This window comes from Oncorhynchus nerka, linkage group LG19, assembly GCF_034236695.1.
Source record: "Oncorhynchus nerka isolate Pitt River linkage group LG19, Oner_Uvic_2.0, whole genome shotgun sequence".
Classification (NCBI taxonomy): Eukaryota; Metazoa; Chordata; class Actinopteri; order Salmoniformes; family Salmonidae; genus Oncorhynchus; species Oncorhynchus nerka.
In genome coordinates, this window is record NC_088414.1 from 3,791,771 (window position 1) to 3,855,591 (window position 63,821).

The 63,821-nt window shown below is 43.6% G+C and overlaps 2 protein-coding genes and 1 long non-coding RNA gene across 6 annotated transcripts; 2 read left to right on the forward strand and 1 right to left on the reverse strand.

Annotated features, from left to right (window-relative positions):
• Window positions 1–219: 219 nt before the first annotated feature.
• LOC115147107 (dolichyldiphosphatase 1-like) lies at window positions 220–8,198 on the reverse strand. Its single transcript, XM_029689116.2, has 8 exons — window positions 8,045–8,198; window positions 6,819–6,919; window positions 6,419–6,503; window positions 2,541–2,640; window positions 2,328–2,426; window positions 1,967–2,095; window positions 1,680–1,769; window positions 220–1,568 (listed from the first exon to the last, which is right to left on the reverse strand). Exons 1-8 carry the CDS (start codon window positions 8,118–8,120, stop codon window positions 1,532–1,534), a joined length of 717 nt encoding a protein of 238 aa, XP_029544976.1. The 5' UTR covers window positions 8,121–8,198; the 3' UTR covers window positions 220–1,531.
• A 24,773-nt stretch (window positions 8,199–32,971) lies between these two features.
• On the forward strand, window positions 32,972–35,025 carry LOC135562353 (uncharacterized). Its single transcript, XR_010459871.1, has 3 exons — window positions 32,972–33,058; window positions 33,191–33,361; window positions 33,494–35,025. It is a non-coding gene; the product is annotated as an uncharacterized LOC135562353 (long non-coding RNA).
• Window positions 35,026–39,656: 4,631 nt separating this feature from the next.
• Window positions 39,657–58,429, forward strand: LOC115147108 (alpha-N-acetylgalactosaminide alpha-2,6-sialyltransferase 6-like). Of its 4 annotated transcripts, none has more exons than XM_065004623.1 (7): window positions 39,657–40,103; window positions 46,953–47,009; window positions 48,962–49,168; window positions 55,673–56,085; window positions 56,356–56,463; window positions 56,682–56,753; window positions 56,868–58,429. In XM_065004623.1, the coding sequence occupies exons 2-7, from the start codon at window positions 46,986–46,988 to the stop codon at window positions 57,052–57,054; spliced, it is 1,011 nt and encodes a 336-aa protein (XP_064860695.1). In that variant the 5' UTR covers window positions 39,657–40,103; window positions 46,953–46,985; the 3' UTR covers window positions 57,055–58,429. The 4 variants fall into 4 exon arrangements, with proteins under 4 accessions (XP_064860695.1, XP_029544978.1, XP_029544979.1 ...); XM_029689118.2 differs by lacking the exon at window positions 39,657–40,103 and adding an exon at window positions 46,197–46,325 and having other exon boundaries at window positions 56,685–56,753; XM_029689117.2 differs by lacking the exon at window positions 39,657–40,103 and adding an exon at window positions 46,201–46,325.
• The last annotated feature ends 5,392 nt before the right edge of the window (window positions 58,430–63,821 follow it).

The following is a 63,821-nucleotide window of genomic DNA, read 5'->3' on the forward strand; positions in this document are numbered from 1 at the left end:
ACTCTGTGTTGTCTGTTCACACTGCTATGCTTTATCTTGGCCAGGTCGCAGTTGTAAATGAGAACTTGTTCTCAACTAGCCTACCTGGTTAAATAAAGGTGAAATAAAACAAATAAAAATAAATGTTAAGATATGTTCAACATCTTGTGTATGATCTCTGTGCAGGTAGGTTCTACCTACATGTCCAAATAATCCAAAATGACCTTCAGGATTGCATAATGATTCTTACATAAGCTCTCTTTTAATTTACTATTATTCACTGAAGAATTGGGGGGGGAGCATACAATTTTAGATAAACACTTCATTTATTTATTCAGCCTGATATGGGTTACACAAAATTATAATCTAAGAGAACTACTTCCCTTTATGGAGCTAATGACATGACAATTCCAAATCAGCTTTTAACCTTCACCAGACAGCCTCAAACATCAGCTCTTACATCTCTGAGGAATACAGCATTAACACATGCTACAGATTGACCTGAGGTTTAATAGAAGAAAAAAAAATAGAAAAAGAAAAAAATCACCTATAACATTTCCCCTCAGCAGTCATATCATTTATCTTTTCGCCAGATGATATGGAATGTTTTGAAAAGACAGGTAAAAAGAAAGTGTTAAGCCACTGTTTCATGTTCTCTAGAACCGCAACAGAAAGGAGAAATACATGTCCCAGGTTTGTGCTCCTGGGGGTGTCAGGACATGCAGGGAGAAAGTGGTTGAGAAAACACTCCCTCGCTCCCTGTGTGGAAGAGGAATAGAAAAAGAACAAGAGCCCCTTGTGTTCTGGCTCGTTTCTCTTCTTCTGCATCATCTCAAACATAATCGAGACCTCAAGTTGTACAGAAGATACACTAGCCTTGGCTTGTACCAGTATGTGAGGGCTTAAACGCCTGCAAGAACATTTTGGAACCTAATGCATTGGGCTGACAAGATGTATCAGAGGTGGGAAACAGGGGTCTTTCACATGTAAATAAAGTTAACCCGCCCACACACTTTTCTCTTTAATTTTAACAAAGTACACATTTGTTTATATATTACATGTTACACCAGAGTTTTAAAAATGGTTCTCTTTTCTGTAATATAAGACCCCCCCCAAAAACAAGGGTTTACCCCACCAGCAAACCCAAAACAAAAGAGTGACAAATGTCTTGGTGTATTAACACCAGCCAATGTTTTGTTAGCCCTCCGTTGGTTTCTGAAAATCTTTCTTACAGTAAATGGTTCCTGTCTGTGTGTGAGTTTACAGTTAAAGTATATATTAATTTGTCATTAAATAGTATGCCTCTTTCACGGTCTTTTATGCGTCGGGGGAGCATTTGGGCTGTACCAAGTGAGGCACGTGGACGGACTTGCTCAGGCTGCAGGCTCCGGGCCGTGTCCTGGCACTCTCTTTAGGTCCACCTGTAAAATGGGTTGGCCCTTTTTTCATTGCAATCAGGTCAGTCCGGAAGATGATTCTCCAGTGTGTTTTTTTATGAGTGTGTGTGTGTGTGTGTGGTCCTTTACTCAGTTTCACCAAGGAACTGCTACGATCACTGAAGTTTTGTTCCAAGCTTCCGTTGTCTGTTTCTGGAGGATAAGCAGACATTCAAACTATTACTAAACATGGTTGAAAACATCTCAATATGAAGTCACAGATTGCTTTCCCACCTAATATGGTGAATAAAATATATAACTCACCTTGCCTCTGATCTGGTCACTGTGTACTCAAACCACAGGATGTTGGGGATCAGGCTTGTGTCCCTCACCAGAAAAAACTCTGATATCGGCCTATCAGCAGTCAGGGTTTGGGAGAGAGGTAGGACAAAGTTACACATTGAGAAACAATAGAAAAAAATACATAATATCAAATGAAAAACATCAGATTCACTGAGAATCTGTAGCTACAGTGCATTATGCCCAAATCTGTGCCAGGCACTTTCTTCTAAGCCTGTGTGCCCCCCCCGAGAGGTGTCCCCATTCTTTACCATGCTGCCATCTTGGGGAATAGCGGTGTCAGCACCTCCTGTGTGAAGAAGAACCAGACTACTCCGATGGTGCTACCGGTCACTCCCCCGTAGAATACCTGACTCCAGGTGTGGTACAACAGGTAAACCCTGAGAAAGGTAAAAAACACAATTGTAGTCATTGAGCATATTTTTTTTTAATAAAAATTGCACTATTTTCGGGTTGAGCTAATTACGACAGTTATTAACAGCAAAACTATTTGAGGAGTTGGGACCAATTTGAGCAACTGTGTCACTGTGTGTGCTCTAAAAATACATTCAAGTCAATATTTTTTATTTATACTAACTAAGTCTCCTCCATTGTCATCCCTCCCGCCCTCACCTGCTGTATGACACGGAGAAGGCCACACCTAACAAGGTGATGGACAGTATGTGTCTCCACAGCAGCTCCACACAGCGAGCATTGTTCGTTTGATGCATTCTAGACACAGGGGGCAAAGTGCGTCAGCAACATCAAGTATGAATAAAAAAAATATATATATATTTTCGTGACCATTTTTTAAAAGAAATGTAGACTGGGAGAGAAGTCACTCACCTTAAATAAAGAAAAAGAAAGAAGTAAACAACAAAAAACCAGATGAACTGGGAATGACTGGAGGGCATCCCATACTCAGTGGTCAGGGTTGCGTGAGCTCCTGGAAAAATATTGGGGAAGAGAATAGACATGGGGTTAACCACATGCTACGAAATTCATCACAAATAGATGCTTTAGGCCGTGGCCAGACATGGATGACGTTAAAACGGATGAAAAGCAAAGGCCTTCGTCAAAGTCCATTTTTGTTGGTCAAAAGTTTCATTGAACTTTTGATGGACAGTCGGGCGAGTTTCGTATGTAAAAACGACAGGCAAAACTGGAGACTCTTCCATTCCCCTCCACTGTCCAACATATAGGCCCCGTAGAAAATCCATTGTCTCATCTGTGTTTGACAGATACAAAATCGGTGTCTGGCCGGGAAAGACAAAACCTATCCCCCCTTGGGAGACTGAAAAGATTTGGCATGGGTCCTCAGATCCTCAAAAAGTTATACATCTGCACCATCGAGAACATTCTGACTGGTTGCATCACTGCCTGGTATGGCAGCTGCTCGGCTTCCGACCCATAGGCACTACAGAGGGTAGCGCGTAAAGCCCAGTACATCACTGGGGCCAAGCTTCCTGCCATCCATAATACCAGGCAGTGTCAGAGGAAAGCCCTAAAAATCGTCAGACTCCAGCCACCCTAGTCATAGACTGTTCTCTCCGCTACCGGAGCACCAAGTCTAGGTCCAAGAGGCTTCTAAACAGCAGCTTCTACCCCCAAGCCATAAGACTCCTGAACAGCTAATCAAATGTCTACCCAGACTATTTGCATTGCCCCTCCCCCCCCTAATCAAATGGCTACCCAGACTATTTGCATTGCCCCTCCCCCCTAATCAAATGTCTACCCAGACTATTTGCATTGCCCCTCCCCCTAATCAAATGTCTACCCAGACTATTTGCATTGCCCCTCCCCCTAATCAAATGTCTACCCAGACTATTTGCATTGCCCCTCCCCCTAATCAAATGTCTACCCAGACTATTTGCATTGCCCCTCCCCCTAATCAAATGTCTACCCAGACTATGTGCATTGCCCCTCCCCCTAATCAAATGGCTACCCAGACTATTTGCATTGCCCCTCCCCCTAATCAAATGTCTACCCAGACTATTTGCATTGCCCCTCCCCCTAATCAAATGTCTACCCAGACTATTTGCATTGCCCCTCCCCCTAATCAAATGTCTACCCAGACTATTTGCATTGCCCCTCCCCCTAATCAAATGTCTACCCAGACTATTTGCATTGCCCCTCCCCTAATCAAATGTCTACCCAGACTATTTGCATTGCCCCTCCCCCCAATCAAATGGCTACCCAGACTATTTGCATTGCCCCTCCCCCAATCAAATGGCTACCCAGACTATTTGCATTGCCCCCCAATCAAATGGCTACCCAGACTATTTGCATTGCCCCTCCCCCCTAATCAAATGGCTACCCAGACTATTTGCATTGCCCCTCCCCTAATCAAATGTCTACCCAGACTATTTGCATTGCCCCTCCCCCCTAATCAAATGGCTACCCAGACTATTTGCATTGCCCCTCCCCCCAATCAAATGTCTACCCAGACTATTTGCATTGCCCCTCCCCCCTAATCAAATGTCTACCCAGACTATTTGCATTGCCCCTCCCCTAATCAAATGGCTACCCAGACTATTTGCATTGCCCCTCCCCCTTTTCCACTGCTGCTACTCTGTTGCTATTATCTATGCATAATCACTTTAATAACTCTACCTCAATTACCTCGACTAACCGGTACCCCCTGCATACAGCCTCGCAATTGTTATTTTACAGCTGCTCTTTAATTTGTTAAATAAATACGTTTCTTACCTACCAGGTATTTTTCTTAAAACTGCATTGTTGGTTAAGGGCTTGTACGTGAGCCTTTCACAGTGTACAGTCGTGGCCAAAAGTTTTGAGAATGAAAATTAATATTCGTCACAAAGTCTGCTGCCTCAGTTTGTATGATAGTAATTTGCATATACTCCATAATGTTATGAAGAGTGATCAGTCCCTCTTTGCCATGCAAATGAACTGAATCCCCCAAAAACATTTCCACTGCATTTCAGCCCTGCCACAAAAGGACCAGCTGACATGTCAGTGATTCTCTCATTAACACAGGTGTGAGTGTTGACGAGGACAAAGCTGGAGACCACTCTGTCATGCTGATTGAGTTCGAATAACAGACTGGAAGCTTCAAAAGGAGGGTGGTGCTTGGAATCATTGTTCTTCCTCTGTCAACCATGGTTATCTGCAAGGAAACACGTGCCATCATCCTTGCTTTGCACAAAAAGGGCTTCACGGGCAAGGATATTGCTGCCAGTAAGATAACACCTAAATCAACCATTTATCGGATCATCAAGAACTTCAAGGAGAGCGGTTCAATTGTTGTGAAGAAGGCTTCAGGGCACCCAAGAAAGTCCAGCAAGCGCCAGGACCGTCTCCTAAAGTTGATTCAGCTGCGGGATCGGGGCACCACCAGTACAGAGCTTGCTCAGGAATGGCAGCAGGCAGGTGTGAGTGCATTGGCACGCACAGTGAGGCGAAGACTTTTGGAGGATGGCATCATCGACTGCATCCTTATGTAATACATGTATCACTAGCCACTTTAACTATGCCACTTTGTTTACTTTGTCTACATACTCATCTCATATGTATACACTGTACTCGATACCATCTACTGTATGCTGCTCTGTACCATCACTCATTCATATATCCTTATGTACATATTCCTTATCCCCTTACACTGTGTATAGACAGTAGTTTTGGAATTGTTAGTTAGATTACTTGTTGGTTATCACTGCATTGTCGGAACTAGAAGCACAAGCATTTCGCTACACTCGCATTAACATCTGCTAACCATGTGTATGTGACAAATAAAATTTGATTTGATTTGGTGTCAAGAAGGGCAGCAAAGCAGCCACTTCTCTCCAGGAAAAACATCAGGGACAGACTGATATTCTGCAAAAGGTACAGGGATTGGACTGCTGTGGAATGGGGTAAAGTTGTTCTCTCTGATGAATCCCCTTTCCGATTGTTTGGGTTATCCGGAAAAAAGATTGTCCGGAGAAGACAAGGTGAACGCTACCATCAGTCCTGTGTCATGCCAACAGTAAAACATCCTGAGACCATTCATGTGTGGGGTTGCTTCTCAGCCAAGGGAGTGGGCTCACTCACAATTTTGCCTAAGAACACAGCCATGAATAAAGAATGGTACCAACACATCCTCCGAGAGCAACTTCTCCCAACCATCCAGGAACAGTTTGGTGACGAACAATGCCTTTTCCAGCATGGTGGAGCACCTTGCCATAAGGCAAAAGTGATAACTAACTGGCTCGGGGAACAAAACATAGATATTTTGGGTCCATGGCCAGGAAACTCCCCGGACCTTAATCCCATTGAGAACTTGTGGTCAATCCTCAAGAGGCGGGTGGACAAACAAAAGCCCACAAATTCAGACAAACTCCAAGCATTGATTATGCAAGAATGGGCTGCCATCAGTCAGGATGTGGCCCAGAAGTTAATTGACAGCATGCCAGGGTGGATTGCAGAGGTCTTGAAAAAGATGGGTCAACACTGCAAATATTGACTCTTTGCATCAACTTCATCTAATTATCAATAAAGGCCTTTGACACTTATGAAATGCTTGTAATTATACTTCAGTATTCCATAGTAACATCTGACAAAAATATCTACAGACACGAATGCAGCAAACTTTGTGGAAATTAATATTTGTGTCATTCTCAAAACTTTTGGCCACGACTGTATATTTGATGCACAGACAGACACTTATTATTGGTGTATGCACTGGGTCACTGCAGTAAGTGGCTTGTCGCTTTCCTCACCTTCACATGGGCGGGGCTCCCTTAAAATATGCTTCAGCAGCCAGTTCACCCCTTCGTTCAGTACGAGCCCACCGAAGAAGGAGATCTATGAAAGACGAATGGGAAAAGGATTAGGTGTGATAACTGTGATACAGATTTTAGAAACGTGCTTACAGTAATGCACCTTTCAATAATACCCTAATCTTTAATATTAATGGCCAATGATAATCTAATCTATATGACCTTGTACAAGCATTTCTGTATGTAGAGTTGTAGCATGCATCATGTGTGAATGTGACACATGTCCTGTCCTCATTTAGTGGTCCAGCAGGGACTTGGGTAGCCCCATTTGGGACCTCTTTTATGGGTTTCTGTAATAAGAGGTCCCATATGGGGCAAGGATCTGGGTTATATTACTTACCGTGTGCAGTTCACGCTTGAACACTATGAGGGTGACAAAGCCCACAAGGATCACTATGGGTAGCAGGCTGGTGTAGGCCAACAATTGTCCCGTCAGATCACCTTTGGGGGGGAAAAAATATAATATAAACCATTTGAACACTCGGGAGGGGCTCCCAAGTGGCTCAGCGGTCTAAGGCACTGCATCCCAGTGCTAGAGCCATCACTACAGACCCTGGTTCGATTCCAGGCTCTATCACAACCGGCCGTGATTGAGAGTCCCATAGGGTGGTGCACAATTGGCCCAGCATCGTCTGAGTTAGGCAGTCACTGTAAATAAGAATTTGTTAACAAACTTGCCTCGTTAAATAAAGGTTAAATTAAATAAATACAAATTCAGGGGAATGTACAGTAGGGCATATTTAGGTTGTGGAGTGGCTACCCATCTAGTATGGCAGAGTTCTCACGCCTTTACCTTTCCAATACACTTACTAGGGGCATACATCAAGCAGAAGTTACATTCTCAATGCCTGGATATTATACAGATAATTGTTAAGTTAATATTCAAACACCATAAATGTAGCTTGTTTAATTGCATGATGAGATGAATTTTGTATCCACATCCCATTACAATGGATGCAGGGTTAGTTTGCCAGCTAGCTAGTTGGTTAATATGAGTCTACTAGCTAACGTCAAGGTGTGTATATATTACAAATGATCCATTTGCGTGATGAAAAGAAAGGTACACAACCTACATATGGTTTGGCCATTTTCTAGGCTTGGAAGGCGTAACCTTGCTAGCCAATTTACTACCGTAGTGTCTCTCTGCTAACTAGCTACTTTGCGATCAACAAAACCTAGTTGGCTATACCGGGCCAGTAACAAGTCAAGTAGGAAATTATACGCGACAAACTTTAAACTACATTTTATTCTGAGCATACGCTGTTTCATGACCATTTAAATTCAACATTTTATGTAGCAACGCAAACCCGAACTAGTTAACTTAGCATTGTGGACAACTTTTCCAACTGCGCATGCGGAACTGTCCCACTATTTGGCATTTAATGTTACCAACGTTCTCTGCGGAGCTGTGTATATGCTTTTTATTGTTTCACTATTTGGCAGGTCACGTCGGTCGTGCCAATTCAATCGCAAAACATCCCACGATATCTTGCAGATTACCAAAGCATCGAGTATCTATCAGACAAATGTAAAATAATAATAATAATGATTAGTCAATACACTTACCAGCAGGGAACTCTACGTGGGTTAGCGATATCGACCGCCATCGAGGTGGTACCGAGCAGTGTTCTTCCGACGCCATTTTACCCGGACACCGGGCAATGTGGATCAACGAATCAAAACGTAATACCAGAGTCCGTCTAACCAATACGAAACACAATCCTTTCAACCATTCACAATACTCGAACAAACCTGTACTGGAATATAAAAAGGAGGAGTTATCGTCCAAAGGGGGGGTTCGATTAATCCCGCACGCAAAATCGGTTCCAAACAAAAGTGATGAAATTAAGCACGTGTAGTAACGCCGTGTTCAAAACCACTGGGAACTCAGAAATCTCGGACTTCTGTTAGTTCACGACCAAATGGAACTGGGAAAAAACTACTCCGACTGGGAAATTCGTTTTGGTCATACATCTCGGAATTCCAATTCGGTAACTCGGGGCACTTTATAGAGCTCGACTTTCTGATCTGAAAATGACTGACGTAATTCAACCTTTTTTGTAATGAGTTTCCTGTTGTCATGAAAGCGCCATAATTACAAGGATTCTGTGTTTCCAATGCAAAAGGGGTTGCTTTTTTAAAATGAAAACAAGTTATTATGTGGAAAGATTTATTACATGGAAAAGTGATGTGTTTCTGTAGGTTTCTGTTGGTGTGGTGGTTGTGTATGTTTCTGTAGGATGCACCATGCTGCCTTGTTGACAAAATGACAGAGAAGGGCAGATTATTGTTCGATTTGGGAAGGGTGCGCCTCCCACCCCACTTTCGCTGGATGATGTGACAGGCCTTGCCCAGGGCCCCAGGCTCAGCATAATCTAATCCGCCCAATGATCATAGTGCTATTGCTCGAGTCTTGTCCTTTCACTGGGGACAGGTAGGACATGATGTGCGTGATTAATTGTCTCTACCTTCTTGTCCTTTGCTGTTGTCTGTGCCCAATAATGTTTGTACCATGTTTTGTGCTGCTACCATGTTGTGTTGCTACCTTTCTATGTTGTCGTCTTAGGTCTCTCTTTATGTAGTGTTGTCTCTCTTGTCCTGATGTGTGTTTCGTCCTATATACTGTATATATATATATTTATTTATTTTTGCCAGCCCCCCTCCCTGCAGGAGGCCTTTTGCATTTTGGTAGGCCGTCATTGTAAATAAGAATTTGTTCTTAACTGACTTGCCTAGTTAAATAAAATAAAAAAATGACCCCCCTCCCACATTCTGAAATGGCATTTTTGTCCCCCCCATTTTATCATTGCACTGTGATACAAAATGCGGCACCAGTGTGCTTTAGGACCATGCGGATGCCTCAGAGCTGTCGGGTAGGCTGCTTTCTGGCTGAAATGCAAGGACAAAACAGAACGTGTGGACAGGCTGTGTGAAGGCAAAGCTTCTAAAATGCTGGTGTATAGGACCAGTATGGGAGAGATTAATAGAGGGAGCTGCTGTCAGTGTACTTGCGCTTTTTCTCTGAGTTGTACAAGCAAGCAGACCAGAAACTGGCTACTCTTTAGTTGACTGATCTAGCTGGCAAGGTAACTACTGTTTGACAGAAGAAGAAAAAATACTTGCAGTGCTGAGCTAGTAGTGTAACTGATGTGTTACGTTATCCAATGTTTCATCCCCTCTCGACTTAAGTGAATGAACTACTAGCAGCTAGTTAGCTAGCTAGTAACTACCACAGCCAGTTCAGCTCTAGCTAGCCTATGGCTATCTGTCAGGTAGCAGTATGTAACAGCTGTTGTGTGTATGGAAATGTTTTGTAGTCTTTGTTTCCCATTTCAACAGAAGTAAATTGATATACCATTATACCATTAGCTAGAGCTAGCCAATGGTTTGCTAATGTTAGCTAGCTAGTTCACTAACTTTAGCTATTTTTGCCTCAATCACACTAGACCTAAATACAGATATGTTAGAATGCCCAGTTATGTTCATATAATCTCAGACATAAATGACTACAGTGTAAAACCATCCATAGAACTACAGTGGGGAAAAAAACGTATTTAGTCAGCCACCAATTGTGCAAGTTCTCCCACTTAAAAATATGAGAGAGGCCTGTAATTTTCATCGTAGGTACACTTCAAAAATGTGTGCAGTCTCTAACTCTGAATGATCGGCTATGAAAAGCCAACTGAAATTTACTCCTGAGGTGCTGACCTGTTGCACCCTCTACAATCATTGTGATTATTGTTATCTGACCCTGCTGGTCATCTATGAACGTTTGAAACTCTTGGTCATGCACTGTTATAATCTCCACCCGGCACAGCCAGAAGAGGACTGGCTACCCCTCAGAGCCTGGTTCCTCTCTAGGTTTATAATCTCCACCCGGCACAGCCAGAAGAGGACTGGCTACCCCTCAGAGCCTGGTTCCTCTCTAGGTTTATAATCTCCACCCGGCACAGCCAGAAGAGGACTGGCCACCCCTCAGAGCCTGGTTCCTCTCGAGGTTTATAATCTCCACCTGGCACAGCCAGAAGAGGACTGGCTACCCCTCAGAGCCTGGTTCCTCTCTAGGTTTTTTGCTAGGTTCTGGCCATTCTAGGGAGTTTTTCCTAGCCACGGTGCTTCTATGTCTGCATTGCTTGCTGTTTGGGGTTTCTGTACAGCACTTTGTGACATCGGCTGATGTAAAAAGGGCTATATAAATATATGTGATTGATATGAGGGGGTTCATGAGGGCAATTAACAATGATGTAGAGGTTCTCTGCATTTGTGTCATCCATGACTCCTGGCTCCTCCTCCACAGGCTCTGCCTTCCAGGAAGTTGAGGGATTGGCTCATTGATTCGGACAAGGTGGGACTCGTATCTGTGACACCAAAAAACAGCCATTGACAACCTACACCAGGGGTGGGCAAACTATGGCCCGTGGGCCGGAGCCCATTCAATCGTTACGTGGGACGTTTGAGGGAAAAAAAAATAAACAATGGGTTATATATATATACCTGTATATATATATTTTTATAATACACACTCTGGCCACACTTTAACGTCTAAAACTAGATAGACAGTATATAATTTCTACAATGGACCTACATATTTTCAAATAACTGACCTTTCTCTGGGCCACAGTTTGATTTTATGAAACAAATCATTCATTAAAACAATTGTGCAGCTCACAGTTGAATTTCAAAATCACGACTTGGTCCTTGAGCAAAAAAAGTTTGCCCACCCCTGATCTAAACTGATTCATTTATATGAATGTATATTATAAACAGGACAGTTTGGGTCCTGGATGCTGATCGGCTGAAAGCCATGCTATATCAGACAATATATCACGGGTATGACAAAAATGACTTGTTTACTGTTGTAATTATGTTGGTAACCAGTTTATAATAACAATAATGCACCTGACAAGATTACATACATACATTTGTTTATATCAGTAGTTGCTGCTGCCGCTGGTGTGGTGGCTGTGGAGGTGGAGGCCGCTGGTGTGGTGGCTGTGGAGGTGGAGGCCGCTGGTGTGGTGGCTGTGGAGGTGGAGGCCGCTGGTGTGGTGGCTGTGGAGGTGGAGGCCGCTGGTGTGGTGGCTGTGGAGGTGGAGGCCGCTGGTGTGGTGGCTGTGGAGGTGGAGGCCGCTGGTGTGGTGGCTGTGGAGGTGGAGGCCGCTGGTGTGGTGGCTGTGGAGGCCGCTGGTGTGGTGGGTGGAGGCCGCTGGTGTGGTGGCTGTGGAGGTGGAGGCCTGGTGTGGTGGCTGGTGTGGTGGCTGTGGAGGTGGAGGCCGCTGGTGTGGTGGCTGTGGAGGTGGAGGCCGCTGGTGTGGTGGCTGTGGAGGTGGAAGCCGCTGGTGTGGTAGTTGTGTAGGTGGAGGCCTCTGGTGTGGTGGCTGTGGAGGTGGAGGCCGCTGGTGTGGTGGCTGTGGAGGCACCACCTGTTGGTGTGGTGGTTGTGTAGGTGGAGGCCGTTGGTGTGGTGGCTGTGGAGGTGGAGGCCGCTGGTGTGGTGGTTGTGGAGGCTGCACCTGCTGCTGTGGTGGAGGTGGAGACCGCTGGTGTGGTGGCTGTGGAGGCACCACCTGTTGGTGTGGTGGTTGTGTAGGTGGAGGCCGTTGGTGTGGTGGCCGTGGAGGCCGCTGGTGTGGTGGTTGTGGAGGCTGCACCTGCTGGTGTGGTGGTTATGGAGGCTGTACCTGCTGGTGTGGTGGTTGTGGAGGTGGAGGCCGCTGGTGTGGTGGCTGTGGAGGCACCATCTGTTGGTGTGGTGGTTGTGTATGTGGAGGCCGCTGGTGTGGTAGTTGTGGCGGCTGCACCTGCTGGTGTGGTGGTTGTGGAGGCTGTACCTGCTGGTGTGGTAGTTGTGGAGGCTGCACCTGCTGGTGTGGTGGTTGTGGAGGCTGGACCTGCTGGTGTGGTGGCTGTGGAGGTGGAGGCCTCTGGTGTGGTGGCTGTGGAGGCTGCACCTGCTGGTGTGGTGGCTGTGGAGGCTGCACCTGCTGGTGTGGTGGTTGTGGAGGCTGCACCTGCTGGTGTGGTGGTTCTGGAGGCTGCTGATTTTAGGGATCTGATGAGTCTCCTCTATATGAGGCATCAGGTGATCCACGCTTATTTTAGGGAAGACAACCCCCTTGTCATCTTCCAAGTCAGCGCTTTTCCCTTCGAGACCTCGAATCGTATATGGGCCGAGATAGTTGGGATCTAGTTTGCCCCCTTTCCTCTGCACTCATGTTGACTTATATATTTGAACTTTATTTTTCGCCCGGAGTACAATTTTTTTTTTTATTATTGTTATTATTATTTTAGTATTGCTACTGTCCCTACATTATTAAAAACTAAAACAGAAAAAGTAAAAAAAAAATGTAGGAAAAGCCATAAGAGGGAAAAGCACAATGGGATGGGGGATTGAGGGATGGGTAGAGAGAACAGTAGAGGGCTCTGAAAACTATTATTGCTGAAATAACAACTTCCTTTTGTTACTAGAGTCTAATACTTCTGGTGGCACATATCATAAGGCATGATAGGTCACCAAAAATGATTCAGAAGTGTGCCAGGCCTTGCAGTCCCAAGATAGAAGGGGGGTGATTTCAGCAGGCAAGAAAATAGCCTTGCCGAAATCCTTCTCCCCTTCTAAATTCCTTAATTTTGTGGCTTGAGTCAAATACTTTCTGTGGCACACACTACTGGTCAACAAGAGCTACCAAAATTATCCAGAAGTGTGCCAGGCCTTACAGTCCCAAGATAGAAGGGAGGGAGAATTTCGGCAAGGCAAGAAAATAGCCCCTCTCCCTTCTAATTTCCTTAATTTTGTGGCTAGAGTCAAATACTCTCTGTGGCACACATCAGAGTCAAATACTTCACATCAGAATGGGCAACCGATATGAATAATTAATAGACTAATACACCTGAAACAAATAGCCAAACCAAAAACTTGAGACATTACTAGTGACTCCTCGCGATCAAACCATTATAGCTGAAAAATCACTTCACCTTATGTGAAAATAAAAGTCTTGCTTGTGCTCCGTATGTGCACAAGCAAGCCATCCTTGTGGGAGACTTTTATTAGTGGGCCAGCCATGATAATTGAAATGCACTTTTTAGGAAAATAATAAGAAAAAGACAATCAAGCCTCCAGGGACAAAGGGATGAGAGAGGACAGATTGTTCCTCCAACCAGGAAGCAACCAGGAAGCAACTACATCCACTTCTCTTGGTAAGTTTCATCCTGTCTAGGTGTTTCATTGTATTGGTCCCTGGTGTGACTTTTTCCTTTCAAACATACTGTATCATAGCATATCAAATGTCTGTTGCCGTTCCATAGGCCGGTCTAGTACCATCTACCCACAGCACATAATATTTAACATGCGGGTCTGATCCCACTTTTCCCTGTCTCTAACTGTTGTCTGTCTCTGATGAAAATACATATTTAACGAAAGGAGAGTCAGAACTCCAGCAAATCTTTTGAATTAAAAACCTTTTTTTCAGCTCCAAGGGCCAGTACACCAAGAGCCAGACCAGTGCAAAATTGTTGGCCAGTCACTGAGGAGGAAGAATATGGTATTGATGAGCGATTGAATAGATTATTCTATACAATTCCTTGTTGTTCAGTGGCCTTATAATTAATTTATTGTATTTGTATTTTTATTAAAGCCCTAATCGGTAGTTTAAAAAATGACAAAGCACACTCCCCTCCCCTGTTTTGGTTAAAAGCTGGGTGATGGGGTTGGCGAAATGTAACCACTTTTAAAATGTTTTGTATTTCACCTTTATTTAACCAGGTAGGCTAGTTGAGAACACCTTTATTTAACCAGGTAGGCTAGTTGAGAACACCTTTATTTAACCAGGTAGGCTAGTTGAGAACACCTTTATTTAACCAGGTGGGCCAGTTGAGAACACCTTTATTTAACCAGGTAGGCTAGTTGAGAACACCTTTATTTAACCAGGTAGGCTAGTTGAGAACACCTTTATTTAACCAGGTAGGCTAGTTGAGAACACCTTTATTTAACCAGGTAGGCTAGTTGAGAACACCTTTATTTAACCAGGTAGGCTAGTTGAGAACACCTTTATTTAACCAGGTAGGCTAGTTGAGAACACCTTTATTTAACCAGGTAGGCCAGTTGAGAATAAGTTCTCATTTGCAACTGCGACGTGGCCAATTTATAGACAGCTATGGATGCAATAATTTACCATCAATGTTATTAAAATAATCGTTTTAACCATGTTTTAAGGTGTTTTGTTTTTTTTACATTTACTTTGTTTGCAAACATTTGATTAAAACAAGCTTATAATTTGGGTAAAACAAGCTTATAATTTGGGTAAAACAAGCTTATATTTTGGGTAAAACAAGCTTATATTTTGGGTAAAACAAGCTTATATTTTGGGTAAAACAAGCTTATATTTTGGGTAAAACAAGCTTATATTTTGGGTTCTGATGGTGTACGACTGTTGAATTAAACTAATAAGTTATAATTTTCAAGAATCAATGGGTACATATCATTAATATATGTCCAAAAAATGGCTTCATCAACTTCTGAATGCCCCATTAAGTCTATTCCCTTTTGCATATCTTATTTTAGAGACAAGGACCAGTGGATTGGGATCCACATTGATGAAGAAATAGGTATGTTTAAATTGTTTCACTGTCAAAATTGGGGTCATCTTGATGTTACTGAATTATACTGCGCTACATCTTTATTTTGACAGTGATGCAACATTTTTAAATGTGTCTCTAGTCTCCAGAGTGTTTGATATGAGGTTACACTACATCTTTATTTTGACAGTGATGCAACATTTCTAAATGTGTCTCTAGTCTCCAGAGTGTTTGATATGAGGTTACACTACATCTTTATTTTGACAGTGATGCAACATTTCTAAATGTGTCTCTAGTCTCCAGAGTGTTTGATATGAGGTTACACTACATCTTTATTTTGACAGTGATGCAACATTTCTAAATGTGTCTCTAGTCTCCAGAGTGTTTGATATGAGGTTACAGTACAGAATGTCACCTTTTATTTCAGTGTATTTTCAGACTTATCTGATTTACCGATTAGAAATAAAAGCACTTTATATGTCTAGTCCCTCCATTTGAAGATGTCAAGTATTTGGATACATATTCCTTGCACACAATGACTACATCAATATCTTCTATTCTTACTAGCAGTTCTTGACACAAACCGGTGTACCTGGCACCTACTACCATACCCCGTTCAAAGGCACTTAAATATTTAGTCTAGCCCAGTCACCCTCTGAATGGTACACAGACACAATCCATGTCTCAATTGTCTCAAGGCTTAAACATCCTTCTTTAATCTGTCTCCTCCCCTTTATCTACACTGACGACTTCCAGCGCCGACTGAGATGGCCGCCTCGCTTCGCGTTCCTAGGAAACTATGCAGTTTTTTGTTTTTTTACGTGTTATTTCTTACATTAGTACCCCAGGTCATCTTAGGTTTCATTACATACAGTCGAGAAGAACTACTGAATATAAGATCAGCGCCAACTCACCATCAGTACGACCAAGAATATGTTTTCCGCGACGCGGATCCGGTGTTCTGCCTTACAAACAGGACAACGGAATGGATCGCATGCAGCGACCCAAGGAAACGACTCCGAAAAAGAGGGAAACGAGGCGGTGTTCTGGTCAGACTCCGAAAAAGGGCACATCGCGCACCACTCCCCAGCATTCTTCTTGCCAATGTCCAGTCTCTTGACAACAAGGTTGACGAAATCCGAGCAAGGGTAGCATTCCAGAGGGACATCAGAGACTGCAACGTTCTCTGCTTCACAGAAACATGGCTTACTGGGAAGACGCTATCCGATGCGGTGCAGCCAACGGGTTTCTCCACGCATCGCGCCGACAGAAACAAACATCTTTCTGGTAAGAAGAGTGGCGGGGGCGTATGCCTCATGACTAACGAGACATGGTGTGATGAAGGAAACATACAGGAACTCAAATCCTTCTGTTCACCTGATTTAGAATTCCTCACAATCAAATGTAGACCGCATTATCTTCCAAGAGAATTCTCCTCGATTATAATCACAGCCGTATATATCCCCCCCCAAGCAGACACATCGATGGCTCTGAACGAACTTGATTTAACTCTTTGCAAACTGGAAACCATTTATCCGGAGGCTGCATTCATTGTAGCTGGGGATTTTTAACAAAGCTAATCTGAAAACAAGACTCCCTAAATTTTACCAGCATATCGATTGCGCAACCAGGGGTGGTAAAACCTTGGATCATTGTTACTCTAACTTCCGCGACGCATATAAGGCCCTGCCCCGCCCCCCTTTCGGAAAAGCTGACCACGACTCCATTTTGCTGATCCCTGCCTACAGGCAGAAACTAAAACAAGAGGCTCCCACGCTGAGGTCTGTCCAACGCTGGTCAGACCAAGCTGACTCCACACTCCAAGACTGCTTCCATCACGTGGACTGGGACATGTTTCGTATTGCGTCAGATGGAAATATTGACGAATACGCTGATTCGGTGTGCGAGTTCATTAGAACGTGCGTCGAAGATGTCGTTCCCATAGCAACGATAAAAACATTCCCAAACCAGAAACCGTGGATTGATGGCAGCATTCGCGTGAAACTGAAAGCGCGAACCACTGCTTTTAATCAGGGCAAGGTGTCTGGTAATATGTCCGAATATAAACAATGCAGCTATTCCCTCCGCAAGGCTATTAAACAAGCTAAGCGTCAGTACAGAGACAAAGTGGAATCTCAATTCAATGGCTCAGACACAAGAGGCATGTGGCAGGGTCTACAGTCAATCACGGACTACAAGAAGAAACCCAGCCCAGTCACGGACCAGGATGTCTTGCTCCCAGGCAGACTAAATCACTTTTTTGCCCGCTTTGAGGACAATACAGTGCCAATTACACGGCCTGCAACGAAAACATGCGGTCTCTCCTTCACTGCAGCCGAGGTGAGTAAGACATTTAAACGTGTTAACCCTCGCAAGGCTGCAGGCCCAGACGGCATCCCCAGCCGCGCCCTCAGAGCATGCGCAGACCAGCTGGCCGGTGTGTTTACGGCCATATTCAATCAATCCCTATACCAGTCTGCTGTTCCCACATGCTTCAAGAGGGCCACCATTGTTCCTGTTCCCAAGAAAGCTAAGGTAACTGAGCTAAACGACTACCGCCCGTAGCACTCACTTCCGTCATCATGAAGTGCTTTGAGAGACTAGTCAAGGACCATATCACCTCCACCCTACCTGACACCCTAGACCCACTCCAATTTGCTTACCGCCCAAATAGGTCCACAGACGATGCAATCTCAACCACACTGCACACTGCCCTAACCCACCTGGACAAGAGGAATACCTATGTGAGAATGCTGTTCATCGACTACAGCTCGGCATTCAACACCATAGTACCCTCCAAGCTCGTCATCAAGCTCGAGACCCTGGGTCTCGACCCCGCCCTGTGCAACTGGGTACTGGACTTCCTGACGGGCCGCCCCCAGGTGGTGAGGGTAGGCAACAACATCTCCTCCCCGCTGATCCTCAACACGGGGGCCCCACAAGGGTGCGTTCTGAGCCCTCTCCTGTACTCCCTGTTCACCCACGACTGCGTGGCCATGCACGCCTCCAACTCAATCATCAAGTTTGCGGACGACACAACAGTGGTAGGCTTGATTACCAACAACGACGAGACGGCCTACAGGGAGGAGGTGAGGGCCCTCGGAGTGTGGTGTCAGGAAAATAACCTCACACTCAACGTCAACAAAACTAAGGAGATGATTGTGGACTTCAGGAAACAGCAGAGGGAACACCCCCCTATCCACATCGATGGATCAGTAGTGGAGAGGGTAGCAAGTTTTAAGTTCCTCGGCATACACATCACAGACAAACTGAATTGGTCCACTCACACTGACAGCGTCGTGAAGAAGGCGCAGCAGCCCCTCTTCAACCTCAGGAGCCTGAAGAAATTCTGCTTGTCACCAAAAGCACTCACAAACTTCTACAGATGCACAATCGAGAGCATCCTGGCGGGCTGTATCACCGCCTGGTACGGCAACTGCTCCGCCCTCAACCGTAAGGCTCTCCAGAGGGTAGTGAGGTCTGCACAACGCATCACCGGGGGCAAACTACCTGCCCTCCAGGACACCTACACCACCCGATGTTACAGGAAGGCCATAAAGATCATCAAGGACATCAACCACCCGAACCACTGCCTGTTCACCCCGCTATCATCCAGAAGGCGAGGTCAGTACAGGTGCATCAAAGCTGGGACCGAGAGACTGAAAAACAGCTTCTATCTCAAGGCCATCAGACTGTTAAACAGCCACCACTAACATTGAGTGGCTGCTGCCAACACACTGTCATTGACACTGACCCAACTCCAGCCACTTTAATAATGGGAATTGATGGGAAATGATGTAAATATATCACTAGCCACTTTAAACAATGCTACCTTATATAATGTTACTTACCCTACATTATTCATCTCATATGCATATGTATATACTGTACTCTAGATCATCGACTGCATTCTTATGTCACTAGCCACTTTAACTATGCCACTTTGTTTACTTTGTCTACATACTCATCTCATATGTATATACTGTACTCGATACCATCTACTGTATGCTGCTCTGTACCATCACTCATTCATATATCCTTATGTACATATTCCTTATCCCCTTACACTGTGTATAAGACAGTAGTTTTGGAATTGTTAGTTAGATTACTTGTTGGTTATCACTGCATTGTCGGAACTAGAAACACAAGCATTTCGCTACACTCGCATTAACATCTGCTAACCATGTGTATGTGACAAATAAAATTTGATTTGATTTGATTTGAGGTGGATTTAACAGGTGACATCAATAAGGAATCATAGCTTTCACCTGGTCAGTCTGTCAGGGAAAGAGAACGTTTTGTACTCAGTGTGTTGTTGCTGTTTTAACAACATTCAGAATTTCTATTTGACAATAGGATCAAGTTCTATTGTTTGATATTCCATATTAGACTTAATACTCAATATTTTGGTCTGCCCTGTAATTGAATTTACTGTATAATCAAAGCTGAGGTTTATGGCTTGTCACATCATAGATGGCTGTCACCTATTTACAGCCCTATGTGCGTTTTAATAATTTAATTTTATAATATTCTTAATGACATTTTTCCCCCACTTCTTTGTGTTTTCAAAACACAATACTTAATTGAGAAAGGAAGATCCTTCGAGGACCCTGAGTGTAGAAGTGTGAAGATCCTCCTAGCTGACTTCGAGGACCCTGAGTGTAGAAGTGTGAAGATCCTTCGAGGACCCTGAGTGTAGAAGTGTGAAGATCCTCCTAGCTGACTTCGAGGACCCTGAGTGTAGAAGTGTGAAGATCCTCCTAGCTGACTTCGAGGACCCTGAGTGTAGAAGTGTGAAGATCCTCCTAGCTGACTTCGAGGACCCTGAGTGTAGAAGTGTGAAGATCCTCCTAGCTGACTTCGAGGACCCTGAGTGTAGAAGTGTGAAGATCCTCCTAGCTGACTTCGAGGACCCTGAGTGTAGAAGTGTGAAGATCCTCCTAGCTGACTTCGAGGACCCTGAGTGTAGAAGTGTGAAGATCCTCCTAGCTGACTTCGAGGACCCTGAGTGTAGAAGTGTGAAGATCCTCCTAGCTGACTTCGAGGACCCTGAGTGTAGAAGTGTGAAGATCCTCCTAGCTGACTTCGAGGAGTGTGGAAATCCTGCTGGGCCTGGTGCATCACGCAGTTGGAATGTGAGGAAGGAAGTCTCACAGGATAGGTGGAGGAAGTCCAGGCCTGAGATTGTAGACTCTCTGCTGGCTGCAGAGCATGCTTCTCAGAAGATCTGTCAGCCATGCAATGTGAAAAAGGCTATTCTGCGATGTAGAGCCCAAAACAGCTTTACTGCGAAAACTTCGATGTCTCTACATATGCCATGTTCCCCTTGCACAACAGCAACTTGCCCAAGCCTTCCCCATTTCTCCTTCTCCCAAATCCAGATAGCTGATGTTCTGAAAGAGCTGCAAAATCTGGACCCCTACAAATCAGCCGGGCTAGACAATCTGGACCCTTTCTTTCTAAAATTATCTGCCAAAATTGTTGCCACCCCTATTACTAGCCTGTTCAACCTCTCTTTCGTATCATCTGAGATTCCCAAAGATTGGAAAGCAGCTGCGGTCATCCCCCTCTTTAAAGGGGGGGACACTCTTGACCCAAACTGCTACAGACCTATATCTATCCCACCATGCCTTTCTAAGGTCTTCGAAAGCCAAGTCAACAAACAGATTACCGACCATTTCGAATCTCACCATACCTTCTCTGCTATGCAATCTGGTTTCAGAGCTGGTCATGGGTGCACCTCAGCCACGCTCAAGGTCCTAAACGATATCTTAACCGCCATCGATAAGAAACATTACTGTGCAGCCGTATTCATTGATCTGGCCAAGGCTTTCGACTCTGTCAATCACCACATCCTCATCGGCAGACTCGACAGCCTTGGTTTCTCAAATGATTGCCTCGCCTGGTTCACCAACTACTTCTCTGATAGAGTTCAGTGTGTCAAATCAGAGGGTCTGCTGTCCGGACCTCTGGCAGTCTCTATGGGGGTGCCACAGGGTTCAATTCTTGGACCGACTCTCTTCTCTGTATACATCAATGAGGTCGCTCTTGCTGCTGGTGAGTCTCTGATCCACCTCTACGCAGACGACACCATTCTGTATACTTCCGGCCCTTCTTTGGACACTGTGTTAACAACCCTCCAGGCAAGCTACAATGCCATACAACTCTCCTTCCATGGCCTCCAATTGCTCTTAAATACAAGTAAAACTAAATGCATGCTCTTCAACCGATCGCTACCTGCACCTACCCGCCTGTCCAACATCACTACTCTGGACGGCTCTGACTTAGAATACGTGGACAACTACAAATACTTAGGTGTCTGGTTAGACTGTAAACTCTCCTTCCAGACCCATATCAAACATCTCCAATCCAAAGTTAAATCTAGAATTGGCTTCCTATTTCGCAACAAAGCATCCTTCACTCATGCTGCCAAACATACCCTTGTAAAACTGACCATCCTACCAATCCTCGACTTTGGCGACGTCATTTACAAAATAGCCTCCAATACCCTACTCAACAAATTGGATGCAGTCTATCACAGTGCAATCCGTTTTGTCACCAAAGCCCCATATACTACCCACCATTGTGACCTGTACGCTCTCGTTGGCTGGCCCTCGCTTCATACTTGTCGCCAAACCCACTGGCTCCATGTCATCTACAAGACCCTGCTAGGTAAAGTCCCCCCTTGTCTCAGCTCGCTGGTCACCATAGCATCTCCCACCTGTAGCACACGCTCCAGCAGGTATATCTCTCTACTCACCCCCAAAACCAATTCTTTCTTTGGCCGCCTCTCCTTCCAGTTCTCTGCTGCCAATGACTGGAACGAACTACAAAAATCTCTGAAACTGGAAACACTTATCTCCCTCACTAGCTTTAAGCACCAACTGTCAGAGCAGCTCACAGATTACTGCACCTGTACATAGCCCACCTATAATTTAGCCCAAACAACTACCTCTTTCCCAACTGTATTTAATTTATTTATTTATTTTGCTCCTTTGCACCCCATTATTTTTATTTCTACTTTGCACATTCTTCCATTGCAAAACTACCATTCCAGTGTTTTACTTGCTATATTGTATTTACTTTGCCACCATGGCCTTTTTTGCCTTTACCTCCCTTCTCACCTCATTTGTTCACATTGTATATAGACTTGTTTATACTGTATTATTGACTGTATGTTTGTTTTACTCCATGTGTAACTCTGTGTCGTTGTATCTGTCGAACTGCTTTGCTTTATCTTGGCCAGGTCGCAATTGTAAATGAGAACTTGTTCTCAACTTGCCTACCTGGTTAAATAAAGGTGGGAAAAAAAACAGAGAGTCCATGATCGAGGGATTCTACACGCCCCTTCCTCCAACCACAGCCATATCTCTCCACATTGATGGGAAATATGCACTTCATGAACAGGGTGTGTTTCTTTATATATTTTTTTGGCGGCTGAATGTATTATATCAAAGTTCAAATGTATTCTTGTTCATTGTTGTATAAAATATTGTCCCTAGATTGTGTTCTTACCATTGGACGCATCAGAGGTGATGTGTGGTTGCCTGACAAGCACCATCCATGTTGGCCCTCAGAAACATAATCCTCGTAGGAATAAATGGTATGTGCAATATCTACAGTGACTGTCAGATGGGTGCGTATGGTAGCGAAGTCAGGTGCAGGAGAGATTTGTGAACAGACGCACACTTTATTTAGGCAAAACATGCAAAACAGTCACAAGAATTATGTTTAACAATAAACATCTTTGTGAAAAATAACACCGAAAAAACAAGCCAGACTGGCATGTCAACAATACACACATAACACAAACAATCTCACACAAAGACCTGATGGGAAACAGGGAATAAATACATGTAGATTGATTGGGGAATGAAAACCAGGTGTGCAGGGAACAAGACAAAACAAATGGATACATGAAAAATGGAGCGGCGATGGCTAGAAAGACGGTGACGTCGCCCGCCCGAACGCCGCCCGAACAAGGAGAGGAGCCGACTTCGGCGGAAGTCGTGACTGTAACCAAACAGTGATGTAGCAATGCAATGTAAAACAACATTAATTCAGACTGTACATTTTAATCCTCAAGGTCTCTATAATGTCATATTGCCTCTACTGACCTGCACAATCTGTCTTAGCACCTGGACAGCAAACTTGGCAGATCTGATAAAGAATGGGCACTGGCCTGCCACTGTGACACCATATACCAGGTAGATCTGTTCAGCTCTTTTGAGGAGCTGAAAGTGTCAGCCCCAGGAATGTCCCGTCTGGCATTTATATGGATTTTGGAGCTGCGAACGGACTTCTTTGGCAGGGTAACAATAAATTATACTCAGCCTTACAGATGTATGACTTCAGGTTAACAATATGTTAAAGTTATGTTACACAAAGTGTTGTAACAAAATGTATTTCCAGTACTACAACTAGGTTAAAACGTCAGTTCTCTTGCTACAGTGTTAGCCTCCTGCACCACTGTCCTGCCCCTTATCTGTGCCCCTCTTGCATCTAATATTTCCTGCTCTTTACAACATTAGTACTCATCCTACTTTGCATTGGCTTTCACCTGCTTTGCTGGCAACACTATGCACTGGCCCTGCTTTAACTCAAATCCAGTCAGCCATAGTGAATTATAGTACGTTTTGTTTATAGTATTGTTGTAAGTTATTTCATATCTTTCCCATATGTATTTTTTCCTTACGAGAACGGAATGATCTGTGCGGACACTTTTCAAAAAATCTGCTTTGAGTGGATGTACTGCCGTTCTGAAATTGATCAGGTCTGTGATATACAGGACATTGACTGCCCCGCCTGGTCTGTGATATACAGGACATTGACTGCCCCGCCTGGTCTGTGATATACAGGACATTGACTGCCCAGCCTGGTCTGTGATATACAGGACTGTCCAGCCTGGTCTGTGATATACAGGACATTGACTGCCCAGCCTGGTCTGTGATATACAGGACTGTCCAGCCTGGTCTGTGATATACAGGACATTGACTGTCCAGCCTGGTCTGTGATATACAGGACATTGACTGCCCAGCCTGGTCTGTGATATACAGGACATTGACTGCCCCGCCTGGTCTGTGATATACAGGACATTGACTGCCCCGCCTGGTCTGTGATATACAGGACATTGACTGCCCTGCCTGGTCTGTGATATACAGGACTGCCCAGCCTGGTCTGTGATATACAGGACATTGACTGCCCAGCCTGGTCTGTGATATACAGGACATTGACTGCCCAGCCTGGTCTGTGATATACAGGACATTGACTGCCCAGCCTGGTCTGTGATATACAGGACATTGACTGCCCAGCCTGTTCACCCAGCATGCCTTTGTCCAGTGTGAAGGTTTTCAAATGCAGTTGAGCTCATTTGTAATCATAATGAAATGAATTATCAACATTGTCAAGTGTCCCACAATTACTTAGCTTGATTGGTATTTCATATAGCAATCAATATATATATATATGAAATAGCAATCAACCTCAGTAATTGTGGGACACTTGACAATGTTGATAATTTCATTACAAACTCAAAACATTTAACATTACATTACATTTACATTTAAGTCATTTAGCAGACGCTCTTATCCAGAGCGACTTACAAATTGGTGCGTTCACCTTATGACATCCAGTGGAGCAGCCACTTTACAATAGTGCATCTAAATCTTTTAAGGGGGGGTGAGAAGGATTACTTTATCCTATCCTAGGTATTCCTTAAAGAGGTGGGGTTTCAGGTGTCTCCGGAAGGTGGTGATTGACTCCGCTGTCCTGGCGTCGTGAGGGAGTTTGTTCCACCATTGGGGGGCCAGAGCAGCGAACAGTTTTGACTGGGCTGAGCGGGAACTGTACTTCCTCAGTGGTAGGGAGGCGAGCAGGCCAGAGGTGGATGAACGCAGTGCCCTTGTTTGGGTGTAGGCCGTTCCCCTCACAGCTCCATAGGCAAGCACCATGGTCTTGTAGCGGATGCGAGCTTCAACTGGAAGCCAGTGGAGAGAGCGGAGGAGCGGGGTGACGTGAGAGAACTTGGGAAGGTTGAACACCAGACGGGCTGCGGCATTCTGGATGTGCCCAGCCAACAGCGAGTTGCAGTAATCCAGACGGGAGATGACAAGTGCCTGGATTAGGACCTGCGCCGCTTCCTGTGTGAGGCAGGGTCGTACTCTGCGGATGTTGTAGAGCATGAACCTACAGGAACGGGCCACCGCCTTGATGTTAGTTGAGAACGACAGGGTGTTGTCCAGGATCACGCCAAGGTTCTTAGCGCTCTGGGAGGAGGACACAGTGGAGTTGTCAACCGTGATGGCGAGATCATGGAACGGGCAGTCCTTCCCCGGGAGGAAGAGCAGCTCCGTCTTGCCGAGGTTCAGCTTGAGGTGGTGATCCGTCATCCACACTGATATGTCTGCCAGACATGCAGAGATGCGATTCGCCACCTGGTCATCAGAAGGGGGAAAGGAGAAGATTAATTGTGTGTCGTCTGCATAGCAATGATAGGAGAGACCATGTGAGGTTATGACAGAGCCAAGTGACTTGGTGTATAGCGAGAATAGGAGAGGGCCTAGAACAGAGCCCTGGGGGACACCAGTGGTGAGAGCACGTGGTGAGGAGACGGATTCTCGCCACGCCACCTGGTAGGAGCGACCTGTCAGGTAGGACGCAACCAAGCGTGGGCCGCGCCGGAGATGCCCAACTCGGAGAGGGTGGAGAGGAGGATCTGATGGTTCACAGTATCGAAGGCAGCCGATAGGTCTAGAAGGATGAGAGCAGAGGAGAGAGAGTTAGCTTTAGCAGTGCGGAGCGCCTCCGTGATACAGAGAAGAGCAGTCTCAGTTGAATGACTAGTCTTGAAACCTGACTGATTTGGATCAAGAAGGTCATTCTGAGAGAGATAGCGGGGGAGAGCTGGCCAAGGACGGCACGTTCAAGGGTTTTGGAGAGAAAAGAAAGAAGGGATACTGGTCTGTAGTTGTTGACATCGGAGGGATCGAGTGTAGGTTTTTTCAGAAGGGGTGCAACTCTCGCTCTCTTGAAGACGGAAGGGACGTAGCCAGCGGTCAGGGATGAGTTGATGAGCGAGGTGAGGTAAGGGAGAAGGTCTCCGGAAATGGTCTGGAGAAGAGAGGAGGGGATAGGGTCAAGGGGGCAGGTTGTTGGGCGGCCGGCCGTCACAAGACGCGAGATGTCATCTGGAGAGAGAGGGGAGAAAGAGGTCAGAGCACAGGGTAGGGCAGTGTGAGCAGAACCAGCGGTGTCGTTTGACTTAGCAAACGAGGATCGGATGTCGTCGACCTTCTTTTCAAAATGGTTGACGAAGTCATCTGCAGAGAGGGAGGAGGGGGAGGGGGAGGGGATTCAGGAGGGAGGAGAAGGTGGCAAAGAGCTTCCTAGGGTTAGAGGCAGATGCTTGGAATTTAGAGTGGTAGAAAGTGGCTTTAGCAGCAGCGACAGAAGAGGAAAATGTAGAGAGGAGGGAGTGAAAGGATGCCAGGTCCGCAGGGAGGCGAGTTTTCCTCCATTTCCGCTCGGCTGCCCGGAGCCCTGTTCTGTGAGCTCGCAATGAGTCGTCGAGCCACGGAGCGGGAGGGGAGGACCGAGCCGGCCTGGAGGATAGGGGACATAGAGAGTCAAAGGATGCAGAAAGGGAGGAGAGGAGGGTTGAGGAGGCAGAATCAGGAGATAGGTTGGAGAAGGTTTGAGCAGAGGGAAGAGATGATAGGATGGAAGAGGAGAGAGTAGCGGGGGAGAGAGAGCGAAGGTTGGGACGGCGCGATACCATCCGAGTAGGGGCAGTGTGGGAAGTGTTGGATGAGAGCGAGAGGGAAAAGGATACAAGGTAGTGGTCGGAGACTTGGAGGGAGTTGCAATGAGGTTAGTGGAAGAACAGCATCTAGTAAAGATGAGGTCGAGCGTATTGCCTGCCTTGTGAGTAGGGGGAAGGTGAGAGGGTGAGGTCAAAAGAGGAGAGGAGTGGAAAGAAGGAGGCAGAGAGGAATGAGTCAAAGGTAGACGTGGGGAGGTTAAAGTCGCCCAGAACTGTGAGAGGTGAGCCGTCCTCAGGAAAGGAGCTTATCAAGGCATCAAGCTCATTGAGGAACTCTCCGAGGGAACCTGGAGGGCGATAAATGATAAGGATGTTAAGCTTGAAAGGGCTGATAACTGTGACAGCATGGAATTCAAAGGAGGCGATAGACAGATGGGTAAGGGAGAAAGAGAGAATGACCACTTGGGAGAGATGAGGATCCCGGTGCCACCACCCCGCTGACCAGAAGCTCTCGGGGTGTGCGAGAACACGTGGGCAGACGAAGAGAGAGCAGTAGGAGTAGCAGTGTTGTCTGTGGTGATCCATGTTTCCGTCAGTGCCAAGAAGTCGAGGGACTGGAGGGAGGCATAGGCTGAGATGAACTCTGCCTTGTTGGCCGCAGATCGGCAGTTCCAGAGGCTACCGGAGACCTGGAACTCCACGTGGGTCGTGCGCGCTGGGACCACCAGATTAGGGTGGCCGCGGCCACGCGGTGTGGAGCGTTTGTATGGTCTGTGCAGAGAGGAGAGAACAGGGATAGACAGACACATAGTTGACAGGCTACACAAGAGGCTACGCTAATGCAAAGGAGATTGGAATGACAAGTGGACTACACGTCTCGAGTGTTCAGAAAGTTAAGCTTACGTAGCAAGAATCTTATTGACTAAAATGATTAAAATGATACAGTACTGCTGAAGTAGGCTAGCTGGCAGAGGCTGCGTTGTTGACTATGTAGGCTAGCTGGCAGTGTCTGCGTTGTTGACACTACACTAATCAAGTCGTTCCGTTGAGTGTAATGGTTTCTACTGTGCTACTGTGCTTCTACTGTGCTACTGTGTAGACACGAGGACAATGCTTTCCGTCATGCATGCAAAGGCACATCGTTTGAAATGCGAGGTAAGTTTTTCTTTATTAAACTGTTTAAAGAGAATTTCCAGCTTCAGTTCTTTACACGGCTTCCCATTTAGATGTTTGTTATTCACGTTATAGCAATATTAAGTCAATCTTTTTTAAAAAAAATGTAAACTAAGATGAAGTGGGGAGGACGGAATCAGGAAGGAGCTGGCACAACTCTGGGGGAGGAAGTGGGGAGGATGGAATCAGAAAGGAGCTGGCACAACTCTGGGGGAGGAAGTGGGGAGGATGGAATCAGAAAGGAGCTGGCACAACTCACGGGGAGGAAGTGAGGAGGACGGAATCAGGAAGGAGCTGGCACAACTCACGGGGAGGAAGTGAGGAGGATGGAATCAGAAAGGAGCTGGCACAACTCTGGGGGAGGAAGTGAGGAGGATGGAATCAGAAAGGAGCTGGCACAACTCACGGGGAGGAAGTGGGGAGGATGGAATCAGGAAGGAGCTGGCACAACTCACGGGGAGGAAGTGAGGAGGATGGAATCAGGAAGGAGCTGGCACAACTCACGGGGAGGAAGTGAGGAGGATGGAATCAGGAAGGAGCTGGCACAACTCACGGGGAGGAAGTGAGGAGGATGGAATCAGGAAGGAGCTGGCACAACTCTGGGGGAGGAAGTGAGGAGGATGGAATCAGGAAGGAGCTGGCACAACTCACGGGGAGGAAGTGAGGAGGATGGAATCAGGAAGGAGCTGGCACAACTCACGGGGAGGAAGTGGGGAGGATGGAATCAGGAAGGAGCTGGCACAACTCTGGGGGAGGAAGTGAGGAGGATGGAATCAGAAAGGAGCTGGCACAACTCTGGGGGAGGAAGTGGGGAGGATGGAATCAGGAAGGAGCTGGCACAACTCTGGGGGAGGAAGTGGGGAGGATGGAATCAGGAAGGAGCTGGCACAACTCTGGGGGAGGAAGTGAGGAGGATGGAATCAGAAAGGAGCTGGCACAACTCTGGGGGAGGAAGTGGGGAGGATGGAATCAGGAAGGAGCTGGCACAACTCTGGGGGAGGAAGTGGGGAGGACGGAATCAGGAAGGAGCTGGCACAACTCACGGGGAGGAAGTGGGGAGGATGGAATCAGGAAGGAGCTGGCACAACTCTGGGGGAGGAAGTGGGGAGGACGGAATCAGGAAGGAGCTGGCACAACTCTGGGGGAGGAAGTGAGGAGGATGGAATCAGAAAGGAGCTGGCACAACTCACGGGGAGGAAGTGGAACAAGGGAACAGCTTCTTGTTGAGGGCTGCAATCTGTTCCAAGCAAATGTCCAAAGGAGGTGAACAATTTGTTTAAAGTTGTTCTATTCAGCTATGTTAGTACCTATCTGGAATAAGAAATTATATTTGGCTTTTCTAGCAAGAACACACATGCTAACCATCCAGGCCGTGGGGTGGAACAGAAGGAAGAAGAACAGACATGCTAACCATCCAGGCCGTGGGGGGAACAGAAGGAAGAAGAACAGACATGCTAACCATCCAGGCCGTGGGGGGGAACAGAAGGAAGAAGAACAGACATGCTAACCATCCAGGCCGTGGGGGGGTCAGAAGGAAGAAGAACAGACATGCTAACCATCCAGGCCGTGGGGGGTCAGAAGGAAGAAGAACAGACATGCTAACCATCCAGGCCGTGGGGGGAACAGAAGGAAGAAGAACAGACATGCTAACCATCCAGGCCGTGGGGGGAACAGAAGGAAGAAGAACAGACATGCTAACCATCCAGGCCGTGGGGGGAACAGAAGGAAGAAGAACAGACATGCTAACCATCCAGGCCGTGGGGGGGAACAGAAGGAAGAAGAACAGACATGCTAACCATCCAGGCCGTGGGGGGAACAGAAGGAAGAAGAACAGACATGCTAACCATCCAGGCCGTGGGGGGAACAGAAGGAAGAAGAACAGACATGCTAACCACCCAGGCCGTGGGGGGAACAGAAGGAAGAAGAACAGACATGCTAACCATCCAGGCCGTGGGGGGAACAGAAGGAAGAAGAACAGACATGCTAACCATCCAGGCCGTGGGGGGAACAGAAGGAAGAAGAAGAACCTGCACAGCGTATTGTCCAGAAGATACTTGAAGGTGTATTGTGTGGATCAATACATTTATTTTAGAAGTATTATATCTATGCATTTAATTTATTTTTAAGTTATTAATTACTCTGTTTTGTTTTTGACATAATTCTCAGAAAAAATCCAGGAGGAGTGATTTGGGTGTAGGCGATGAGACTCTGTACAACTGGACAACGGAAGTTCAGCAATGGGCTAATACAGGTAAAATAATACAAATACATTTTTTAAATCCTAAATGTAACTCTCCTGGACTGTCACCTTGATGTGGTGGAGAGGCTTGCGTACTCCAATGACCCTGAGAGCTAACCCTTAGAGGGTGTATTCCCTGGTCCTCCAGGTTGGGGATCACTCACCCCCTACATACAGTGGGGAGAACAAGTATTTGATACACTGCTGATTTTGCAGGTTTTCCTACTTACAAAGCATGTAGAGGTCTGTAATTTTTTATCATAGGTGCACTTCAACTGTGAGAGACGGAATCTAAAACAAAAATCCAGAAAATCACATCATATGATTTATAAGTAATTAATTTGCATTTTATTGCATGATATAAGTATTTGATCACCTAGCAACCAGTAAGAATTCCGGCTCTCACAGACCTGTTAGTTTTTCTTTAAGAAGCCCCCCTGTTCTCCACTCATTACCTGTATTAACTGCACCTGTTTGAACTCGTTACCTGTATACAAGACACCTGTCCACACACTCAATCAAACAGACTCCAACCTCTCCACAATGGCCAAGACAAGAGAGGGTGTAAGGACATCAGGGATAAAATTGTAGACCAGCACAAGGCTGGGATGGGCTACAGGACAATAGACAAGCAGCTTGGTGTGAAGGCAACAACTGTTGGCGCAGTTATTAGAAAATGGAAGAAGTTCAAGATGACGTCAATCACCCCCGGTCTGGGGCTCCATGCAAGATCTCACCTCATGGGGCATCAATGATCATGAGGAAGGTGAGGGATCAGCCCAGAACTACACCGCAGGACCTGGTCAATGACCTGAAGAGAGCTGGGACCACAGTCTCAAAGAAAACCATTAGTAACACTCTACGCCGTCATGGATTAAAATCCTGCAGCGCACGCAAGGTCCCTCTGCTCAAGCCAGCGCATGTCCAGGCCCGTCTGAAGTTTGCCAATGACCCTCTGGATGATCCAGAGGAGGAATGGGTGAAGGTCATGTGGTCTGATGAGACAAAAATAGAGCTTTTTGGTCTAAACTCCACTCACCGTGTTTGGAGGAAGAAGAAGGATGAGTACAACCCCAAGAACACTATCCTAACCGTGAAGCATGGAGGTGGAAACATCATTCTTTGGGGATGATTTTCTGCAAAGGGGACAGGACGACTGCACCGTATTGAGGGGAGGATGGATGGGACCATGTATCGCGAGATCTTGGCCAACAACATCCTTCCCTCAGTAAGAGCATTGAAGATGGGTCGTGACTGAGTCTTCCAGCATGACAATGACCCGAAACACACAGCCAGGGCAACTAAGGAGTGGCCCTGTAAGAAGTGTCTCAAGGTCCTGGAGTGGCCTAGCCAGTCTCCAGACCTGAACCCAATAGAAAATCTTTGGAGGGAGCTGAATGTCCGTATTGCTCAGCGACAGCCCCGAAACCTGAAGGATCTGGAGAAGGTCTGTATGGAGGAGTGGGCCAAAATCCCAAACCTGGTCAAGAACTACAGGAAACGTATGATCTCTGTAATTGTCACGCCCTGGCCTTAGTATTCTGTGTTTTCGTTATTATTTTGGTTAGGACAGGGTGTGACATGGGGATTTATGTGGTTTGTTTTGTCTGGGGTTGTTTGTAGTAATGGGATTGTGGTTAGAGTAGTACTCTAGGTAAGTCTATGGTTGCCTAGAGTGGTTCTCAATCAGAGGCAGGAGTTTATCATTGTCTCTGATTGGGAACCATATTTAGGCAGTCATATTCTTTATGTCTCTTGTGGGTGATTGTTCCTGTCTTTGTGGCACCAGATAGGACTGTTTCGGTTTTTTCACGTTTCTTGTTTTGTAGATTGTTGTACTTTCATCTTTATTAAAGATGTACAAAACATAACCACGCTGCATTTTCGTCCGCCTCTCTTTCACCAGAAGAAAACCGTTACAGTAATTACAAACAGGTTTTTATACCAAATATTAAGTTCTGCTTTTCTGATGTATCAAATACTTATGTCATGCAATAAAATGCAAATGAATTACTTAAAAATCATACAATGTGATTTTCTGGATTTTTGTTTTAGATTCTCCCCACTGTAAATCTTCACATGTTCCTCCGGGAAGTGTATACTCGTTGGAGATATAGTGTTAATTTATAGATGTATTGTATTTCAGAGGAAACAGCTGAGAACACGGATGGTCCCTAGGTAGTACAGAGAACAATCGAAGTCCTGTTTCTTAGCAGCAAACAAAGGAAACAGAACCTCTACCGTCAGACAGGTTTGTTACATTTAATGAATATTGAATTGCACACACTGAAGTTCTCTTTCATTTAAAAGCCATTCAATTGATCAAATAATTCCGTTCTCCCTTTGTTGTGATGACAGATGGATGCAAGAAACGACACCCTCTGCGCAGAAAGATATTTGAAGAAAAGGCCAAATGAACAGCTGCCATAGAGGAGTACAACACCCTTGTACCAGATTCAGCAATTCAAAATTCAAAAGGCACTCGCACATCTGAGCAATCTTCTTTGCAGGTGCATGGTAACAGTTGGACAAATGAGGGGAAAAAGGAAACCGCACACTGCTCTTGATAGTATCACTGATCTTGAATGAACTTACGTATCGGCCACGATACGTAAGTATCGGCAGTGAGGAGTGCAGTCCATGAGGAGATGCACTGCAGTACTTCAGTACTTCATGCAGCTGGTGACTGGCAGTGAGGCCGATGCGTAAGCTTATTAAAGATCAGTGATTCTATCAAGAGCAGTGTGCAGTTTCATTTTTCCCCCACCAGATTCAGCAATACCATCTGCAGATGAGATCCTTTCCGCAGACCTTCATGTATGGCGTTGACAAAGTAAGTAATATGTTTGTGAGTCACAATAACTATGTTTCTGTTTTGATATCTGTGTTTGTTCAGTTGCGCAAAAACACAGACAGTAAAGCCATTAAAGGTACAAATCCACATTGCATTCTTCTGAATTTACAGCTGACCTCACAAAGACAATAGCCTTTGGCCGGGTGATGCTCCTGAGACGGCTGAAGGAGGAAGAGGTAATTGTCCTAAAGGAAGTCCAGCAGCACTGGGAAAGCCTAAAGAGGGAATCGGAGAATGTGCAAGACCTTGCTTCACATGTGGCACCTGACCTAAGCAGGCAAAGTAGGGGAATTTTCATTAATATGTACAATTTATGTTGGCACCCTGTAATTGCTATTGCATTTAAGGAATACTTCATTGTTAACTCAGCAAAAAAAGAAACGTCCTCTCATTGTCAACTGCGTTTACTTTCAGCAAACTCAACATGTGTAAATATTTGTATGAACACGACAAGATTCAACAACTGAGACATAAACTGAACAGGTTCCACAGACATGTGAGTAACAGAAATGGAATAATGTGTCCCTGAACAAGGGGGGTAAGTTATTAGTCACCAGCTGCATGAAGTACTGAAGTACTGCAGTGCATCTCCTCATGGACTGCACCAGATTTGCCAGTTCTTGCTGTGAGATGTTACCCCACCCTTCCATCAAGGCACCTGCAAGTTCCCGGACTTTCTGGGGGGAATGGCGCTAGCCCTCATCCTCCAATTCAACAGGTCCCAGACGTGCTCAATGGGATTGAGATCCGGGCTTTTCGCTGACCATGGCAGAACACTGACATCCCTTTCTTGCAGGAAATTACGCACAGAGTGAGCAGTATGGCTGGTGGCATTGTCATGCTGGAGGGTCGTGTCAGGATGAGCCTGCAGGAAGGGTAACACATGAGGGAGGAGGATGTCTTCCCTGTAACACACAGCGTTGAGATTGCCTGCAATGACAACAAGCTCAGTCCGATGATGCTGTGACACAATGCCCCAGACCATGACGGACCCTCCACCTCCAAATCGATCCCGCCCCAGAGTACAGGCCTCGGTGTAACGCTCATTTCTTCGACAATAAACGCAAATCCGACCATCACCCCTGGTGAGGCAAAACAGCAACTCGTCAGTGAAGAGCCCTTTTTGCCAGGCCTGTCTGGTCTAGCGACGGTGGGTTTGTGCCCATAGTCAACGTTGTTGCCGGTGATGTCTGGTGAGGACCTGCCTTACAACATGCCTACAAGCCCTCAGTCCAGGCTCTCTCAGCCTATTGTGGACAGTCTGAGCACTGGTGGAGGGATTGTGCGTTCCTGGTGTAACTCGGCAGTTGTTGTTGCCATCTTGTACCTGTCCCGCAGGTGTGATGTTCGGATGTACCGATCCTGTGCAGGTGTTGTTACACGTGGTCTGCCACTGCGAGGACAATCAGCTGTCCATCCTGTTTCCCTGTAGCACTGTCGAAGGCGTCTCACAGTACAGACATGGCAATTTATTGCCCTGGCCACATCTGCAGTCCTCATGCCTCCTTGCAGCATGCCTAAGGCACGTTCACGCAGATGAGCAGGGACCCTGGGCATCTTTTTTTGTGTGTTTTTCAGAGTCAATAGAAAGGCCTCTTTAGTGTCCTAACTGTGACCTTAATTGCCTGTAAGCTGTTAGTGTCATAACGACCGTTCCACAGGTGCATGTTCATTCATTGTTTATGGTTCATTGAACAAGCATGGGAAACAGTGTTTAAACCTTTTACAATGAAGATCAGTGAAGTTATTTAGATTTTTACGAATTATCTTTGAAAGACGGGGTCCTGAAAAAGGGACATTTCTATTTTTGATGAGTTTATTTACCCGACACATTATGATTGTTGGTGTCAATTGAATCAGTCGGAAGCTGGGAGCAGAGGTCTCTTCTCCATGCTTCAGAGGAGAGTCAGCAGCCCCAGAAGACACCAGGACTCTGTCCAACTGATATACAGTCTCTTCTCCATGCTTCAGAGGAGAGTCAGGCCCAGAAGACACTCTCCAGAGGTCTCCTAGAAGATAACTTACTAGATGACCTCCTGGAAGAGGAGAGCTGATGACTAGGAATCTATCACAGCCTGAAGGTGTCCGTTTGGGTGGACGCAGTTTGCACTGGGTGAAAAATATGTGCTTTATCTGCCTTCCTAAGGAAAAATAGTTTGAACATTTTATGGAAAATAAACGTTTGTTTCTTCCTTGTTGACGATGTGATCATGTGGCACATATCTGAGAAGGGCGCTCGTCTGTTACTGCTTTTGCCCGGTCACATGACCAGGTCCGATGCACCCCTTTAAATAGAAAATATGCAGTTGCTACATCCACTTTTGGATTGTTTGTAAACAAAGTAAATGTAAACATACAGCCTAGCATGTGTCAAACTCATTCCACGGGTGAGCTGAGTGTCTGTGGGTTTTTGCTCCTCCCTTGTACATTATTGATGACTTAAGGTCACTAATTACTAAGGAACTCCCCACACCTGGTTGTCTAGGTCTTAATTGAAAGGAAAAAGCACCATACACTAGGCTCTCCATGGAATGAGATTGACACCACTGGAACTATGGTTCCGTTTCTCCAGCCCCATCCCTTTTTACAGAACCTTTGACGGGGAGAATGATTTATTGTTTCACCTGGTGATTGCCGATTGAAAACATTGTTAAACTGTACTGTGCTCCTGTGCTTATTAGTTTAGTTAACCTTTTTTTTTGGCCTTCAAGTAATCATTTGCATCCTGATGGCGCTACATCAGTACATTAGTTATGGGCTTTTAAGTCAACAATTCCTTGTTATGTATGTATGATGAGATGTACAAATGCTTAACTAGTACATAGTACTTTGACCAGTTACTTCTTTACTCTCACTCAAGTAGTTTGTGTGACTTTACATGTACCTGAGTACTAGAACTGACTCTCCCATCTGCTCTCCCATGTTGCCTAGAATCTACAGGCACTCACACTTCATCAAAAGTATGGACACAGAATGATTCAAGTGATTATTGTATTATATTATGCTGACCCAATTCTGACCCATGGCATCTTTTGGGAAGATCATTTCTCTTGTGTGTTAAGTTGCAAAATTGGAAATATTCCTATTTATTCTTGATTAAAAAATCATCAAAGTTTGGGAGAAAGTCAACTGTTGGTGGTGCTACTGAGCACCCCATGGCCACCAGGGGTATGGGATTGCATAATTATGTCTGATTCATGCAAAGGATTATTTGTGCCAAGCCATAAAATTGAGATACAAAAAAACAAAAACATATTTTTGGGGATCCATGACCAGACCTGACCTCTTACAAAGGTTTCCTAGGGGTGTATAAAGGTTCATGGCAGAAAACAAGTGTATGTACAGAAATGCTTATATAAACGTTGTAACATCGATATTGACGCTTCTAGAAGTTCAAAAATAGACATTCAACAGTCATTGGCCTTATAACCCCGATACCCATTACCCACAAGGCCTTATAACCACACCTCTATTGCCATGGTCCTCGGCACATCATATTCCTGATAAGCAACAATGATGAAAATGTCACTGTCTATTCGAAAAAAGCAGTTGTGGAATGATTTCACTCTCATCTTCATCAAATACTTTCCGTGGACAACTAGCCTCGATACCAAGCAGATATACTGTATGCCTCAATGCCCTAAACATGCTGCTTGTCAATATGACTCAGGCCTATAAAAAGGCAGGTAAAGTAATATACGTTATAGCATTATATATAAATGTAATCTGTGTTGATATACACGTAGGCCTATGTATTATAATATATAGCCTAGCTGTGCCTAGCCTATAGGCCTATAATAAACTTGGATATGAATTGTGAAGGACAATGTCAGCCAGCCAAAATACTACATTCTCATTCATTTTGATGATTCTTTTCTCATTACTCATCAGACATTCAAGTACAAAAGTTGATCAGCCCAATCCACTGCTCATAACTAATATATCAACATTGTATTATGATTGTACTATGTGCCTAGGCCTCTGGTCAAATGTAGTGCACTTTCAAGGGAATAGGGTGGCATTTGGAAAGAAAGGATCCAGTACCTTTATCCACTGAACTAACATCGTTCCAGTAGAAAGACGGAAGGAAACATGTGACCTTTAAGTCTCAGATGTGCATTAATTTGTTCCAAACAGAATGTTGTAGCTTTACTATATTGGAAAAGGCCCAGGTAAAATGAAGAACTGTGTATGTTAACCTGTGCGCCTTTTCTAATAGTGCGCCGACGTTTTATACCCTCATTAAAATTGATAGTCTGACCTTTAACCTCATGGTCATTGTTTTATACCCTCATTAAAGCTGATAGTCTACGTCAACCTCATAGTCATTGTTTTATATCCTCATTAAAGCTGATAGTCTGACCTTTAACCTCATAGTCATTGTTTTATACCCTCATTAAAGCTGATAGTCTGACCTTTAACCTCATAGTCATTGTATAATTTCAAAGACAACGTTCCGGAGTACAGATCCAAAAACAACAAAAAATGTGTCACTGTTGCAATACTTTTGTATGTCAAGAATATCTAAATGCAATATTCTCATGAAACTAATTGAGATCAAATGGTTGGCGTGCTGATGCCCCGTGAATGTTTCAATGGTAAATCATGGCGAATTTGGCCAACCATTTATGATTGACAGGGATACATGTGAAGGGAGAGTGAGGAATACATTTGTGCATGAAGTAGAGGTTAAACTGGAGAAACCTGATCCAGTCATCGTCCCATTTTCTTGCCACTGTAAGACAAAGAAAACATAAAAAAGTAATGTCATGTTTTTTTAAGCAGAAAATAAATAATTCACTATATAATCGTGAGCAAGGGTTGCACCTATTCCTTTCAAAGGGTTTGATGATTTTAGTTTGCACCTAATCTCACGTTGGTCCAGCGCCTCCTCAAATATAATATTTCAACTACTATACATAAAAGTACCTTGTATTCAAACCCCTTGGATTTCTTCACATTTTATTGTGTTACATCGGCTTGAAATTGATTTAATTTAGATTTTTTTTTGTAAACAATCAACTCTAATGTCAAAGTGGAAGAAATGTGTGATTTATTTTTATAAAGGCATATCTAAATTAGTTAACAAGTTAAATTTGGCTTAACAAATTACAGATTATGTTATATGGACTTAATAGGGGTTGACATTATTTTTTAATAACTACCCATACCTCGGTCCCTCAGTCATGTATTGAATTTCAAGCACAGATTCAACTACAAAGATCAGGGAGCTTTTTGAAAGCCTCATAAAGAAGGGTAGTGATTGGTAGATGGATCGGTGGGTTCCCTGCGGGATGTTGAGCTAACGTAGGCTAATGTGATTAGTATGAGGTTGTAAGTAACAAGAAAATTTCCCAGGACATAGACATATCTGATATTGGCAGAAAGCTTAAATTCTTCTTAATCTAACTGCACTATCCAGTTTACCGTAGCTATTAGAGTGAAATAATACCATGCTATTGTTTGAGGAGAATGCACAGTTTTGAACATAGAAAGTTATTAATAAACCAATTAGGCACATTTGGGCAGTCTTGATACAAAATTTTGAACAGAAACGCAATGGTTCATTTGATCAGTCCAAAACATTGCACATACACTGCTGCCATCTAGTGGCCAAAAGCTCAATTGGAGCTGGGCTGGAATAATACACAATGGCCTTTCTCTTGCATTTCAAAGATGATGGTATAAAAAAAATACAGAAGAACGGTTGTTTTTTTCTTTGTATTATCTTTTTCCAGATCTATTTTCCAGATCTATTGTGTTCACATTTCCACAAACCTCAAAGTGTTTCCTTTCAAATGGTACCAAGAATATGCATATCCTTGCTTCAGGCCATGAGTTACAGGCAGTTAGATTTGGGTATGTCATTTTAGGCAAAAATGGAAAAAAACGGGTATGATCCTGAAGAGGTTTTAACTACATTGTTCAGGGGCAGAACAACAGATTTTTACCTTGTCAGCTTGGGGATTCAACCTAACAACCTCTCGGTTACTGGTCCAACACTCTAACCACTAGGCTACCTGCCGCCCCAACATACATTTTTTGTATGCAACAAGGAACTAAAGTTAATACTGAAAAAAACTGCAACGGAATATACTTTTTGGCCCAAATGCAAAGCCTTATGTTTAGGGCAAATCCAACACAACAAATCACTGAGTAACTGCCTCCTTATTGTCAAGCATGGTGGTGTCTGCATCATGGTATGGGTATGCTTGACATCGTTAAAAACGGTGGAGTTTTTCAGGATGAAAAGAAACGGGATGGAGCTAAGCAAAGGCAAATTACTAAAGGAAAACCTGGTTCAGTCTGCTTTCCACCAGACACTGGGAGAGGAATTCACCTTTCAGAAGAACAATAACCTTCAACACAATGACAAATCTACACTGGAGTTGCTTACAAAGAAGACAGTGAATGTTCCTGGGTTGCCAAGTATTGTTTGGACTTAAATTTGATTGGAAATCTATTGCAAGACTTTTAAATTGTCTAGACATTATCCCCAACATATTGATAGAGCTTGAGGAATTATGAAAATAATAATGGCTACTATTGCACACTCCTGGTGTTTGTCACACCCAGACCATAGTTTGCTTTGTATGTTTCTATGTTTTGTTTGTTCAGGGTGTGATCTGAGTGGGCATTCTATGTTGGATGTCTAGTTTGTCTGTTTCTGTGTTTGGCCTGATATGGTTCTCAATCAGAGGCAGGTGTTAGTCGTTGTCTCTGATTGGGAACCATATTTAGGTAGCCTGTTTTGTCATTGTTGGTGATTGTCTATGTTAGTTGCTTGTGCCAGCACAGTTCTTATAGCTTCACGGTCAGTTTTCGTTTATTGTTTTGTATTCAGTGCTTTCTTTAATTAAAATATCGTCATGAACACGTACCGCGCAGCGTTTTGGTCCGATCCCTGCTACTACACCTCCTCTTTAGACGAAGAGGAGGAAATCTGCCGTGATCGTGTTAAGCTCTAAACTACTTACCCAAGAAGACTCACAGCTGTAATCAAGGTCAAAGGTGTTTCCAAGGGGTATGACTACTTTTGCAAGGCACTGTATTGTCCAATACCAAAGTAGGGCCAAAACCATATGTATTTGGAGGGTGAAGCTAAAATGTGAAATTTTGTATTTTAAACAAAAGGTTTCATGTACTATGACTTTAATACACTTCAAGTGAATTTGTCCAAATAATTATGGCTTCTTCAAATTGGGACTATATACATAAAGTGATTTCATTTCTAAATTGTGAAAAGGTGACCTCTACTATCGCCTCATATGAAACATTTGATCTCAAATCCAAAATTCTGGAGTTTAGAGTCAAATTGTACATTTTGGCTTCACTGTCAAAATACATATGGTGTTGGTTGTACAGTATATCCTCAATTCATTCTAGGAGATTAGATGAAGTAAACATCCCATCCAGAGCATGGCTTCCACCTCACTTTCTGCTCCTGCCTCTTTATTGTGCAACAAATGAGATGTTGGCTTTATTTTGCTGCACTATGCAGAAATCGCTCCGCCATTTCATGGTAGCTAATATCAGCTGTTTGAAGCTGTTGTACAAAACCAAAGTGAAAGACTCAAGAACGGGAAGCATAGAAATAATGCACACTGTAGAACAGATCTACTGCTTCTTAGTCTTGCTTTCAAGTAAAATGATCTGTAACCACCCCAAAAGGTACATATTGCCACTTTAACTACAAGGCCTATGCACTGCAAGGTAACTACAATTGGTGTTGTACTAGGATTAGCCTGTAAATGCAGTCACAGGAATTTCAATGTACCGCAAATTAACCTCCTTTGAAGTTCTATTGGCAAGAATCTTGAGAATAGGGACAATCATTTGTCCCTGATGCACTGGACACTGAAACAATACATCCTTGTATTTATTTAATCAACACCCACCAGAACATGAATAAAGTTAGCGGGCCAAACATTTGCATTATTCATTTTACATCTATGCCTTGCCTTAGACTACACTCTTAGAAATGGCTATTTGGCTGTCACCATGAGAGAACCCTTTTTGGTTCCGGGTAGAACCCCTTTGGTTCCATGTAGAACCCTTAAGACAAAGGGTTGTACACGGAACACAATAGAGTTCTACCTGGAACTAAAAAGGGTTCTACCTAGAACCAAAAAGGGTTATCCTTTGGGGACAGCTGAAGAACCCTGTTGGAACCCTTTTTTCTAAGAGGGTACAGTATGCCTGCCTCCTGAAAAGTAGGGGACCATCAATCACTGGAATTTTTTAAATTAATTTATTAAAAACATAATTTAAGTTATTGACATCATTAACATTTATGAATGAACAATACAAGTTCTGATACTGATTTACCTTTTTGCATTTAGTCATATTTCCTCTTCCTTGGTCGGGGTTGGATGGGGTTGACTGTCATGCTCAGCGGGTTGGATTTTTTTTTTAGGGTGACAGGACTTTCTCCCGTCTTTGGTTCAGTTTGGGTGTAAATGGTCTCCTGGGCGATGGGGGGGTCATTGGGGGGTTTAACCTGGTTGAGGATGGGGGTGTCGCTGGTCTCCTGGGCGATGGGGATTATTGGGGGTTTAACCTGGTTGAGGATAGTGAATGTTGAAATGTTGCTTGTCTGAACAAACTCCTCTACAATAATAATTATACATGAAACATGCATAGCTTTACAATTGTAGAACCTAACAAACAATCTAACTAAACAACAGCAGACTAAGCAAAAGGAAGAAAAACATTCAACTAAATACTTTGGCGTGAACAGGTGTCCTTTGTCCTGGTCTTGTCCACATTCTGATTATGCCCACATTTGTAGAAATGCGTCTACACATGGTCTTATCCGTCCACTGTGTGAATAGATTTACTGTTCCCGCCTTGTATACTAATTCTTTGACAGATATTTTTTCAAAATAATACTTGTTTATTTAAAGACACATACATATTCCATAAGTCAATGATGCCTCCTGTCAATGGTTTTAGAAGGCAGGAGGATTTAAATGGTTTCACTGTAAACTCCAGACGTGGTCAGGAAGATCTGATCGCAATGATTATTTTAATCGTTTTAACACCTGTCTGAAAATGTGGGCACAATCAGACTGTGGACAAGATCAAGGCATATAAAACATGTTAAAACTAGGTATAAACGGGGCTAAATAGAGGTAAGGGCTCAAGGAAAGGGTGTGAGTATGTGTGTGAGCGAGCAGGTGTTGTGTGAGCGAGCAGGTGTTGTGTGAGCGAGCAGGTGTTGTGTGAGCGAGCAGGTGTTGTGTGAGTGTGTGAAATAGAAGAGGTGTGTGTGTGTGAGTGGTGGAGGGGGAGGTAAGGGTAGGCCATGTTTTTAGGCAGGACTGAAAGATGATGATGGACTCAGAGTCGCGGATGGCTAGAGGGAGGGAGTTCCAGAGCCTAGGAGCAACCCTGGAGAAGGCAGTGTCACTGAAACTCTAGGGGGTTGGACCTGGGGATGACAAGGTGGCCAACTGTGGTAGAGCTGAGACCGCATGAGGGCTGGTAGGAGAGAAGAAAGTCAGAGAGGTAAGGGGTATCTCCGCTGTTGAAAACAAAATGCTAGTCTAAAAGAAATGTGAGATAATGTCTAGATGCTTTTTATAGTGGAGATCAAGTTAATAAATTGCCTGGCTGGGCTGATGAGACAGTGGATTGCGCAGTCAGATGGAACAGAGTAAATAGGCTTTTTAACATCATCGACTTAGCTGGTGGTAACATTTACATTTACATTTAAGTCATTTAGCAGACGCTCTTATCCAGAGCGACTTACAAATTGGTGCATTCACCTTATGACATCCAGTGGAGCAGCCACTTTACAATAGTGCATCTCAATCTTTTAAGGGGGGGGGGGGGGTGAGAAGGATTACTTTATCCTATCCTAGGTGGAATAGACTTGTGGAATAGACACCGGCTGGAATGCGATTTTAAACAATCAGAATTCAGGATTAGACCCACCTGTTGTATAAAATATTGTATTCAATAGTCAAGTAAGAAAATTGGCTACTTTTTACAAGTGTCAGTCCTCATATTTCTAATCTTAGGCCTTTAGCCAATGGCTAAATTAGGCTACAGTATTTGAATCACTATTACATTGAAACTACTATTGGTAAGTCCAGTGATGCCAAATCGAATTTGATTGTTCATATTTGAACAAACTTGATGCATTTGTCATAATTATGCATTTTAATTTCTGCACTCTTAAGATCCAATGTTTTGTAACTTAATGTAGATTTTATGACGCACTGGTTCGGCAACGTATTGAGTTTTCTCTGCTGTATTTCAATGTACTGAACCTCTGCTTGGCTTTCCTATCAGAGATGTATTTGTCTTAACTACATTTAAAATGTTCAAATATATTTATTATTAAAATATTATTTTATTTATTATGTCCGTGGTTCAAAAGTTACAAGAATCGTGAATTTAGTGTCACTGAAACCTAATAACGTGCTGGTCATATACTATCAGTGAAAGTGACTATCTGATAGCAAATAAACTCTTTTGTTGATTTGATGTCCAATGGAATGGCTTGAAATGCTATGAGAGAGTAGTCACTCCTCCCCAAAAAGTGTGCCTGTTCTTTTACCGTTCTCTTTTTGCCTGACACTTCATACATGCTGGCTTTAAACAACATGTGTTAGTGGTGTCATGTAACTTTAATACCAGGTCTGACGGTGCCTGATGTTCTGATGATATTAACATCAGACTGTTTTTGCATGTGTTCTGACTGGGTTATTTGGAGCTGTTATACATTTACATTTTACATTTAAGTCATTTAGCAGACGCTCTTATCCAGAGCGACTTACAAATTGGTGCGTTCACCTTAAGACATCCAGTGGAACTGCCACTTTACAATAGTGCATCTAAATCTTTTAAGGGGGGGGGGGGGTGAGAAGGATTACTTTATCCTATCCTATACATTCCTCTCTTTCATTAAATATGAAATGCTCTTTAACAGCCTTTTTAAATGACTTAATTATGTTATGGTGGTGGATTCCAAATAGATGTATTATAAATGTTTACAGTATTCTATATTCAGTACTGTTTATGCAGTAGTATTATCAGAACTATTATCTGGTTTTCCCAACCCTGAAAATGGGAAAAATGTGTGGTGGCAGGTAGCATAGTGGTTTGAGCATTGGGCCAGTAACCGAAAGGTTGCTGGATTGAGTCCCCGAGCTGACAATGTAAAGGTCAAATATCTGTCGTTCTGCCCCTGAACACTGCTTCCCGGTAGGCCATAATTAAATGAGTTAGATACCAGACAGCTGCGTCTAGGTCATCTACTCCAGGCCCAAATGAAAAATCGATCCAGCAGGGAAATTGAAAATAGCGAGGTAATTAATGGAAACTATTTAATGTAAAACTACAGACCCAGTGAAATGGAAGGAACTCGAGTACAGTAAATCCGAGAAGGGTATAGAGTACTGAACGGTACTCTACTTTCCTGTATTAAACTGTACTCCTTGAGTTTACTATACAATACAGTAAAGTACAATACAGTAAAGTACAATACAGTAAGGTACAATACAGTATATTATAGACCTCTATGTTTGGGCCACATTAGAATATAATTTGTCATAAATTGATTAGACTATAACTGAATGAAAACAGATTATATTAACTCAATCCTTATTGGCTTGATTAAATTACAAATGTAGACAGTTTAGGAATACTTTTTTCCTCTTTTGAGAAGATTGGACAAGTTGTACTCATGGATTAAATTAATTGGCAAAAAATAAGTATACCAACACAAGCTTTACATCAATAAAATGTGTAGAGTAGCCTAAATTGCCACAGTAGATGATCTCTTTAGGGAGTGGTATATAGTGGCAGAAATTAAGATCAGCTGTGCTGGTGATGTTAACACATTGATATGGTTTAATGAGAGACCACCTAGTGTTGAGATGGTGCTCAATGTTTGCAATTTATCCTCAAATACTAGCTTCTGTGTCTTTTTATAAATAATTTCTAAACATTTTAATAATCGAGAAATTGTTACATAAATACAAAATGGCCCATTCATTCATATCTAATTGTTGGCCAAACGTACAACCCAGAAATTGCTCAGTCATCATGATTATCATATTCTTAGGCCATACATAATATACTGTATTGTATGAGCTGACAGTGCTGTAAATTATATGCAATAATAAAACCCACCAGCTATTAGACAAGAAATCCCTGGCATTTCCACTGCAGTGATGAAATGTTGATGACGCAACCCAGCTAGCACATAACATTCTGTGAACCACGTGTTTCAGAGCATAGTTGTCCTATGGTTATTTTGCATACAACCTTCTCACAACTTTCTAGTAATGGTGCAGGATACTTGATTAGCTTCGGACCATTCTCAGCACATTTAAGGAATGTTATTTTATTAGTATTTCTTTACTTCTAGGATTGTTTTCCAACTGGTCTGACAATGGGAATGTTCTCAAATAGGTACGATAACGTTAGCAAACAATGTTCTTCTGTGGGAATTTCAGTCTTTCAGCATGACATTTTCTGCAGGTTTTGTCATGGTTCTATTTTAGTCTCTCTGTAGGCCAGTGACACAATCTCAATTGAATCCATTTTAAATTCAGGCTGTAACACAACAAAATGTGAAGAAATGTCAATGGTTGTGAATACTTTTAAAATTACATTCTCAGCGTCAACAAAACTCTCAAGTGTGTTGGCCGCGCCCACTAATTGGCCACACCTGATCTTAATGAGTACTTGTTTCCTTTTGAAATGTGGTCTGGTTGAATAGACTTAAATTAACACCTTTTGTATGAGTTTAAAAAAACATGTCATGCTAGTTCCATGCTGGCGGCACAGTGGACTAATTCTATGAAACATAAATATCTATAAAACATTTAGAGAATGATCTCATAACGTTATTTAATTACCTCCAATAACCTATAATTTCCATTCTCAGACGTTAATAAAAACCTCCCAGGAAAACTTTCAGGGAACCATAGTAAAACGTTCTCAGAACCTCCCTGCACCTAAAAATTAAGTTCCAAGAACAGGTGGGAACTTTCACTTCCGTTCTCAGAATGTTTAAAAACGTTCTGTTTACCGGTCAGAAAACGTATGACTTCTTTCCCAGAACCAATGGGAAACCAAAAACGAACGTCCCAACAACTTCCAATTAACAATATGTGCTAGCTGGGGAGCCAATCCCCTCCTACAATTGTGCAGGAAGATGGTGCAAGCGCTGACAGATCAAACGTCAATGGTGCACGGACGGATCTCATATGGATAAAACTCTGAGTTGGTAAGCAACCCTCGTTTTCATTGCATTTTGTCATTAATCCACTGTTATTGTTGAATGACCGCCATTTTCCGCTATTATGGTTTAAAATAAAGCTATTTATGGTGTCAACACGAATCGTCTCTATCTGGCTGCGTGAGCGGTGAGGCAACTGGTTTAGGAAAATTGTCATGTCTCCCATAGTGATAGCTTTATTCTATTGGATTGTAATGTTTAATATGTTTCGATAGGCTCGGATTAACAGTTTTGTCCAAACAGATTTCAGTGCGCTAAAATGAAATGTGGGCGCAACAAATATCCCTTTCTATTTAAACCAGGGGTGTTTGTTTTGATAAACCACTGCATCTGTTCTGTAAAACAGATAGGGCCTAGGCTGATATATGTTATCATTCGGAATTGCACACTTCTCAAGAATTTGGCAACCACTATGTTTTTTATTATCCTTATTTTTTTTGCAATGCAATAAACACTAGATTATTCTGCAGCACAATATATTGCTTTTGTATTATTTCCCATGACATCTGTGACCAACAACAGGATTAGTGACATGGTATTGACAATATAAGCACACGCACATAGCAGCCTATGAAATAGTGTGTATTTCACTATGGATCATCTGACTCTTGACAGGGGTGGTGATGACGCTCAGCCTGATCTAGAAGCATGGGGCTGAGGCTAGTTGACAAGGTAAGATAATTCTGAGTATTGATACACCCTCAGTTACTGTTCATAAAGATAACTACAAGGCACCTGAGATGCTTATTTCTAGATTCAATTAACTGTTTTTGTAGAATTTGCTATCAAGTATAATTACTGATGCACTGTCCACAATAGGCCTATGTTTTGTACAATTATATAGCATAATATTATGTATGTCACATATGGTGCAAAGATTCCAAATACACTATGTCATGTTCAGGTTTATTTAGCAAGTATTCAGATCCCTTTTCCCACATTTTGTTACATTACAGCCTTATTCTAAAATGGATTAAAACAAATAATAATCCTCATCAACCTACACACAATACCCCTTAATGACAAAGCAAAAACTGTTATTTTATACATTTTTATAAATGTATAAAAATAAAACATATTACATTTCCATAAGTATTCAGACACTTTGCTATGAGGACTTGAAATTGAGCTCCGGTACATCCTGTTTCAGTTGATCATCCTTGAGATGTTTCTATAACTTGATTGAAGTCCACCTGTGGTAAATTCAATTGATTGGACATGATTTGGAAAGGCACACACCTGTCAGTCGACCGTGCATATCAGAGTGAAAACCAAGCCATGGGGTGAAAGGAATTGTCCGTAGAGCTCCGAGACAGGATTGGGTCGAGGCACAGATCTGGGGAAGGGTACCAAGAAGAGTCTGCAGCATTGGAAGGTCCCCAAGAACATCGTATCCTCCATTATACTTAAATGGAAGACGTTTGGAATCACCAAGACTCTTCCAAGAGCTGGGCACCCGGCCAAACTGAGCAATCGGGGGAGAAAGGCCTTGGTCAGGGAGGTAACCACGAACCCGATGGTCACTCTGACAGTGCTACAGAGTACCTATGTGGAGATGGGAGGACCTTCCAGAAGGACAACTGTCTCTGCAGCACTCAACCAATCAGGCCTTTATGGTAGAGTGGCCAGACCGAAGCCACAGTTCAGTAAAAGGCACATCACAGCCCTCTTTGAGATTGCCAAAAGGTACCTAAAGGACTCTCCAACCATGAGAAACAATATTCTCTGGTCTGATGAAACCAAGCTTCACATCTGGAGGAAACCTGGCACCTTCCCCACGGTGAAATATGGTGGTGGCAGCATCATGCTGTGGGGATGTTTTTCAGCGGCAGGGACTGGAAGACTAGTCCGTATCAAGGGAAAGATGGATGGAGCAAAGTACAGAGAATATCTTGATGAAACCTGTTCAGGACTTCAGACTGGGGTGACGCTTCACATTCCAACATGACAACGACCCTAGGCACACATCCAAGACAATGCAGGACTGGCTTCGGGACAAGTCTCTGAATATCCTTGAGTGGCCCAGCCAGAGCCTGGACATCTCTGGAGAGACCTGAAAATAGCAGTACAGTGACACACCCCATCCAACCTGACAGCGCTTGAGAGGATTTGCAGAGAAGAATGGGACAAACTCCTCAAATACAGGTGTGCCAAGCTTGTAGTGTCATACCCAAGAAGACTCAAGGTTGTAATCGCTGGTGAAGGTGCTTCGACAAAGTACTGAGTAAAGGGTCTGAATACTTATGTAAATGTAATATTTCAGATAAAATATATTATAGTTTTTTTTATATATAACAATTTAATCCATTTTAGAATAAGGCTGTAACATAACAAAATGTGGAAAAAGTGAAGGAGTTTGAATGCACTGTAAGTCACCAGTTTGCCCTGCAAATGGGATTTGAGCAGCTTTCAATGTTTTTATTTTTTTAAACTCAGTCAGATCGACAACAAAGCACTAACCTTGATCTCGGCACCCAGAACCAAATACAGTGTACACGCTGGCCAGTTAATCGATTTGTTACCTTCCTGTAACAGTCTGTCACTAAAGAGTAACAAACAACACAGCAATAACTATTGATGTATATCATTTACATGTACCCCCCCCCCCCCCTCATCTTTTCCAGCAAGGGCAGCAGAGCCAGAAGATGGTGATCTTCGGAGCCATCTTCCTCCTTATGACCCTCCTCATCCTCTATAGCTCCAACAGTGGCAATGACATCAGCCCCTTATACAGTCCCTTCAGGGCGTCCACGCCTCATCACGCCATCAAGGTCACCAACCTCAAGAAATGGGCAGGGAAGGAGGGCTATGTTGCTGTCTATGGAAACAAGGTAACTCACACTCAGGGTTGGAATTACAGAGAAATTCTATGGAACGTCTATTTAATCCTGGAGACCTGGTCAAGAAGGCCACCCTAATATAAAACACATGGGAGCTCAACCAAAAATATATATATTTTTCAACATTGTACATAGGGCAGAACAAGTATTTAATCAGAACATGCAGTACACTACAAACCGGTAGTGGAGAGCGGGGCAAATTGAACCGTTTAGAGAAATACAGTATGGTTTCTAACAAAGATATCTACATATTTCAGGATGTTGTGTATTCCTCAAGAATGAATGTAAACATTACAGGTAAGTTGAGCTGTGGAACAGGGTAAGTTCAGCCGCCTAGAAGTGTCAGTACTGAATTGAGTATTACCACTACCTTTTTAAATCCATGTATATCTTTATTTCCCAAACAATTTAACACAATCCAAACCACTGTCTTTTTAATAGTTTGAAGCATATTTTAACACTGGCTTACTGGCTTACTACGTAACAAACACCTGGCTCAACTTACCCTATGGCCATTGGCTCAACTTACCCTATGGCCATTGGCTCAACTTACCCTATGGCCATTGGCTCAACTTACCCTATGGCCATTGGCTCAACTTACCCTATGGCCATTGGCTCAACTTACCCTATGGCCATTGGCTCAACTTACCCTATGGCCATTGGCTCAACTTACCCTATGGCCATTGGCTCAACTTACCCTATGGCCATTGGCTCAACTTACCCTATGGCAAACATGTACTATATTAGCCCACACAGTTACAAGTCATACTTGAGTAAAAGTAAAGCTACCTTAATAGAAAATGACTCATTTGAAAGTCACCCAGTAAAATACTACTTGAGTAAAAGTCTAAAAGTATTTGTTTTTTAAATATACATAAGTATCAAAAGTAAATGTAATCGCTAAAATATCTTAAGGATAAGTGTAAAAGTATAAATAATTTAAAATTGCGTATAGCATGATGTTTTATGTATTTATTGATAGCCAGAGGCACAGTCCAATGCTCAGACAATTTACAAATCAAATATTTGTGTTTAGTGAGTCTGCCAGATCAGAGGAAGTAGGGATGACCATGAATGTTCTCTAGATGTGTGATTTTGACCATTTTCCTAAGCATTCAAAATGTAACAAGTACTTTTGGGTGTCTAGGAAAATATAAGGAGTAAAAAGTACATTTTCTTTAGGAATGTAGTGATGTAAAAAGTTGTAAAATATCAATGACTAAAGTATTTCTACTTAAGTACTTTACACCACTGCAAGGATGCACTTTCATGCTAGGTTTAGGACCTCATATTGAAGCTTATAGAGACCCCAGCTGATGTACAGAACAATCTTAAAATGATCTACTTTAGTTTTTATACAAGCATCATAAAACTTCTAACAAATTTTTGGGACCTAACTTTCTTATCACTTTTTCCATCTTATCCTTCACAGACTCTATGGAATGACGACCTCTTCCTAAATATTTGGTCAAATTATTACTTTTATGTATGTTTCCTATTAACGAGTGGCTCAATGTATCCCTTTAGCTCAACCCCACTCTCCCCTACAGTAAGCTTACCCACCATAATAATACGGTTGTAATAATCATATTAATATGCAGGGAACCCTTGTAACAATCAGTATAACATTAATGTACTCCCACCCACAAGCCTAAAAACATTACTATTTGCTTCCCCCAAAGGGTTCAAATAATCTGGGTCAAGTCAGCTATTTTTAGGGCACCTCCAGTAGTCTAGGTGTAATTTGAACCCTGTTCCCGCTCACACTTGCGGCATCAAGTTGTATCGGTGGATACATTTATTTTTTTAAACACTGGTTAAATGTAGCTATGTGATTCATAGACTCAATCATGCACAGCCCAAAAACAAAACATGCATTTATTTTTAGGAACATCCCAAGTCCAAAATGAAGTAAAACTTCACTGTCCCTAGTTAGTGGAAAGCTGTTGCACAGTCCATACAACTGTGTTCATATAGCTGTGTAGAATTGCGGTGTGCTTGTTTACAGTACATGTGCAGTGTATGTTCATATTTGTGCATGGGTCTTTCATTAAATGAGTCCCTTCTGTGTAGTGGAACTTGGTGGGGGGTTCAACTCAACACACATGTTCAATTTAATAATCCAAATGTTTTCCCATCTCAAGAGATACAATAAAAGAAAAGAGTGCCTATAATGTGCCAAATAAAGTCGCAGGGTTGACTTAAAATCAGCTGCAAATCCCCTTGTGACAAGGGAATGGAAGCTTCCCAGCTAGCACATTGGGTTCCTAGGAAGTTGTGGGAATGTTTTTGGTTTCTTGTTGGTTCTGGGAACGAAGCCATACGTTTCCTGACCGGTAAAACAAAACCATTTTTTTTATACGTTCTGAGAACGCAAGGTAAATTTCAGCTGTTCTGGGAATGTACAATTTTAGGTTGCAGGGAGGTTTCATTAACGTTTGAGAATGGGAATTACAGGTTGTTTTGAAGGTAATTAATGTTCTGAGAACATGTTTCAGTAAGACTTGTAATAATACTGCTGGCTTAGTTTGGGTTAAGTGTTTTGAACTCCAAGCACAGATCGGACACATGGAAATGAATTTGCTTTGGCATTAATCATGTAAACACTTTTTTTGTGTTCTCTATCCATGGAATTAGTCAACTGAGCCACCAGGATGGAGCTAGCATGCCATCTTTAACTCATACAAAGCTGTTAATTTTTGTCTATTCAAACAGACCCCATTTCAAAGGGAAAAAAGCACTTTTATTAGGATCAGGTGTGGCTGAATTTAGTGGGCGTGGCCAACACACATGAACACACTTAACAAGATAGAATGAGAGTTTTGTTGAAGCTGAGAATGGAATGTAGGATTTTAACCTTTTTGGGATAGGGGGCAGCATTTTCACTTTTGGATGAATAGCGTGCCCAGAGTGAACTAACTCCTACTCTGTCCCAGATGCTAATACATGCATATTATTATTAGTATTGGATAGAAAACACTCTGAAGTTTCTAAAACTGCTTGAATGATGTCTGTGAGTATAACAGAACTCATATGGCAGGCGAAAACCTGAGAGAAACCCAACCAGGAAGTGGGACATCCTGAGGTTTGTAGTTTTTCAAAGCTTGGCCTGCCGAATACACATTGAGATATGGATGAGGTTGCACTTCCTAGGGCTTCCACTAGATGTCAACCGTCTTTAGAAACTGGTTTGAGGTTTCTACTATAAAGGAGGGGCTCATGAGACCTCTGAGTCAGTGGTCTGGCAGAGTGCCTTGGTCTCATGACGCGCGCTCCCGACAGGGTTACTTCTCGTTCCAGTGCTTTTCTGAAGACAAAGGAATTCTCCGGTTGGAACATTATTGATGTTTTATGTTAAAAACATCCTAAAGATTGATTCCATACATCGTTTGACATGTTTCTAAAGGACTGTAACGGAACTTTTAGTTTTTGTCTGGATGAAGTGCCTGCGCCTCATGAAGATGGATTACTGGGCTGAACACGCTAACAAGTGGCTATTTGGATTCCTGGGAGTGCCTTCTGATGAAGATCATCAAAGGTAAGTGAATATTTATGGTGTTTCTAAGTTTGTTTATTCCAAAATGGCGGATATTCCTTTGGCTGTTTTGGGTTCTGAGCACCGTTCTCAGATTATGCTTTTTCCGTAAAGTTTTTAAAAAAATCGGACACAGCGGTTGCATTAAGAAGTCTAGCTTTAATTCTGTGAATAACACTTGTATCTTTTATCAATGTTTATTATGAGTATTTCTGCAAAATCACTGGATGTTTTGGAATCAAAACATTACTGCACGTAAGGCGCCAATGTAAACTCAGATTTTTGGATATAACTATGCACATTATCGAACAAAACATACATGTATTGTGTAACATGCGTGTCATCTGATGAAGATCATCAAAGGTTAGTGATTAGTTTGATCTATTTCTGCTTTTTTTGACTTATCTTTGGCTGGAAAAATGGCTTTTTTTTTTACTTGGCTTTGACCTAACATAATCATATGTTGTGCTTTAGCTGTAAAGCATTTGTTAAATCTGACACGATGGGTAGATTAACAAGATGTTTATCTTTCATTTGTTGTATTGGACTTGTTAATGTGTGAGAGTGACATATTTCAAAACAAAACAAATTGAATTTCACGCGCTGCCTTTTCAGTGGAATGTTGCGCTAGAAAGGTTAAATAACATTCTTAGAATGTTCTTTGAATGTTACCAATGTTTTTATGGAAGTTTCTCAAAACATGACTTTAAATAGAACCATGAGAGAACGCTATGCTGAAGTACTGAAATTCCCACCTACAGTGCATTCGGAAAGTATTCAGACCCTTTAACTTTTTCAAAATGTTACGTTACAGCCCTATTCTAAAACGTATTACAATTTTTTTCTCATCAATCGACACAGTACCCCACAAAAAAACGGAAATATCTCATTTACTTAAGTGTTCAGACCCTTTACTCAGTACTTTGTTGAAGCACCTTTGGCAGCGATTACAACCTCAAGGCTTCTTGGGTATGGTGCTACAAGCTTGTCACCTGTATTTGGGGAGTTCCTCCCATTCTCTGCAGATCCTCTCAAGCTCTGTCAGGTTGGATGGGGAGCATCACTGCACAGCTGTTTTCAGGTCTCTCCAGAGATTTTCAATCGGGTTCATGTCCGGGCTCTGGCCGGGCCACTCAAGGACATTGAGACTTGTCCCAAAGCCACTCCTCCTTGGCTGTGTGCTTAGGGTTGTTGTCCTGTTGGAAGGTGAACCTTCGCCCAAGTCTGAGGTCCTGAGTGCTCTGTAGCAGGTTTTCATCAAGAATTTCTCTGTACTTTGCGCCGTTCACCTTTCCCTTGATCCTGATTAGCCTCCCAGTCCCTGCCGCTGAAAAACATCCCCACAGCATGATGCGGCTCCCACCATGCTGGGGATGGTGCCAGGTTTCCTCCAGATGTGACGCTTGGCATTCAGGCCGAAGAGTTCAATCTTGGTTTCATCAGACCAAAGAATCTTGTTTCTCATGGTCTTATAGTCATTTAGGTGCCTTTTTGGCAAACTCCAAGAGGGCTGTCATGTGTGTTTTTAATGAGGAGTGGCTTCCATCTGGCCAGTCTACCATAAAGGCCTGATTGGTGGAGTGCTGCAGAGATGGTTGTCCTTCTGGAAGATTCTCCCATCTCCACAGAGGAACTCTGGAGGTCTGTCTGTGACCATCCAGGTCTTGGTCACCTCCCTGACCAAGCCTCTCCTCCCCTGATTGCTCAGTTTGGCCAGGCGGCCTGCTCTAGGAAGAGTCTTGGTGGTTCCAAACTTCTTCCATTTAAGAACGATGGAGGCCAACGTGTTCTTGGACTTTCAATGCTCCAGACAATTTTTGGTATCCTTCCCCAGAGCCTTGCCTCGACACAATCCTGTCTCAGCGTTACAGACAATTCCTTCAACCTCACGGCTGTCAACTGTCTGTCTATGGGTTTCTTAAAGCTTGTGAGGGGCAACTGTCTGTCCTATGGGTTTCTTAAAGCTTGTGAGGGGCAACTGTCTGTCCTATGGGTTTCTTAAAGCTTGTGAGGGGCAACTGTCTGTCCTATGGGTTTCTTAAAGCTTGTGAGGGGCAACTGTCTGTCCTATGGGTTTCTTAAAGCTTGTGAGGGGCAACTGTCTGTCCTATGGGTTTCTTAAAGCTTGTGAGGGGCAACTGTCTGTCCTATGGGTTTCTTAAAGCTTGTGAGGGGCAACTGTCTGTCCTATGGGTTTCTTAAAGCTTGTGAGGGGCAGCTGTCTATGGGTTTCTTAAAGCTTGTGAGGGGCAGCTGTCTATGGGTTTCTTAAAGCTTGTGAGGGGCAACTGTCTGTCCTATGGGTTTCTTAAAGCTTGTGAGGGGCAGCTGTCTATGGGTTTCTTAAAGCTTGTGAGGGGCAGCTGTCTATGGGTTTCTTAAAGCTTGTGAGGGGCAGCTGTCTATGGGTTTCTTAAAGCTTGTGAGGGGCAACTGTCTGTCCTATGGGTTTCTTAAAGCTTGTGAGGGGCAGCTGTCTATGGGTTTCTTAAAGCTTGTGAGGGGCAGCTGTCTGTCTATGGGTGAAAGGCTTGACGTGTTATGCTCGACCCACATAATTTTACACCACAAAACACCAGTAGAAACAGCTCACCTGCTTTTACACTATGATTTGACTATTAGATGTTAAATGTTTCATTTTAATCTTTCAAAAATATATATATTATAATGAGAGTTTTGGGGGCTACGTGGGTTAAAATCTTCCTGAGAAATCAGAGTGCACATAGGGACATTTTGGCAAGTCATTATTCATATAAAAATCAGATGTATTGCATTTCGCATGTGGTCTATATTAAAGGGCACTTCATTTAATATAGCGGGCTTTTAAAATCCAATATTGGTGCACAATGTCTACTTAAATATCAAATGGATAAACGGGACTCATTTAATGGAACGACCCGCATGAGAGAGAGAATTATATACTGTATATATTTTCTGACATTTATCCATTCCCTCTCCAGAATATGACCCTACACTGCCACCACTGTGCTCTGGTGACCAGCTCCAGCCATGTACTGGGCAGCGGGGCCGGACCGGAAATCGACCACACCCAGTGCGTGATCCGCATGAACGACGCCCCCACCACAGGGTTCGAGCGTGACGTGGGCAACCGGACAACTCTCCGAGTGGTGGCCCACTCCAGCGTGTTCAGGGTGGTCAGGCGGCCCACCGAGTTTCTCAACCACACGGACCATAACTCTGCGGTCATATTCTGGGGACCGCCCACCAAGATTGGGAGAGAGGCTAAAGGAACGCTGTACCGTCTGATCCAGAGAGTGAGCATGACCTACAGTAACCTGTCCAGCTTCACAATCACGCCCAGCAAGATGCATAAGTTTGATACACTCTTTCAGAAAGAGACTGGGCGAGACAGGTGGGTGAAAGGGATGAAAGTGGGGATGAGGATGGATGGGGATGATGCTAAATTAATTCAGTTTCATGAAATTTCAATTCAATATGGGAATTCAGCTTCAACTGATGAATCAAATTCTAATTTAATTCTAATTACATTTCTTAATGATGATCACAACATGAGGATTTTCCTGGAATCTAATGATAGAAATGCCCCTATCAAGAAATACAAAAGCTTTCTTAATATATATTTTTTCCCACTAACATTTTATCCTACGGTTTCCTTCCAAAGAGCGAAGTCTCAGTCCTGGTTGAGCACTGGCTGGTTCACCATGGTGATCGCCATAGAGATGTGTGACAATATTAAAGTGTACGGGATGGTTCCACCCAGTCACTGTGGGTGAGTATGAACAAAGGCTAAACATAACGATAAATCGCTAATAGCAATCTATCAATCACTTAAATCAAACTATTACATTGTGTAAATCCTAAATGTGTTCAGTGAGCAAATGGTTAATCTATAATACTGATTATTATGAAACCATTATCTGCAATTGACAGGATTGCTTTCATATACGCAATGTAATATTATGTATTATGATTGTGTTTCTATGAAAGAAGCATGACGAAGACTTTTGGGTCGAAACGTTGCACTGTAAAACAGCGAGGGGAGCATTCCACAGTGTGCGGGTATCTATCTTTCTTGTCTACAAAGGAGCCATAGAGTAATTGCTACCCATTATGTATGCTGATTGTCTTGGAGCACATTGTCAATGCAGTCATTTGTAGCACCCCTTCTCCTAGAAAAAAGCCCCAGCCCAAGAAGATGCCCTACCACTACTACAAGCCCAGGGGCCCAGAAGAATGTGTCACCTACCTGCAGAACGAGAAGGGCCGAAAGGGGCCCCACCATCGGTTCATCACGGAGAAACAGGTGTTCGCACACTGGGCCAAGCAGTATAATATCAGCTTCACTCACCCCACATGGTGAGATGACTGGTTCCTCTCACAAGGTATGCCCCCTTCTCTGAATGGTAGTCATTTTTCTTGGGAATTACTGTAGCCCTGTGATGACTTGAAGGAAATACATGAAGTATTTATTTCACATATGAAGCTGTGGGCTTGGTTTGTAACAAATAATATAAATTAGAAATGTGTTTTATTTTACAAAGCTAGCTACAAAAGTGTACACTAAGTTTTACAGGAGTTAATACTGTTTTTCTGTGTACAGTAGAAAATGAAATTCCACACTCCACACAGAAAAACAACTCCTGGAAACCGTAGATTTGTATGCTTTTTTTTTATAGCTAGTTTGGTCAAATAAAAATCACATTTCTAAATATAGGGCAACTGATGTTTAATGTAAATATAAACAAACAAACAATATTTTTACATGTTTCTAATGTTTGTTTTAAAAAAGTCCTCAAAAGCAAATGTTATAATATCAACTTTCTCACACTGAGGGGAGATTGTATTATCCTAGACGTTAAAGGAATTCATTTCAGAGACATATGCTTATAGACAGTATGGCTCAAATTAAGTGACATGTTTTTGTTGCATTACGTTATCCAACCAAACCATGTGTGTGGCTTTCACTTAACACAGTAAAAATACCAACATCAGAACATGTTAAGCTTACATTTATAGCACTGTAGGTTGGCTCGTGCCAACCCAATGGAATCATAACATTCCTGTTGAATGTAGGGGTGTGTGTGTGTGTGTGAGATTAAGGCATTCACACAACTGTGCTGTACTTGTTGCAGAGTTTATTTTATCCTGTCAAACCATGACACAAACAAACATTGTCTCGTCATCTTTGACCCTTTACCTCTGTGACATCCTGAGGCATGCAGCTGTTGGAGTCTGAACGATCCTAAAGAATGTATTGCGTTATTTATTGTTAGCATTGTGCTGATTGACTTGTTATTCTTCATGAATGTTCTGTAATGTGTGTCTTGAGAACAAATAACATTTGAAAAAAAGATGCATGTACATGATGTTTTAAATACGCATGGAATCCTATACACAGGGGATAGGAGAAACAGGACGAAATGGAATCCTATACACAGGGATAGTAGAAACAGGGGACAAAAAGGAATCCTATACACAGGGGATAGTAGAAACACAGGACCAAATGGAATCCTATACACAGGGGATAGTAGAAACACAGGACCAAATGGAATCCTATACACAGGGATAGTAGAAACACAGGACCAAATGGAATCCTATACACAGGGGATAGGAGAAACAGGACGAAATGGAATCCTATACACAGGGGATAGTAGAAACACAGGACAAAATGGAATCCTATACACAGGGGATAGTAGAAACACAGGACAAAATGGAATCCTATACACAGGGGATAGTAGAAACAGGGGACAAAATGGAATCCTATACACAGGGGATAGTAGAAACAGGGGACAAAATGGAATCCTATACACAGGGGATAGTAGAAACACGGGACCAAATGGAATCCTATACACAGGGGATAGTAGAAACACAGGACCAAATGGAATCCTATACACAGGGGATAGTAGAAACACAGGACGAAATGGAATCCTATACACAGGGGATAGTAGAAACAGGACAAAATGGAATCCTATACACAGGGGATAGTAGAAACAGGACGAAATGGAATCCTATACACAGGGGATAGTAGAAACAGGGGACGAAATGGAATCCTATACACAGGGGATAGTAGAAACAGGGGACGAAATGGAATCCTATACACAGGGGATAGTAGAAACACAGGACCAAATGGAATCCTATACACAGGGGATAGTAGAAACACGGGACAAAATGGAATCCTATACACAGGGGATAGTAGAAACACGGGACCAAATGGAATCCTATACACAGGGGATAGTAGAAACACGGGACCAAATGGAATCCTATACACAGGGGATAGTAGAAACAGGACAAAATGGAATCCTATACACAGGGGATAGTAGAAACACGGGACGAAAGGGTAACAGTGGATATAGATGGAACACACCTGCTGACCTGATACAGAAGACAAGGAGTACCACCAAGAACATCTTATGGTTCTTCACTTGTGCTGTGATCTTCTATCCTTAAATAAAAAATGCTGATGGTACAGAATGTCCATTCATTTGATCCCAGAAGTATATAAAAGGTGTGAACTATTAGTCCTTTTGACTTCCTTTCAGTGATGGTTTGTCAGTGGCCACTTCCTGTTACGAACCTTTGGCCTTGTCTGGAAATGTGGCTGCGATTTTCTTCCGTCAGGCTGGACATTGAGATCAAGATGGCCTCCTGTGGAAAAAACACCGGGTGGATAAAGACAGGTCAGGTTGAACTCCCAGCTGATATAATGAAAGATAACAGGCCCTGAGTTTTTCCTTACCATGTATAGAAACCAGTGGAGGCTGGTGACTTGAAAGCGTGAGGAGGATGGAAGACCCACGTTATAGGCTCGGACCGAACAACAAAGCGCATTTGAAAAATCATCAAAGACAAATTTATTTTAACCGGAAATGTTTATTAAAGACATTTATAGTCAAATATTATGGGGAATAGGAATGAGAGCATCTTACACTGTTGGGAAGGGCAGCAGTGATTGTATGAGGCATGAGTAGGTGTTTGGAGGCTTGACTTCAGTGCAGAAAAAAGTTGATCATGGATGGATGATGTTGAAGAGCCCAACTCCTCCGCTAAGGACAGGACAGGATTTGACTGGGAGGACAAAAAAACACAATGAGTTAGTCCAAGCAAGGAGTACAATCACATTGATGTGTTATAATCTGATTGTGTTTGTCTATGTGATTGACTCTTCGTAGTAATTGAAAGAAAATGTATAGGGGTCAGGTTAGGGCGGTAGTAGTACCGCCTGAAGCGGAAAATGTAGGGGTGCTTGGAGAGGAAACATTCAATGTGCCAGTGGATGAAATGGTTCTTCAGAGGGGCACAGGGCTGTCCTGTTCTTCAGAGGGGCACAGGGCTTTCCTGTCAGAGGGCCAGTTCTTGGATGAAATGGTTCTTCAGAGGGGCACATGGCTGTCCTGTTCTTCAGAGGGGCACAGGGCTGTCCTGTTCTTCAGAGGAGCACAGAGCTGTCCTGTTTAAAAAAAAAAAAATTAGGCAAGTCCGTTAAGAACAAATTCTTATTTACAATGACGGCCTGGCAAAAGGCAAAAGGCCAGGGAATAAAATAAAAAAATACAATATAAATATAGGACAAAACCCACATCACAACAAGAGAGACAACACTACATAAAGAGAGACCTAAGACAACAACCTAGCAAGGCAGCAACACATGGCAACACAACATGTTAGCAGCCCAAAACATGGGACAAACATTGGGCACAGACAACAGCACAAAGGGCAAGAAGGTAGAGACAATACATCACACAAAGCAGTCACAATGAGGTTTGAGAAGGAAGGGAAGTGAGACTACCACTCGCGGGAAAATATGCTGTATTCAATTAACTAGGTAGGCCAGACCCAGCTGCTATAGAGAGCAATAGTAATGGCATATTTTGTAGGCACAAACTCCGCCGTGGTTCGTTGGACAAATCCTATGGGAAAATGGTGTTTTTAGCTCAACACTGAAAACAAGGTCTGTGGTAAACGCAGGCTTGAACCTTGTTTTTCACAGAATTTAAGTGAAATTAAAAGCAAATGCTATAATGGTCATGTTAACTGATCTCAGGAAATGTATAATCTCCTAAAAGCCAATTTATGGTAGACCGAAAATGTGGTCAGTGCCATATGGATGGTGTGAAGCAGGCGAAGACCAGTACTAAACAGCATGCAATACTAACTGTACGATGTGTTGGGGTTTTTTAGGCTCAATCTGTGTCCGGGAAACTGGCCCCAAAAGAAAAGTCATTTCATCTCAGTAACCATTATTGTATAAGTTACTTTCATCTCAGTAACCATTATTGTATAAGTTACTTTCATCTCAGTAACCATTATTGTATAAGTTACTTTCATCTCAGTAACCATTATTGTATAAGTTACTTTTTGAAGTAGTGCAATAAGAGCAAACGCTGAATTACCTCGTCGTGGTCAGAGCCCTTCAGAGGGGCACAGGGCTTTCCTGTTCTTCAGAGGTGCACAGGGCTTTCCTGTTCTTCAGAGGGGCACAGGGCTTTCCTGTTCTTCAGAGGGGCACAGGGCTTTCCTGTTCTTCAGAGGGGCACAGGGCTTTCCTGTTCTTCAGAGGGGCACAGGGCTTTCCTGTTCTTCAGAGGGGCACAGGGCTTTCCTGTTCTTCCGAGGGGCACAGGGCTGTCCTGTTCTTCTGAGGGGCACAGGGCTGTCCTGTTCTTCTGAGGGGCACAGGGCTTTCCTGTTCTTCAGAGGTGCACAGGGCTTTCCTGTTCTTCCGAGGGGCACAGGGCTTTCCTGTTCTTCAGAGGGGCACAGGGCTGTCCTGTTCTTCCGAGGGGCACAGGGCTTTCCTGTTCTTCCGAGGGGCACAGGGCTTTCCTGTTCTTCAGAGGGGCACAGGGCTGTCCTGTTCTTCCGAGGGGCACAGGGCTTTCCTGTTCTTCAGAGGTGCACAGGGCTTTCCTGTTCTTCAGAGGTACACAGGGCTTTCCTGTTCTTCAGAGGGGCACAGGGCTTTCCTGTTCTTCCGAGGGGCACAGGGCTTTCCTGTTCTTCAGAGGGGCACAGGGCTTTCCTGTTCTTCAGAGGGGCACAGGGCTTTCCTGTTCTTCAGAGGGGCACAGGGCTTTCCTGTTCTTCAGAGGGGCACAGGGCTTTCCTGTTCTTCAGAGGGGCACAGGGCTTCCTGTTCTTCAGAGGGGCACAGGGCTGTCCTGTTCTTCAGAGGGGCACAGGGCTGTCCTGTTCTTCAGAGGGGCACAGGGCTGTCCTGTTCTTCAGAGGGCACAGGGGTCCACAGGGCTGTCCTGTTCTTCAGAGGGGCACAGGGCTTTCCTGTTCTTCAGAGGGGCACAGGGCTGTCCTGTTCTTCAGAGGGGCACAGGGCTTTCCTGTTCTTCAGAGGGGCACAGGGCTTTCCTGTTCTTCAGAGGGGCACAGGGCTTTCCTGTTCTTCAGAGGGGCACAGGGCTGTCCTGTTCTTCAGAGGGGCACAGGGCTTTCCTGTTCTTCAGAGGGGCACAGGGCTGTCCTGTTCTTCAGAGGGGCACAGGGCTTTCCTGTTCTTCAGAGGGGCACAGGGCTTTCCTGTTCTTCAGAGGGGCACAGGGCTGTCCTGTTCTTCAGAGGGCACAGGGCTGTCCTGTTCTTCAGAGGGGCACAGGGCTTTCCTGTTCTTCAGAGGGGCACAGGGCTGTCCTGTTCTTCAGAGGGGCACAGGGCTTTCCTGTTCTTCAGAGGGGCACAGGGCTTTCCTGTTCTTCAGAGGGGCACAGGGCTTTCCTGTTCTTCAGAGGGGCACAGGGCTGTCCTGTTCTTCAGAGGGGCACAGGGCTTTCCTGTTCTTCAGAGGGGCACAGGGCTGTCCTGTTCTTCAGAGGGGCACAGGGCTGTCCTGTTCTTCAGAGGGGCACAGGGCTTTCCTGTTCTTCAGAGGGGCACAGGGCTTTCCTGTTCTTCAGAGGGGCACAGGGCTGTCCTGTTCTTCAGAGGGGCACAGGGCTTTCCTGTTCTTCAGAGGGGCACAGGGCTTTCCTGTCCTTCAGAGGGCAGAGGACAAGGGGCTTCAGTTCTTCAGAGGGCACAGGGCTATTTTGTTCTTCAGAGGGCCATGGGGGAGAGAGCGAGAATACAGTATTCGGCATGTATTAAAAAGTGGTTGATGACGTATTTTATGTGTCATGTGGTTATGCCCAAATATGTACATCCTGTCCGGATGTTCTCACTATCGAGTGAGTGTTAATGTGACCTTGTTGAACTGTGGAATGTTTGAACATTTGAAAGAGTAGGGTAATGTTGTAATGAATTTATGGCTCTGCTGTATCGGGATCTTGTATACTGAACAGTAATTTCCGGGGTAGGTCAGCCGGAGTATAAGTAAGATCTGTGAACACAACGAGTGCCAAGAAACCTCGAGAGCTAAACCACAAGACTCGAAAGAAGAAAGAAATAAAACATGGCTACTAGACCCATTGTCAGTGTATTGTGTCATGAACACAATGACAAAACCATTGAAGCCATTCTTTGTGAAGCCTCTGATTGTTTTAATGGTGTGCATGATATGAGTGATGGACATATGGGTTACATTTTCCAACCGGACGATTTAACGGTGAAGATTTTCGCAAACAGCTGTCTCAGCACCATTTTCCAACCATAAACAGGGAGTTTTTCCTCTTGCGTTGCGGATGAGAGAATGGCTTAAGATAAGACTTGCTCTATGTCAGATCGAACAGGCCCTGAGTGGGACAACCCTCCCGGGGTATGCATTGGAAGAGGAAGTCTGCGGGGGAGATGATTTGAAAGCCATAAGAATCTCTTCAGTGGCATATAGTCCAGACTCCAAAGTGACAATTTTAGGTTGTGCCGAATTCAATAGTTCAAATGCAACCAAATCAGTTAGTTCGTATGTACTTTCAAAAGCCTGCACAGAGGTCAACTATTTTGTGCCTGTCTTTAGCTTCCAGGCGGGGAGATTATCATAAAGACCTTGACATGATAAAACAAGTGGGAAAATCTTTTCCAACAAAACATTTACGTCGATGGGCCGGCCATTCTATCCTTAAGACCTGGGACTAAAGGCAAGATGGTTGATCTGTCCTAGAAAAGAAAACAGACAGAACCTGGGACTAAAGGCAAGGTTGATCTGTCCTAGAAAAGAAAACAGACAGAACCTGGGACTAAAGG

What these genes read in the sequence shown, in the direction of transcription:
- LOC115147107 (XM_029689116.2), bottom strand. Translation starts at nt 8,120, where the DNA reads ATGGCGTCGGAAGAACACTGCTCGGTACCACCTCGATGGCGGTCGATA. An exon ending in TTTCTTTTTCTTTATTTAAG is followed by an intron (nt 2,427 to 2,540) that starts GTGAGTGACTTC and finishes CCCTGTGTCTAG; the next exon opens with AATGCATCAAACGAACAATG. An exon ending in TTCTCCGTGTCATACAGCAG is followed by an intron (nt 2,096 to 2,327) that starts GTGAGGGCGGGA and finishes TACCTTTCTCAG; the next exon opens with GGTTTACCTGTTGTACCACA.
- LOC115147108 (XM_065004623.1), top strand. Translation starts at nt 46,986, where the DNA reads ATGGGGCTGAGGCTAGTTGACAAG. An exon ending in TTGCTGTCTATGGAAACAAG is followed by an intron (nt 49,169 to 55,672) that starts GTAACTCACACT and finishes TTCCCTCTCCAG; the next exon opens with AATATGACCCTACACTGCCA. An exon ending in AAAGAGACTGGGCGAGACAG is followed by an intron (nt 56,086 to 56,355) that starts GTGGGTGAAAGG and finishes TTCCTTCCAAAG; the next exon opens with AGCGAAGTCTCAGTCCTGGT.